Raw genomic sequence first — 72,089 nt, 5'->3', positions numbered from 1 at the left:
AATAATTGATTAGATTTAGTCAATTCTCTAATTAAGTCCATCTTCAATCTAACCATAGGTCTAACCCAATTAATGGACCTAATTCCCACTAACCCATTAACCCAATGTGTTATGGTTTGTGTCTTAGGTTCTTCAATTCACAATCCTAGAACATAATCAAACAACTTCTTAATTCTTAATTAAGTTCTGGGCTGAGGGTTGGGTTCGACTTTTCAAAAAATAATTTTTATATTTGTAAAATAATTTTATAATATAATTTTACCAACCATATTGCATGTTTGATTCATAATCAAGATACAAGTGAAATAAACATGAAACTACTTTAGATCTAATCTAAACAGGTTCATGTAATTGAAATAATTTCAGCTTTAAACAATTTCTTCGCACAAAAATTATTAACAAAGAGATTTTATTTTAGATTTAAATATCTTTTAAATCTAATAAATTATAAATTTAATCTAGATCATATCTAATAAATTTATGATTAAAGATAGATCTACACAAACTAAGACAACCTTTGCACTGTAAGGGGTAAACCTTATAGCAGGACAACCTTGCAGTTCATGATTGATCTAAAATTTTAATTTCAAATTTAATAATCAGATTATAAATTAGATCTAATCTAAGAAATAATCTAAGTATGTATAAATAATCATGTAATAAAGAAGCTGGCTCTGATACCAATTGTAGGAACCAGATCTAGGGTTTCAGGGTTAGATCTTGAAACTTTTTCATGATCATACAGCGGAAGATAAAAATAAATCATAATTATTTTTTAAAATCAGAAAATTCCTAGATCTAAGATCTTATTACATGATTATTACATAGTATTAAATTAAAAATTAAAATATATAAATATAGCATGAACTACATGTTGATCATATCAACATGTTTCTATACTACATCTAATGTATGTATTAAACAATAGATCAGATCTATTACCTTGTAAGTTAGATGTTCTAACCTCACTGATCTAGGCTTGAGGATGATGTTGCAAGCTGCACATTCGTTCGGCCTCTAGGAGTCGTCCACACGAGCCCACGAATCTCGATCAGAAGTCCTGCTTCAGGAAATCAGCACAGTATGCTAGTACTGCGCTGATCCTTCTTTGATGGTTGATCAGGTGCCTCCTTCTTCTTGATTTGGACTTTTCTAAAGATGAAAAGTAGAAGGAGGAGTTTTAGATCTGAGATGCTCTCAGGAAACTCAAGATGGAGGGAGGAAGGATATGAAAACAAACAACCCTAGAAGAAGACCCTCTTCTTCTTCTCGTTTCTCTCTCTAGACACCCTAACTTGTGTCTTTTATATCTCCACGACCCAAAGGTCTTTCTTTCTAATTTTTGGATGACCCAAATAACTCTCTATTATCTATCTTCTTCAAAAATTTTATGAAGAAACTCATTTTATATAAAGAGATATGATAGAGTTCTTATCTAGGTCAAATACCTAGTCAAGGCTTATCCAAACATGGCAAGTTAAGGGGTGCCCATCTCTTGAGCACCTCCTCCTTATTTTTATGCATGGATCACTAGAAAAGGGTGCATAATATGTACCCTAAAATTCACAAAAATTTCAAAAAAAATTTGGATAGATTCGGTGCAAAATTGAAAGAGTTTTGGATTTCTAAAACTCTATCTCATAGAATTCGAAATCCAAACTCATTCCTTTTTTATTTGATCCAAACCACCTTTCATGTAAGAAAGAAGAGAGAAGACCTTTTGTGAATGTGGGAGAGACCTGAGAGAGGGATTTTGTCACACAAAATAAGAGGAGATTGGTGTTGAATGAGAGAGAGGGCGTGGGGAAGGCTTATGTGGTGCAAGGTGGAATCCTAGTCTTACTAGGATTCTATCTTATGACTTGTTTTAATTTGGTTTCTCAAACCAAATCAAATCAAAATTAGATCAACCTAATTAAAATAGGTCTTAACCCAATTAAGAACCTAATTTAATCAGATTAAATTAGATTTAAATCTGATTTAATTTTCTAATCAAATTAGAAATTAGATTGACCTAAGTCCTAGTTGAACTAGGACTAGTTTTTCCTTGCACTTGGCTTATCCAATAAACCAATTGAACTTGATCCAATTAAGCCCAAACTAAATCTAATTAAATTATATTTAATTAGACTTAATCTCAATCCATTGGCTTAATCAAATTAAGTCAATTAAAAATCAAATTGCTAATCGATCCTCCTGCAACATTTGCACTGGGTTAAATGTCAATCATATTGATCATTTAACCCTAGAATGATTCTTAATCGTTGATCAACCATCCAATCGGATCATGAACTCTAATGTGTGTGATCTCATAGGTCCGAACCTAAGCCAGTAGCACAGAAATAAATTCATGTACCAATCAAAGTGACTATCTAGCAATGGTACCTGACGATTGGATAGGTCGAATGTGTAGAACAACATCCTTAGAACCCATGCGGATATAGTTTTCATATAATTCATCTCCTTGACCAAAATGATCATAGGACACCCCAGAGTTCAACTGTCAACTCTGATCAGGTTGTCCATATTGTATTTCAAAATATCAAATCCATCTGATGGATTACCCTGGCCAAGGTTTTGCGAAATTGAAATACAGCGACTCATTCTTCTCCAACTCTTGGAGTGGTCAATCCCATCTCGATCATACTCTGACTTCGCAAGTACTTGACTGTGCCCAGAAGCCTTCCATCCCTGAATTAAAAATTTAGTTAGTCCAGTACCAAAGCACAGTGAGTTGCTTGCAAGTCACTGAGGCGATCTCAAGTCTAAGGGACACTTATACCTATATCCCATCAGAGACATTCTCGACAGCAGAATACTCTGGAGTTGGTCACGTTCCATGATGATGTACCAGTACATCTCATGTGTATGCCATACCAGTGTCTCCACACTCTTTGGTTAAGAGGACAACCAACCCATATGGCCTACAGCGACCTATGCTCGATAGAAGTTGTCGTCCTTATTAACAGCCTATCATTTGGTCGTGAACTGTTTTAAGGACTAATCGATAAATCCTCTCTTTATCGAATCTAAATAGTCCTAAAGACTTCATCATAACAACGAAGTTCATTAGAAGATGAAAGCTTATGATGAAAATGTCAAATATATTTTATTTATTAATAAATCAATTACAATACTTGGTTGCTCAACCGTCAACAGCTTGACGATTGACTTTTTGGGATATATTTTCCAACACTTGAGTCGAGCCAATCTAGTATATGACTGACGATAAGATTTGATGAGTTCTCTATGACCTTCGTCAAGTCGGAACTCACGATAGAAGGACTGAATCATACGATAACTGCACCCAGGGGTTCATACTTTCATTCTACTGAGTTGCCACTTATTACTGCTAGATGTCACTGGTAGATTGTGAGACTCATCGGATGTTATCTTGATGATTGATGATCCTCGAAGGGTAGAATTAAAAATATTTCAATCTATCAAAAAAAGTTTCGATGATATTATGATGGAGATCACAATATATCTCACTATCAGATAGAATGGAACCTATTGGATTACACATTAAGGGATTTAATCTCGAATTTACCAATTGAACTTTTAAAGTTCTAATAGGATTAGGATTTATTAAAATCTTATTAGATTTAATATAACTATGCTAATACATGGTTAAATCTAATTCTTCTCGAAATTTCGATTGGATCAAAGTCCATAACCTTGAACCTAACCTAAATCCATTTGGATTTAATTGGGCTCTTAATTGTGAGCCCAAGAGGATTGGATAATGTCAATGAGTTGGCATACATTATCTCTTCATTATCTCTACATCATCTCCTAATTATCTCTAAGTAGTGTGTGAAATAGAAGGAAAGAATGGTGGCATCTATTGGGATTTCATGGTTTCGTGCATGCAAAAATTTTAAAACAAGTACACAATAAAAATTTTAAAAATTCAGATTAAATCTAATTTAATCTAAGCATGCATAAGATCAAATCTTAAAACTATAACAGGATCTATATATGTGAGATAAGATTCAAATATAGAAATCAAATAAAAAAAATAAATAGAGAAAATCTAATCTTCATATCTTGGCATGGATCGATCTACACCATGAACTGATGATCATGGATGTCTTCCAAAGGTCCCTTGAAACTGCATAAGTGTCCAGCCTTTATAGATATCTACACGAGACTTTGATCTGATCAGAAGCTTCTTTATCTTATTGGGATGCTAGCTTTCTTACAGAGATCACATCTTGATGGTTGAAAAAAAAAAATTCTCTCAAGACACTCTTAGAGAAAAAGAAGAAAATAGGAGGATGATGATCTCTATGTTAGAGATCATGAGAAGAATACTTTCTTCTCTTTTCTTCCTAAAATGTATATACCAAATTTCTATGCTAGAGATGTAAAAATTTTTATCCAACTCTTGGACAAAGAGGAGAGAAAAACTTAGGTCCAAACTAGAACAAAAGAGAGAGAGAAGAGGCCCTAAAAACCAACCTTTGGTTGTTGGTAAGAAAGAAAAGATAAGAGCAACCTTACCTCATGCCATGGACCCATATGCCACACCCTCTCCCCTTGAATTTTTCACACATGCCTCCCCTTTGTGTTGGCATCAAAACTTGATCATAACAGCCTATTTGCCACCCCATATGGTGCCACGTTTAAATAGGAGAAGAGATAGAGTTTAGGTAGGAGATAAGAGTCCAAACTCCCTTAGAGTCTAGAATTATTGTGCCACCCACTTTTTCTTATTTTGCACCCATGTTATCTCATGGAGAAAGGGGTTAATGTGAACTCCTCTCACGCACAAAACCTCATGCCTCATAGAGAAAAAATGGGTGCTAAAAATTGTAGGCATGGGGCTTCCTTATGGCGCATGGAGAGGGTGGAGTCCAATCCACATGGGACTCCTCTTTAGGTGGCTAATTTAAATCAAATAAAATTTTAATCAATTCTAATCATATTAAAAATTGATTAGATCTAAATAGATTAAAATCTTAATCTGATTGGGAGCCCAAACTATTTAGACTAGATGTCACCTAATTAGAGGAGGAATCCTAGTCTTTTTGGACCCTCTCTTGGTGCTTGAGTCAAACTCAATTTAATCCTAATCCAATTAGAATTTATTGCACCCATGAAGAGAAAAAATTTTAGTCCAAATAGAAACTCAAATACTCTTAATTAGATTTTAGTCTAATTAAGAATCAAGTCAAACCTAAATCTTAATCAAATAAAGAATTATTCTTTCATGCAATTTGGTTATCTCATAACTCAATTAGGCTTGATCAAATCAAACCCATGTCAAGTCAAATTAAATCTAATTTAATTAGACTTGATGCAAGTCCCATTGCTCAATCAAATTAAGCTAATTAGTAATTCAATTATTAATTAATCCTCCTATGACTCACTAACTCTTTAGCGAGTTACTTAATTATAACTTTTGCATTAGATTAATCATCAATCAAATTGATAATTAAATCATATCATAATTCATAATCATAATTCAACCATCCGACCAGTCAAAAATCTCTTTATGTGTGATCTCATAGATTCTATTCTATCTGGTAGTGAGATATATTATGATCTCTATTATAATATCATTAAAATTATTTTCAATAGGTTGGAACCATTTCAATTCTACCCATCAAGGATCATCGATCATCAAGATGATGCTCGTGGGTCTCACAATCCACCAGTGACTTCTAGCAGTATGTAGTGACAATCCAGCAAAATAAAAAGTGATGAACTTTTAGATGCAGTTAACATATGATACAGTCCCTCTATCGTGAGTCCCGATCAAATAGCAGGTCATGGATGAATCATCAAACCTCATCTCGATCATATGATAGATTCAATTAGCTCAAGTCCATGTGTGATTCTCATGAAAATTCTTTTTCAACAATCACACTGCTATGGCCATAGACTTATGGACTCAGCTTCTTAAATCCCATAGGACTACTCTCTTCTGCTAGGATTGATAGATTCTATCTAAGTATACATCCTACTCCTATAGTAGACCAACTATCACCAATATCTACTACAAAGACTCATTGAGTCAATATTTATGTATAGTCAAACTCCAGTAGCCTCACTGTGAGCAGTTATAGCACCATAGGTCAAATGACCAATCATACCACTACAACATCGAGAAAGTCACTAATGAGTGAGCAGACATCCATGTGACTTCTCGTGTTGGTCACGCTTAGTGCTAGTTATTTTCTAACAACCATATATACTTTTGCTCTAATATCACTACACCGCAGACTCGAGACTCATCTATCTGAAAGAAGCGATCCATGCATTGGTCTATCTAGATCAATCACCATCTCCATGATGATCCTATGACTATGAGCAATTTAGAAATTAACCATCAATGACACATGTCTCAAATTTTTAATTCTTTAAAAATATATGTCATCATCTTATTAATCTCTTGGATGATTCATGGATAAATAAAATATGAATGATAATATAAGTACCCATTAAGTACAAAAATATACCTTAGTAGTATGATATACGTCAGCCAAGATTGGCTGCTAGGGTATACATCCAACAATCTCCTACTTGCACTAAAGTCAATCTGCCATATACTAAGCCCTATCTTTTTAAGATAGGCTTGAGTCTTTGGCTAGCTAAGTGACTCACCAGTGGGTTAACTATATCTCATGTAGAGTTTGCTCTCTACACCTCTATATATTTCTACTTGAGGTAATCGCGTATTCTGTTGCTTTATGTGCTTGAATATTTGGTGAGACCTAGACTCTTTAGCAATGGCTATGATGCTATTGTCTTTGCAGTATAGTGTCTGATATCTGATGGTATGACATCCAGTTTTGTAACTAACATTAGAACCAGAATGCATTCTACACATCTACAGTGTACTCAGCTTTCATCGATCGATTGCTTGGAATCCTTCCAAGATATCGACTTGATTACACATATGATGTAGATATTCTACCATCAATATCAAATATAAAATCTGAATCGATGTATCCTCCCACTCTTAGCTTTGATCCTTCTTCAAAAATTAAGAACATATCCTTAGTTCTTCTTAAGTATTTAAGGATGTTTTCACAACAATCCAACGCTCCTAGCCTGGATACAACTGATATCTACTCGTGACATTCATAGTATTATCTATATCAGTTCAAGTATTTTACATGGTATACATCTATGCCTGAGATAGTAGTAGACTCCTCTCCGAGATTTCTATGTCGAATTATTTCAGCACTACTACACTTTATCTATGAAAACACAAGCATCCAATTGTACTATCTCTATAGATCTTTATATTTTCAGAATATAGGATGCTTGCTTCATATCTTTCATGGAGAATTCTATATACAACTATATTTTAACTGATGTCAGCATTGGACACTCCCACTGACTCCTTTGAAAATCCATAATTCTTCATTTTTAACCAAATAATTTGATTATATCATCGAAATGAAAGTTCCAGCTCCAAGATTATTACCGACTTTGTGATCTCTTATCACGAGAAGTGAAATCCATAAGCTACTCCATATAGAAATATTCAAAAGATATCTAATCAAAAAAGCTAATTCACATTTCTTTCTTGGAGTCGATGCTTAACATCACTTCATTATAGGTTTTGGGATCATCTCTATATTCTCTATCTCCCATGAGAAATAATTTATTCCTATATCCTCTGTTAAACATACCTTAGTACCTTTTGAGAGGATGGGAGATCCTACTATATGTATGAGGTGGATGTGGAATATATGTATACTAGCTCATTATAAATAGGTTCTTTATGTCCTATGGCTCGTCGCTCTTTAGAGACACTCTCTTCGAGCTTAACTTTCCTCCCACTGCTTCATCTTGGTTAAAAAATTTTTCAAGAAGATAGCATGATGGGTCACAATCACATTGTAATCTTTTCAAAAAAGAAATAATATCCTAAACTCTTTTAGGATGAGCTTTATAGACTTATCCTCTAACATATCCACCTGCTGTCCTTGACACAGGCCGGATATCCTTAAATCTTGAAATTGAAGGTAAGAGATCTGATCTCTTCTCTTATCTAGATGTGATCTTGATTTTAGATCTAAAATTATTTTAGATCTAACGTATTGATTTGATCAATACCAAAGCTTTTATTTTTTAATTTATAAATATAATATGACATGTTATAGGTCTTAATTGTAGGGTTTAGTAATCTGATTACATGCATTTGTATATTAAATTATTTAATTTACATATTTCGCTACGTTATATTTCAAAATTATTTTAAAATTCATATATAAAACTCTACACCTTTTCCAATAGTGGTATCAGAGCATCTAGGTTCTTTTATAACATATTCATAATTGCATTAAAATAAATCTAAAAAATAAAATAATGATCGCGCGGACTGTAGGTTGTCCTGCTGTAAGGTTTATCCCTTACAGTGCAAAGGTTGTCCTGGTACATTGCGATCTAAAAAATTTGAAAGAGTTTAAATAAATCTTGTCATGAATGTTTTAGATTAGGTCAATTTCATTTCATAAAATTTTATGGAATGTACATAGATTAAAATCAGCCAAGAATAGGATCTTGCGAAGGTTCTATTTGCTTATCGGGCCAGCTCGACCAGCAATCCAGCTTGACTGAAAAGTTGGCTCAATTATTTTTCTGACTGATTTTAATTGTTAGTATTTGTTAGTGAAATAAGCTGACCCATTTTTGAAATGAGTCGACCTATTTAGTGAAACAACATGAAATTGTATTAAATCTTTCAAAAGTTGAAAATAATTTTCAAAATGCCGAACCCTAATCCTCAGCCATGAACTTAATTAAAAGAATTAAGTGATTGTTTAGGATCTAGGTTTGTGATTTAAAGATCCTAAGATAATTTCATAAATCATGGGTTAAAGGGTAATGGGTTAGCTTTGATCAGGTCATTAACTAGGTTAAACCTAGGGTTAGATTAAATATGGACTAAGTTAAGAAATTGACCAAACCTAATTAAAAGTTAATTAGGATTAGGTCATTCCTATAGATCACTTCAATAGTTGTAGTTGATCAAAGTCCATATATCTAACAAATGGACACTGATCATGGCTCAGTGACTGAGCTCGAGTCTTTAGGTAGATCAAATCAAAACTGATAAACTAGTTGTGTCTAAGGTAAATCTGACCGGTGATTTTTAATTGGGAGCCCGCTTACATGGCTATTTCTTATGGTGTCTAAGGCAAGCTTTGGCTGACCCTCCCATCGATCATACTTACCTGGCCAATGTGGTTAATCAGGTCTTGATTAGGTTGCTTATTGATTTGTAGTAACCCAGGTCACATAGGAAATCAGTGAATCTGATTTCATTCGATGAGACTGATCTAGGTGCCCATGGACCAAATTTGATCCTAGTCCTTGTTAATGACTTGAGAAGTCAGTGGGAGGATTTGACTTGGTGAAGTCAGTGGGAGCAAATTGGTCCATGTCCTTTCTATCCTTAAATCACTAATAATTTTAAATCCTCTAAAATTATTAGGTCCTTAAAATGATAAAGTTATGGAGATAACTGAGTCATAGCCTTTCATTAAGGTGTTTGATAATGAGTCCATTAACTCAATAATCATTACAGACCCAAAGGCCTGGTGCTTGTTGATGAAATTATCACTCATCATATGATGACTTGGAAGTGTCTCTCTAATGGTGGTTAGGTTAGCCAACCAAAGTTGGGCTTAATCATTCGTTGGTTTGATGCACCAAGTATGGTCATGTTAATGGTTGGACCTAATCGGATCCTTATAGTGGAGGCCAAAGTCTACTGATTAGGTTTCTAGGGCAAAATTAAATTACTAGAAGTTGTTTGGAGAAATAATTGATTAATAAACCTATCCATAGATGCAGATGGGTTAGTCGACCAAAGTCAGACTTGTGTGTAGTCTGTGTGGATTCTAGTACCTACTAGGAAATTAAAGTAATTTTTGAATTGGAGATAGAGGCTACGAATTTGAATAAAATAGTGGGAGAACCTTGAGACTAAAGTCCAAGTCTCTAGGCTTAAAATAATTCATATACATTAGGTCATTGTTCTCTTTTCTCAAAATAAGGCTAAACCTTAATTGCTCCAATCACTGTTAGACAGTGATGACTTATGGGACCCAACTTCGTTAATTGGTATCGAAAGTTAAATTTGGCTCAGCAATATGAATGGGTTCGTATTGGGGCTTCTTAGTCCAGTCAAAATAATTAGTCCAAAATCGATCCAAATCAGGCATGTTGCTTCTACTATCAGAAGCAGGATCATAGGAAGAATTGTCTTGCTTCCCTTGACCATAATAGGCTGAACAAGAGAAAAGAGCAAGAGTTGCTCATCAAGGATGTTATATAATAATATCTTAAAGTTTCTCTATGAAATTCTACTACTTAGGTATTAGATAGCAATGGTCTTATGCAATTTATTGCTAGGACTGCAAGTAAGTGAAATGTTTGAAAATGGTGAGAAATTCTTGAATATTAGGGATGAAAGTCTTACTCCAATCCTAACTTTAGGAATTGTAGAGCTTATTTTCAAATATTATCATTTAGAGTAATTATTACTATTGTCCATTGTTTATGATAAATGTAATCTTTGTTGGCCTTTTGGCCAAAGATGATTATCATTCATTAATAAAGGAAGATTACTATGATATTATTATGAATAATGTTACAATAATACATGGACAATAAGGAAATGATATTTAACATTTACACAACCTATTAAGTGTAATGTACATACCCAAGTTAGATAATGTCATGGATGTCTATCTTTGGCTTAGTCACCTTGACAAGAACAGGATAAATGGATTAGCTTGAGAGAAAAACCTTACATCAATGATTGTGAATCATTAATAGCCTGTGAGTCTTATCTTCTTGGAAAGATGACAAAGTCATCTTTTAATGAAAAAGGTGAAGGAGTTGATAAAGTTTTAAGTCTCATATATAGTGATGTATGTGGACCTATGAACTTAAGTGCCAGAGGAAGATATTAATATTTCATTACAGACGACCTATCTGGGCATGGGTGCATCTGGCCTGAATCATTTGAAATGTTCAAATGATTCAATAATGAAGGATTGAAACAAACTGGATAAGGTGTTAGAACTCTTCAATCAGATCGAGGAGGCGAATACTTATCCAGTGAGTTTGTGACATATCTAGGAGAGAATTGGATTCTCTCTCAGTGGATTCCTTTTCGGAACAAAGTGTATTTGAAAGGAGAAGTTGAACTTTGTTAGACATGGTTCAATCCACAATAGAATTCACTTCTCTGCCTGTTTCAGGATTATGCTCTTGTGTGATTATCTATTTTACTCTGAAAATATACTGAGTAAGTCTGTTGTGCAGATTTCATATGAGATATGAAACGGACATAAATCTAGACTCTCTCACCTTTGGATTTGGAGTTGATCCGCCTATGTCAAAGGTTTACATACAGATAAACTTAGTTCTTGGTCTAATAGGTGTTTAAAGGTTACTAATTCTATCATGCTAAAGAACATAGGATGCTCATCAGTAGTAGGACATTCCTTTTGGAAAGGAGTTCCTTAGAGAAGGAACTGATGCCTATCAAGTTGAACTTGAAAGTTTGACTGGTAGAAAATGAACTGACATAATCTAGTAAACCTACAGAACCGAATTTGATTAGATCAAACTCGGAGCCCATTAAAGTAACACTTTTAAGGAGATCTGGTAGAGTACCGCATTAGCTGGACAGACACTTCAATGTCTAGGTCTGGGATGGCGATCCTATTGAGCTCGATGAGATTAACAAGGATCTGATCACCTATATGGATGCAATGCAGTGGTCTAACTCTGAGAAGTGGCTTGGAGTCATTAAATCTAAATTGAAGTCCATGAAAATTAATAGTGTATAGACACTAGATGATTCACCTAAAGGAATAAAACCCATTAGGTGTGAATGGATTTTTCAAAAGGATCAGAGTAGCGCAGACGGAAAGGTGGAGACCTATAAAGCCCATTTCGCTATCATCCCAGAGTTGGAACATACGTTTTGAACATATGTCTTTGTTATGAATAAAGAGAAACCCTGCATTTATAAGTAGACAAAATGTTCTGTAGTGTTATTTCTTGTGTTGTCTGTGGATGAAATTCTCTTAATCGGGAATGGCATTCCAGCATTGCAAAGAATAAAGGTTTGGGTGTCATCTAAATTTCTCCATGTTCAAGATCAGATATGGTATACTCACTAATGGTAGTGAGCAGATACCAGTCTGATCTAAGTAAGACCCACTGGAAGATTGTATGGACAATCCTTAAGTATTTGGGAAAAACTAAAGTCCAGTGACTCAAATATGAAAATACTGACATTAAACATGTGGATGTTTTGATTTCAGTTAGATCAAGATAACAACAAGAAAGTGTCGGATCATACCCTAATTGTAGGAGCAATTTGCTGAAAAGGTTTCAAGCAGGATACTTTAGTCTACTCAGTTAGTGATGTAGGGTACATCGTACCGTATGATGCTGCCATGTAAGTTGTGTAGTTGCTGAGCTTCATTAGCAGGTTGGGAGTGGCACCCTCCACTAATGGTCTAGTCCTATCGTATCACTTATGACGACCCAAGCCCAAGCCCGATTGAGAACACCCAAGCCCAAGCCCAAAAAAAAAAAAAAACTGGGAAGGAAAGAAGACTCCCGAATTGAGTCTTCTTCACCGATGAATCCCGATTGGAAAAGGGTTCTAGGACTCTTGAAACTTTAGAACCCTTTATAAATAAGCCTCCTCTCTCCCTCTTGAGCCTCCACCGACGATCGTTGAGCTCAAATTTCTCTCTTTATTTCTTGGAAGCCGCAGCACCCTCTTCTTGAGTTAATCGAAAATCAAAGATCGAAGAGGCCACTGGAGTTCAGGTAAGGGTTCAATCTTTCTTCCTCTCCCTCTTTTCTTTCTTCCCATGGTTTTAGACTCCTCGCCGACCATCGAGATCACTGAAAATTCCATGAAACATGAAACCCCTGTTCAGCCGAAACCATTCCCTCTCTTTTCTGACCACCGGCACTGTCGATTGCGATGTCTCATCCCTGAGACTGGACCCTCATCACTCTCTCTCTCTTTCCTTGAGTGTTTGGTTACCGACGACCGACTAATGATCGAAATTCATGAAGAAAGGGGACAAATCCCCTATTTTTTGAGAAAAAAAAAAAAACTTCATCGATTGAACCTCGCTGTCGGCCGGCCTTGCTTCGTTGCCGTCGATCGGATGCCACCCACCTCATCGGAGCCTGGGTCACTAGGGGGGACCTCGTCGATCTTCCCCTGTTTTGCCCCAAGAGAGGGCCGTGGGAAGAAGAAGGAAAAGAAAAAGAAAAAGAAAAGAAAAAAAGAAGAAAAAGAAAAAGAAAAAGAAAAGAAAAAACAATAAAAAAATAAAAAATAGAAAAAAAAAGAAAAGAGAGAAATTTTCTCTCTCTCCTTTCTCTCTCTTTCCTCTCTCCTCTCTCTATCTTCTCTGTCTATTTTCTCTCTCTAGATTCTCTCCCTATTTTCTCTCTCTGCTCTCACTTAGATTTTTTTAAGATTTATGGATTTAAAAAAATAAATAAAAATAATAATAATAATAATAATAATAATAATAATAATAATAATTTTGGATGCTGTCATCTTGTCGATCCGTGTGAGAATATTGGATTTTAAAAATTTTTATTATTTTTATTTCATAAAATTTTGATTAAAAATATGATATTTGACGTACCAGATCTGGAGAAGAATTTTTAAGATTTCTAGGATCTCTAATTTGAATTTTCTTTTGAGGTAAGTAGTGTTTTACTTTTATTGAATTTATCTGATAAATTATAAATTTGAATTATATTAATTCATAACATGCTTGTGATTGAAAATATTTGTTGAAATTAATTATGATTGAAAATAATTATTGGAAAATTATTTATGATTGAAGATATTTGTTGAAAATTTTTATGATGATGTATGACCATAAAGAATGATATGATTGATTTACTTGAATATCACTTATTTATATTATTATGAAAATAATATATGAATTGAAAGATGATATGAATTGACAACCTAACTATGTAAAGGACCCCGCCAATAGGGGCATATACATTAGCAAATGATTTGTCTTGAGGATTTATGTCGCCAGTGAGACCAGCGACATGTCGCCAGAGAGACCAGCGACAAACCACCAGCGAGACCAGCAATTTCGAAGGACTTTGCTGTCAGATGATTCGCAGCTCACCACAAGTAGATACACGATATTATGACCCTACCACAGGAAAAATATGATCATAGTTTATGGTTGATAAGAGAAACTTAAGAAATTTGATGAATTTAAGATGATAAGCATAATTTAAAATGAAGATGAATTAAAATTTTATATATAATTGATAGTGTGATGAATTAAATTATGAATTCATGAATTTACATAGTAATTTTGTTATTATCAGTAAACTGATATGTATAATATTATTGTCTAATTTATTCAGTTAAAGGTATACACTGCTTACTGAGCTATTTAGCTCATGATGAGTTTACATTTTCTTTACAGATCCAAAAAATTAGCATGATACGAAACTTGATTGGAAGAGCGATTAGAGATGGAGTTGGCTTATTTGATTTAAATTTTTTTTCTTAGAATTGATGCAAGATTTTTATTTTAAGTGTTGACTTTGTCAGATAATTATCTTTCTTTTTGACACTAAGTTTTGATTTATTATTTGAACTAAGATTTGATCATTAAGATTAAAATTTATTTAACTTTATATGTATGATGTCATGATGAGATGCCTTGCATGCTTATAAGAAAAGCTTCCTATGAGTATGCAGCGGTTGCCATGACCTTAGACTCATAATCTCGGGTCGGAGGTGTGACAGTTTATATGGTATCATAGCATAAGTAGATAGATAAAGACATATAGAATAGAATGAGCGAGTGATGGATAGATATTAAAAAATTTGAAAGGTTAGTTATGATGATTATGATCTAACCTGTCTTAAGTAAGTTTATAACTTTATTAAGGATAAGTTATCATCTCAAATCTGTCATAGGTCAATATGCCTCCACGACGAATGAAGAATAGTCAAAGAGCGGTAGGAGAGACATCAAATCTACTTAGTGATAACACTCCCTAATTGAATAGTGGCATATCTCAGCAGGAAAGAATCATTGACCCTACTGAAAATACTCTGACAGTGCAGGAAGAGCCGAATATGACTCAATTAATGCAAACTCTGATCAGAGTAGTACAAACATAGCAATAATTACTTCAACAATAATATGCGCAGCCACATCAGCATCCTCCACTGACACCTGACCATGGAGAACATTCAATGCAGAGAAACAACATCGTCGAGTTTAAAAAGCTAGCTCTTCCAGCCTTCAAAGGGACCATCGAGCCACTGGAAGCTGACAACTGGATTATGAAGATGGAGAAGGCATTCATCGTGCAAGAATGCCATGATGATGAGAAGATCCGCTACACAGCATATCTGTTACAAGGTGAGGCATACAACTGGTGGTGTATACTTGAACAAAAATATGAACACGATGGGATACCACTCACTTGGGAGAGATTTCGAGGTGAATTTTTTGACAAGTACTTTCCTCGAAGTGTCATAATACAGAAAGAGCAGGAGTTCATTCATCTGAAATAGAAAATAGATCCATTGCAGAGTATGAAGCTAAATTCACAGAGTTAGCCAAGTTTGTTCTAAGATTAGTTGAGATTGAGCAAGGCAGAGTATATAAATTTGAAATGGGACTGATGATAAAAATTAAAAAATAAGTTATACCCTATGAGTTAACTACTTATGCCTCAGTTGTGAATAAAGCTCTAATAATTGAGAGAGAAGTTAATGAAGCACATGCGAAAAGAGTACGAAATCAGAAGAAGAAAAATAGATTTTGTGAAACTCAAGGATGAAATCAGAATAATAAGGATCCAGTGAAGAAGCCAGCAAATGATAAGAATCATGAGAATGAGATGGCTAGATGTTCGAGATGTGACCGAAGAGAGCATGAGTCTTCAAATTGCCCATGGAATACTGGTTCTTATTTTAGCTGTGGACAGAAGGGATACAAAATTGTAGATTGCCCCCAGAGGAATGAGAATAGATCTACATAAACAAAGGATGGAGGTCAAAGGCCGAAAACTCAAAGAAGGATCTATGCACTCACACAATAGGATGCTCAGGCCTCTAATGCTGTGGTGACAGGTATCATTCCTGTATCTGGTATTTATGCTTCAGTTTTGTTTGATTCCGAAGCTACACACTCTTTTATATCCACTACTTTTATTAGACAACATGATATAGTATGTGAACCTATGAAAACTAAATTATATGTTGAGACACCAGTAGATGGTATTTTGAGTACCAAATATATGTGCAAGTCATGTAGTATCAGAATAGGAGAAAGAGAATTATCAATAGATTTGGTGGTCCTAGATATGCATGATTTTGATGTCATTCTAGGAATGGATTGGCTTGCTACTTATCATACTTCTGTGGATTGTCATGGAAAGAGAGTGAACTTTCAAATATCAGGAGAATTAACATTCAGTTTTGATGGAAGTACAAAAACCACCCCTCCACGTATTATTTCATTTGTGCAAGCTAGACAGATGCTAAGAAAGGGATGTAGAGGTTATCTAGTATCAATAAAGAATACAAAATATGATGAATTAAGGTTACAGGATATTTTTATTGTAAATAAATTTTTGGATGTATTCATTGAAGATTTACCTGGACTACCACCAGACAGAGAAATCAAATTTACCATTGAGTTGGCACCCAATATCAGTCTGATTTCTAAAGCTCCTTATCGAATGCACCCCATGGAGTTGAAAGAGTTAAAAGATCAATTACAGGATTTGTTGGATAAAGATTTTATAAGACCTAGTGTATCTTCTTGGGGAGCTCCAGTTTTGTTTGTGAAAAAGAAAGATGGTAGTATGAGGCTTTGTATCGACTATAGAGAGTTGAATAAGAACACTATCAGAAATAAGTATCCCTTACCTCGAATCAATGATTTGTTTGATCAGCTGTAAGGTGCACAAATTTTTTCAAAAATTGATCTTTGTTCAGGATATCATCAGTTAAAAATTAAAGCAGAGGACATACCAAAGACTGCATTTAGAACTCATTATGGATATTATGAATTTTTAGTGATGCCATTTGGGTTAACCAATGCTCCAGTGGCCTTCATGGATTTAATGAACAGAATATTCAAATCCTATCTTGATAAGTTTGTTGTCGTATTTATTGATGATATCTTGATATATTCAAGAAGCAAATTGGAGCATGAAGAATATTTACGGTGGGTACTACAAATATTGAGGAAAGAAAAGTTTTATGCCAAATTAAAGAAGTGTGAATTTTGGTTGGACAAAATAGTCTTTTTAGGACACATCGTATCTAAAGATAGAATTTCTGTAGATCCAACAAAAGTGAAAGCTGTGATGCAGTGGAACAGACCTACAAATATTTTCAAGATTCGGAGCTTTCTAGGAATGACAGGTTATTACAGACGATATGTAGAAGGATTCTCCCGCATAGCTGCACCTTTGACTCGTCTTACTCAGAAAGGGGTTAAATTCAAGTGGACCAAGGATTGTGAACAGAGTTTTCAAGAGTTAAAACAACGATTAGTTTCAGCCCCTATCCTTACTATACCAACAGGAAATGAAGGATTCATATGTAGTGATGCATCTAAAAAGGGACTTGGCTGTGTATTGATGCAATAGGGTAGGGTAGTGGCCTATACCTCAAGACAATTGAAACCATAAGAACAGAATTATCCGACACATGATTTAGAGTTAGCTGCAGTGATTTTTGCCCTGAAAATTTAGAGACATCATTTATACGGTGCGTAGTGTGAAGTGTTTACTGATCATAAGAGTTTGAAGTATATTTTTACGTAGAAGGAATTAAACATGAGACAGAGAAGGTGGTTAGAACTATTAAAAGATTATGATTTAATAATTTATTATCATCCCGAAAAAGCTAATATTGTCGCTGATGCCCTTAGTAGAAAATTCATAGAAAATTTGACTATTTTAATTACACATCAAAGTCAATTATTGAAGGATATAAGAAAACTAAAATTAGATATTCGAGTATATGACTCAACAGTACGATTAGCCAACATGAGGGTTCAGCCAACACTCATTGAAAGGATTATAGTTGCCCAGAATGGTGATTCACAATTAATGAAAATAAGAGATTCAGTGGAAGCTGGTGTTCAATCTGAATTCAAGATACATGATGATGGTTCGTTGAGATTCAAAAATAAAATTTGCATACCCAATGATTCGGTACTCAAATAGAAAATACTTCAGAAAGTACATCAGACTGGTTATACAGTTCATCTGGGAGGTACTAAGATGTATAGGGACTTGAAGAAAATATACTGGTGGAATAATATGAAAAAAGAGATCGCTTAATTTGTGGCTCAATGTTTGGTGTGTCAACAAGTTAAAGCTGAACATCAGAGACCTGCAAGATTACTTCAACCTCTCGATATTCTAGTATGGAAGTGAAAACATATACTATGAATTTTGTAACTGGACTACCTAAGACTCCAAGTAAAAATGATGCAGCCTGGGTGATTGTTGATCGATTGACAAAGTCTGCATACTTTCTACCAATTAGAGTTAGATTCCCTTCGAAAAGACTAGCAAAATTATATATGAAAGAAATTATAAGGCTACATGAAATTTCAGTGACCATTGTATCAGATCGAGACACCAGATTTGTATCACAATTTTGGAAAAGCTTACTCAAGGCATTAGGAACAAAATTGAACTTTAGTACAGCCTTTCATCCACAGATTGATAGCCAATCAGAGAGAACTATTCAGATCTTAGAAGATATGTTGAGAACTTATATTTTAGATATGAAAAATTTTTGAGATGAGCATTTACCTTTGATTGAGTTCACTTATAATAACAGTTATCAGGCCAGCATTGGTATGGCACCTTATGAAGCATTATATGGTAGAAGATGTCGATCACCGATTCATTGGGATGATATTGGTGAGCAGAGAATATTGGGCCCCGAACTTATTCAACAAGTAGTCAAGAAGATTCAATTAATTAAAGAATGACTTCGGGCAGCACAAAGCAGACAGAAAAGTTATGTAGATAACAGGAGATAGAAATTAGAATTTCAAATTGGTGACCATGTATTTCTCAAAGTGTCTCCTTCAAAAAGAATCTTAAGATTTGGCATTTGTGGCAAATTGAATCCAAGATATGTGGGTCCGTTTGAGATTTTGGAAAGAATTGGTGAGGTGGCACGTAGACTAGCCTTACCACCTTCACTTGCAAAAGTAAATAATTTTTTTCATGTTTCTATTTAAAGAAATATTTATCAGACCCAAGTCACATCGTGAAACTTGAACCCTTGCAAGCTAGAAAAGATCTATCATATGAAGAATATCTGGTACGGATCATAGACCGTAAAGAACAAGTGTTGAGGCATCGTAATATTTCTTATATCAAGGTATAGTGGAATCGACATTCGGAAAGAGAAGCTACTTGGGAACTAGAGGAAGAAATGAAGCAAAAATATCCCCAGGTCTTCGAGACCACAGGTATGAAAAATTTCGAGAATAAAATTTCTTTTAGAGGTGAAGAAAGTGATGACCCAAGCCCAGGCCTGATTAAGAAGACCTAAGCCCAAGCCCAAAAAAAAAAAAAATTGGGAACGGAAGAAGACTCCCGACGGGAGTCTTCTTCTCCGATGAATCTCGATTGGAAAAGGATTCTAGGACTCTTGAAACTCTATGACCCTCTATAAATAAGCCTCCCCTCTCCCTCTTGAGCCTCCACCAGCGATCGTTGAGCTCAAATTCCTCTCTTTTTCCTTTGGAAGCTGCGGCACCCTCTTCTTGTTTTTGTCGGAAATCGAAGGTCGAAGAGGTCACCAGAGTTTAGGTAAGGGTTCAATCTTTCTTCCTCTCCCTCTTTTCTTTCTTCTCATGATTTTAGACTCCTTGTCGGCCGTCAAGATCATCGAAAATTCCATGAAACATGAAACCCCTGTTCGATCGAAACCTTTCCCTCTCTTTTCCAGCCACCGACACCGCCGGTTGCGACGTCTCATCCCTGAGATTGGACCTTCATCTCTCTCTCTCTTTCCTTGAGTGCTTGATTACCGATGACCGGCCAATGATCAAAAATCATGAAGAAAGGGGACAGATCCCCTATTTTTTGAGAAAAAAAGAAAAAAAACTTCATCGATCGAACCTCGCTGTCGGCTGACCTTGCTCCGTTGCCGTCGATCGGATGCCACCCACCTCGTCGAAGCTCGGGTCACTAGGGGGGACCTCGTCGGTCTTCCCTTGTTTTGGCCCAAGAGAGGGCCGTGGGAAGAAGAAGGAAAAGAAAAAAAAAAAAAGAAAATGAAAAAAAAAGAAAAAAAAAAGAAAAAAAAAGAAAAAGAAAAGAAAAAGAAAAGAAAAAGAATAGAAAAATAGAAAATAAAAAGAAGAAAAGAGAGAAATTTTCTCTCTCTCCTTTTTCTCTTTCCTCTCTCCTCTCTCTACCTTCTCTCTCCATTTTCTTTCTCTAGATTCTCTCCTTATTTTCTCTCTCTGCTTTCTCTCTTGAATTTTTTTAAGATTTATGGATTTAAAAAAAATAAATAAAAATTAAAAAAATAATAATAAAAATAATAAAATTTTGGATGTTGTCATCTAGTCGATCTATGTGAGGATATTAGATTTTAAGAATTTTTATTATTTTTATTTGATAAAATTTTGATCAAAAATATGATATTTGACGTATCAGATCTGGAGAAGGATTTTCAAGATTTCTAGGATCCCTAATTTGAATTTTCTTTTGAGGTAAGTAGTATTTTACTTTTATTGAATTTATTTGGTAAATTATAAATTTAAATTATATTAATTCATAGCATGCTTGTGATTAAAAATATTTGTTAAAATAAATTATGATTGAAAATAATTATTAAAAAATTATTTATGATTGAAGATATTTGTTAAAAATTTTTATGATGATGTATGATCGTAAAGAATGATATGATTGATATACTCGAATATCACTTATTTATATTATTATTGAAATAATATATGAATTGAAAGATGATATGAATTGATAACCTGACTATGTAAAGGACCCCGCCAATGGGGGCATATACATTGGCAAATGATTTATCCTAAGGATTTATGTCGCTAGTGAGACCAGCGACATGTCGCCAGAGAGACCAACGACAAACCATCAGCGAGACCAGTGGTTCTGAAGGACTTTGCTGCCAGATGATTCGCAGCTCATCATAAGAAGATACGCGGTATTATGATCCTGCCACAGAAAAAATGTGGTCATAGTTCATGGTTGATAAGGGAAACTTAAGAAATTTGATGAATTTATGATGATAAGCATAATTTGAAATTAAGATGAATTGAAATTTTATATATGATTGATAGTGTGATGAATTAAATTATGAATTCATGAATTTACATAGTAATTTTGTTATTATCAGTAAATTGATATGTACAATATTATTGTCTGATTTATTCAGTTAAAGATATACACTGCTTACTGGGCTATTTAGCTCATGATGAGTTTACATTTTCTTTATAGATCCAGAAAATTAGCGTGATATGAAATTCAATTGGGAGAGCGATTAGAGATAGAGTTGGCTTATTTGATTTAGGATTTTTTTCTCAGAATTGGTGCAAGATTTTCATTTTAAATGTTGACTTTGTCAAACAATTATCTTCTTTTTTGACACTGAGTTTTGATTTGTTATTTGAACTAAGGTTTGATCATTAAGATTGAAATTTATTTAACTTTATGTGTATGATATCATGATGAGATGCCTTGCATGCTTATAAGAAACGATTCCTATGAGTATGCGGCGGTTGCCATGACCTTCAACTCATAATCTCGGATCGGGGGCATGACAGCACTGGAGCCATAAATCTGGCTAAAGAACTGAAGGACCAGCATACTCTGTATTGCTATCACTTTTGATTTTAGATCAAGGTGACATCGATCTTTGGAAGATCGATGATAAAGAAGAACTTGACCGACCCATTTGCTAAGGCCTCAAAACTAAGAAGTTCTATGAACTCAAGTGGAAGATAGGATATTTTATATCATTCTGATTGACTTTAGTACAAGTGGGAGTTATTGAGAAATGTGTCCTAAAGCCGATCATCTAAGTGGTAGATGATTAAAATTAGTATATGAATTATCTAATAATAATAGTTATTTGGTAGGTTCATCATAAAAGTTTTATCTTCTTTAAATGAACTCCTAAATTATGATTCTTGGGTATAAAATCCCCCCAGCCGAAGTCCTCCGCAGAATCAACGGCTCCGCCAACAAGGCCGACCTCAAAAGAAGTCTCAACCTCAAAAGAAGTCTCCGCCCGGGCTCCTACGGGAGCCGGGCTCCATCCTTAACTCCAATCGCTGGTGAGCCCTCGTCCGGACTCCTACGGGAGCCGGACCTCTCCTTTGACTTTAATTGCAGGGAAACTCCGCCCGGACTCCTATGGGGGCCGGACTTCATCCTCAATTCCAACAGCTGCAAGCAGCCTTCGTCCGGACTCCTACGGGAGCCGGACTCCATCGACAACGTCAACCGCAAGCGGACTCCGCCCGGGCTCCTACGGGAGCCGGGCTCCATCCTCAACTCCGATCGCTGGTAAGCCCCCGTTCGGACTCCTACGGGAGCCGGACCTCTCCTTTGACTTTAATTGCAGGGAAATTCCGCCCGGACTCCTACGGGAGCCGAACTTCGTCCTCAATTCCAACAGCTGCAAGCAGCCTTCGTCCGGACTCCTACGGGAGCCGAACTCCGCCGACAACGTCAACCGCAAGCAGACTCCGCCCGGACTCCTACGGGAGCCGTGCTCCATCCTCAACTCCGATCGCTGGTAAGCCCCCGTCCGGACTCCTATGGGAGCCAGACCTCTCCTTTGACTTTAATTGCAGGGAAATTCCGCCCAGACTCCTACGGGAGTCGGGCTTCGTCCTCAATTCCAACAGCTGCAAGCAGCCTTCGTCCGGACTCTTACGGGAGCCAGACTCCACCGACAACGTCAACCGCAAGCAAACTCCATCCGAACTCCGACCGCTGCCGAGCTTCAGCCAGCAGATCTGCACTCCCGGGCCACAATCACGGCCACGATCCTACTCCACTTCCTGCGGCAGACTCCGCGCAGCTCCATCACTCCCTGACAAGCCACAGTAACGGTCGCAACACTGCTCCACTCCCTGTGACGGATCCCACGCCCATGCGGCTCCATTACTACCTGACAGGCCACGATAAACGGCCGTGATCCTGCTCCACCTCCTGTAACGGATATCGCACGATTCTTCCATCCGCTGGCAAGATGCGACAGCATCCGCGCCCCACTTCCCGCAGCAGATTCCACGTGGCACGCCCCAGTGATGGCCACGGGTCTACTCCACTACTCTTCACAGTAGATTCCTCCTGACTATGAGCGGCCCACTACCAGACAGTTACAAACGTCGCCATCAATCCGTTACCTCCTCCGCCTATAAAAAGGGGGACCCAGATACGTTATTCTATAAGCTCATTTCTTATTTCAAAACTCTGCTAAATTCTCCGTTCGAGCACTCCATTCTTGTTGAGGCAGAGAACTGACTTGAGCATCGGAGGGTCTTGTCGGAGCAACTCCACCTCTGGTTTAGACTTCCTTTGCAGGTCCCGGCGGCGACCGCGACTTCCCCGACTCCAGCTTCTCCGACGCAAGCAGATTTTTGCACCAACAGGATTGGCGCTAGAGGAAGGGCTGAACCTCCGCAGTACCCTTGTTCTTAAAGGAGTGCTCAACGGATCCACTTCCGGCTATCTTTTCGGGCACCCACTCCTCCCCTCATCTGATGCCTTCTCACGAGGTCTTTGCGCAACTGCCTCCGGCTATGGTCACCGATGAGGAGTGGCTGGGTGACCGGCCTCTGTCGGGTTCCGTCAATACCGTCTCGGGGGAATCCCGGCGGGAGGCAACCAACGTACCGACTGCATCCCCCAAGCGGAAAAAAGTTGAAGAACCCATAACCTTCACCGAAGAAGACACCCAGGGAGTCCAATTCCCTCATAACGACGTGGTCGTAGTTTCTTTGAACATAGCAAATTACGACGTCCGTCGCATTCTCGTCGACAATGGGAGTTCGGCCGACATCTTGTTCTACAATGCCTTTTCAAGAATGTCCACTCTTGGCGGTCTCTGAGACCGATTTGCTCCCCCTTGATAGGGTTTACTGGTGATACCGTCCCGACAGAAGGGATGATAGCTTTGACTGTGGCCGCGGGTCAATATCCAAGGCAGTCTAGGGCCCTGGTGAATTTCTTGGTGGTGAAGGCGCCATCCGCCTACAATGCAATCCTTAGCTGACCCGGCCTCAATGCTCTTCAGGTTGTCGTATCGACTTACCATTTGAAATTGAAGTTCCCCACCAACCAGGGGATCGGAGAGGTCCGGGGAGACCAAGCCCTGGCCAGACACTGCTACAACATCGCCTTGCAAAAAAGCGATCAAGCGGACCTCTGTCCGGTCGACGGATTGGATGCTCGCGATGACCTCAGTGAAGAGAGGGGTGGTCCAATCAAAGATTTAATACCAATCCCTTTGAATGATGGGAGCACGGAGCATGTGGTGTTAATTGGCTCCAACCTGGGGGAGGAGGTGCGGATGCATCTTGTTGATTTCCTCTGAAGGAATGCGGACATTTTCGCGTGGGTCCCGACGGATATGCCGGGGATCGACACAGAAGTCATGGAACATCATCTGGCAGTCGACCTGAAACATCGACCGACAAAAGAAAAAATCCGGAGTCATGCCCCGGAGAGGCAGAAGGCGATAGCCGAGGAAGTGGATAAGCTTCTCAAGGCCGGATTTATTAAGGAAGTCAATTATCCTGAGTGGATCTCCAATGTTGTTTTGGTCAAGAAAGCAAACGGCAAGTGGAGGATGTGTATAGACTTCAAAAAGCTGAATAAGGCTTATCCAAAGGACAGCTACCCCCTTCCCAGAATCGACCAACTGGTGGATGCTACCTCAGGCCATGAGCTCCTCACTTTTATGGACGCGTTCTCCGGCTATAATCAGATTAGAATGGCATCGGAAGATGAAGAAAAGATAGCTTTCATCACTAATCGCGGCCTTTACTGCTACAGGGTCATGCCATTCGGCCTCAAGAATGCGGGCGCAACCTACCAAAGACTGGTGAACAAGATCTTCAAAGAGCAGATCGGCCGAAACATGGAGGTCTACGTGGACGATATGCTTGTAAAAAGCAGGTCTTCCAGAAATCATGTCGCCGACCTCGAGGAAATCTTTGACGCTCTTCGAAAGTATAGAATGAAGCTGAACCCAACCAAATGCGCTTTTGGGGTAACCTCAGGAAAGTTCCTGGGCTTCATGGTATCGGGGCGCGGGATTGAGGCCAATCCAGAGAAAATTTGCGCCATCCAAGAGATGACCGCCCCAAGGTCGATCAAAGAGGTTCAGTGCCTCACAGGGAGGATAGCGGCTCTTAATCGCTTTGTCGCGAGGTCGGTCAAACGATGTTTGCCCTTCTTTCAAACCCTCAAGCGGCCGAAGAACTTCTGTTGGACCTCTGAATGCCAACAGGCATTCGAAGAATTAAAAAGCTACCTTAGCTTACCCCCGCTGCTGGCGAAGCCTGAACCTGGGGAGGAACTATTTTTGTACCTGGCGGTCTCTCCCACGGCCCTCACAGCTGTCCTTGTCAAAGAAGAAACGAAAGTCCAGCGACCAGTCTACTACATTAGCCGCGCGTTGAGGGACGCCGAGATCAGGTACACTAAATTAGAAAAACTGACCTACGCTTTGTTGGTTGCAGCTCAGAGACTCCGACCTTACTTTCAAGGGCACACTGTGATGCTACTCACCGATCAACCGATCAAGGCGGTTTTACACCGAGCTGATACCTTTGGAAGGATGGCAAAATGGGCGATCGAGCTCACGGAATTCGACATCAACTACAGACCTAGACCGACAGTAAAGGCCCAAATATTGGCAGATTTCATTGTAGAGTGCACCATCCCAGAGGAGGCCGAACCTGAGCAAAGCAGAGTTGACGACCTGAAGTCTCAACCGAACTCCCCCAACGAAGAAGCCAGTCCCTCCGATTGCTTTTGGACCCTCTATGTGGATGGATCTTCCAACATGGCAGGCGCGGGTGCAGGCCTGATCTTGGTCAGTCCGGAGGGAGTCATCGTGGAATACGCTCTGCATTTTGAATTTCCCGCAACAAACAATGGAGCAGAATATGAGGCTCTGATTGCAGGATTAAGGATCGCCAAAGAGTAGGGAATAGGTCAACTCCAGGTGCACAGCGATTCCCAACTTGTGGTGGGACAAGTCAGCGGGAGTTATGAAGCGCGAGAGGACAATATGGCCAAGTACCTTGAGGAAGTGAAGGAGCTTACCCCCGCCTTTAGCAACTTCGACATTAGGCAAATTCCAAGGTCGGAGAATACCAGAGCCGACCTTCTCTCCAAGCTGGCAACGTCGGCTCCGGCCGAATTGCCCAAAGGCATCCTCTTTGAAGTTCTAAAACATCCGAGTACAGAAGAATCACGGCCCGTAATGGAGATCGACCACGAGCCCAGCTGGGTCGACCCGCTGATAACCTATCTTAGAGATGGAGTTCTTCCCCAGGATGCGAAGGAGGCTCGGAAGCTCCGAAATCAAACCTCCCGGTACATCCTTTATGAGGGCAAATTGTACAAAAGATCATACTCCTTGCCCCTCTTAAGGTGCCTCCGACCCTCGAAAGCTGACTACGCTTTATGGGAAGTACACGAGGGAGCTTGCGGAAACTATTTGGGTGCCAGATCTTTATCCCACAAGCTACTCCGCCAAGGGTATTACTGGCCGACGATGCATCATGATTCGATTGAATATGTCAAAAAGTGCGATCGATGCCAGAGATACGCCAACGTCCAGAGATAGCCCGCCGCTGAGCTCACACCCCTGAGTGCCCCATGGCCTTTTGCACAATGGGGGATGGACATCCTTGGCCCCTTTCCCATGGCATCTGGACAAAGGAAGTTTCTCCTTGTAGTGATTGACTACTTCACCAAATGGGTTGAAGCCGAACCACTGGCAAAAATCACAGAAGTGAAAGTACAAGATTTCGTCTGAAAGTTAATTGTGTACAGGTTCGGTCTACCTAGAACCCTAATCACTGATAACGGACGGCAATTTGTGGGAGCAAGATTCGCCGAATTCTGTGAAGATCTAAACATCTCCCACAACTTCACATCAGTAGCCCATCCTCAGGCGAACGGCGAAGCTGAGGTGACTAACAGAACCCTTTTGCAGGGGATTAAGACAAGGCTTGAAAAAGCAAAAGGAACTTGGGCGGACGAGCTTTATCATGTGCTATGGGCGTATCGAACTACCCAGAGGTTACCTACAGGGGAGACTCCCTTTGCTTTAGCCTTTGGTACGGAAGCTGTCATCCCGATCGAGCTTAAACTCCCATCGGCACGAGTCGCGGCATTCGACGAACCCCAAAATGCACAAAGTCTCAGAGCCAACCTCGACCTGCTGGATGAAAGATGGGAGATTGCTCAGGTTCGAATGGCGGCCTACAGACAGAAAGTTGCTCGATATTACAACGCCTGGGTCAAGAACAAAGCCTTTAAAGCAGGAGATCTAGTGCTTCGACGAGCTGCTGTCTCGCAACCTCAGGACCGGGGAAAGCTCGCCCCGAACTGGGAGGGACCTTATGAGGTCAAAAAAGTAGTTCGGCCCGGAACTTATTATCTTAAGGAGCTCGGAGGAGCCGACCTCCCACGACCGTGGAGCTCAGAAAACTTACGGATGTACTACCAGTGACTTCGTTTTAATCAAAAATTGCATACCCATGTGTCTTTGGACAATTCAAGCAAACTGTATCAAAAACAAAGGGGCAACCTCATAAAGTCGAAGGCCCGGTTCCTTTTAGACCGGATGGAGGGAGAGGCCTTACAACGCCCATATGTGCCCCCACAGCCCTATTAGGGACAGGAGGAGAACCTCGTCCTAACTTGAGCAAAGTCGAAGGCCCGGTTCCTTTTAGACCGGATGGGGAGAGAGGCCTTACAACGCCCATGTGTGCCCCCACAGCCCTGTTAGGGACAGGAGAAGAACCTCGCCCTAACTTGAGCAAAGTCGAAGGCCCGGTTCCTTTTAGACCGGATGGGGGGAGAGGCCTTACAATGCCCATATGTGCCCCCACAGCCCTGTTAGGGACAGGAGGAGAACCTCGCCCTAACTTGAGCAAAGTCAAAGGCCCGGTTCCTTTTAGACCGGATGGGGGGAGAGGCCTTACAACGCCTATATGTGCCCCCACAGCCCTGTTAGGGACAGGAGGAGAACCTCGCCCTAACTTGAGCAAAGTCGAAGGCCCGGTTCCTTTTAGACCGGATGGGGGGAGAGGCCTTACAATGCCCATATGTGCCCCCACAGCCCTGTTAGGGACAGGAGGAGAACCTCGCCCTAACTTGAGCAAAGTCGAAGGCCCGGTTCCTTTTAGACCGGATGGGAGGAGAGGCCTTACAACGCCCATATGTGCCTCCACAGCCCTGTTAGGGATAGGAGGAAAACCTCGCCCTAACTTGAGCAAAGTCGAAGGCCCGGTTCCTTTTAAACCGGATGGGGGGAGAGACCTTACAATGCCCATATGTGCCCCCACAGCCCTGTTAGGGACAGGAAGAGAACCTCGTCCTAACTTGAGCAAAGTTGAAGGCCCGATCCTTTTAGACCGGGTGGGGGGAAGGGCCCTACAACACCCATATGCGCCCCCCAAGAGGAAAACCTTGCCTTAACTTAAGCTACTTCGACCGATGGTAAGTCCAGCCCGGACTCCTATGGGAGCCGGGCTCCATCGCCGACATCAATTACAGGACAACACCGCCCGGACTCCTACGGGAGCCGGGCTCCACTGACAACAGCAACAGAGCCTTGTCCGGACTCCTATGGGAGCCGGACCTTGCCTATGATTTTGATTGCATGAAAACTTCACCCTGACTACTACGGGAGCCGGGCTCTGTCCACGATGCCAAGGAAGGCTCCGCCCGGACTCCTACGAGAGCCGGGCTCCACCCACAACTCCAACTTCAAGAGGGATTCTCCGTTCGGACTCCCACGGGAGCCGAACTTAGCTTCGACTTCAGCAGAAAAAAAAAAAAAAAAAAAAAAGCTCCAAGCAAAAAAGGAAGGAAAGCAAACAGTGCCCGAGGGCAATGGAAGCTCGGATCCCCGAATTCAAGCCATAGAAGGGACCTCGGGCCCGAGTGACCCCAAGCGAGCCTGCAGCCATTAACGGAATGACAACTGAGTATCTTCGAACGGCGTAAAAGCCAAAAAGGAGCTCGTCAAATAACAACCCTACATGAATAAAAGAGGTCGTCAATGACCTTGGGATGACGTGAAAAAGAAAAGAAGAAGAGAGGGAAGAAAGAGGAAAGGAAAAGGAAGGAGTTCGGCAGACAACTATTTATTGCGAGGTGCAGACGAGGTAACAAAATCTTCTCCTCATTCAACGAGATATACGTTACAAGACCCGGTGGGTCAAGAAAAAAAAAAAGAAAGAGATACACATCATCGCAAGCCTCGCGAACACGGTTCGGGAAGGATGAACCGGAGGCCGCTCCGAGCTGCAAACTCCTCTTCCCGTCTCTGTCCTTCTCAGCCGCATTCTCCAGTGCATGTAACAGCTCTCGCCCCACCTCGTTTCGCTCTATCTCCGAAATCCCAACCCTAGGGGGAAAAGGGTGGGATAGATCCCCGGGGGCGGTAAGGGCAACGGCGGCAGTGACGAAGACCTGTTTCAAGAAGAGCCGGAGTCACCTTGGAAGCAGTGGTGGTGCCAGAGATATGCTCTATCTCCGAATGCTCCGCGAAAGCCGCCACCCAAAATGCTCCGGCAAGGTCGGCATGCGCTACTTCCACCATCCCCGCAACAAGTTCCGCTGCCCCACCGTCGATGCCGACCGCCTCTGGTTCCTCGGCCCCAACGGCATCAAGGATCCCGCCACAGCTTATGACGACATCTCTGCCCTCTTGACCGGTATCACCCCGCCTTGCTACTCTGAAATTCTCGGGCAGAATAACTTCACCGACGGCCCCCGTTATTAGACCCCTGTTGTTGAATGAATTCTTCCTTGAGCCCCCTTTGAAACGACAGAGATTCTCACTGGCCACCGTTCTCCTCCTCGCCTTCCCCCAAGCCCTAGACATCCTTTCCAGAATGGCCTCCGGGGTAGAGGACATGGCGTGGGAACCCTCAGAGAGGAATTGGGGGGCTGAAGAAGACGAGGACTGGTGCAAGGGAAGCAGCTAAGGAGCAAGGCTCTCAGGCGAAAGAAAGGCACCGCCTTATCAGCAGGATGAAGCCATGAAGGAAGATTGGGGGGTTTAAATAGCCAACGGATCCTAGCGCAGTTATGGCGGCGGGTGTTCCTGGGCCAACTGGTGCGTGCCACGTGTCGCGCATGTCCCCCTCATCGCTATCAAGGGTTGACCGTTCACAAATTCCAATGGCACGACGCTTGGGATCGTGCTCCGATGGGGGTTTCGAAAAGGCTCCTCAGGTCACCTTCATCGGAACGCGGGCTCTGACGTGCACACATTAAATGCCAAAATATCTGGGGGCGGCGGTGCACAGGATTCGAAGGGACGGCTTCGGCTGTGTCCATCTCTCTGTACTTCTTTCGTTCGAAATTCAAACTCGAAAGTAGGGGGACTGGTGTTGGGTATAAAATCCCCCCAGCCGAAGTCCTCCACAGAATCAACGGCTCCACCAACAAGGCCGACCTCAAAAGAAGTCTCAACCTCAAAAGAAGTCTCCGCCCGGGCTCCTATGGGAGCCAGGCTCCATCCTCAACTCCGATCGCTGGTGAGCCCCCGTCCGGACTCCTACGGGAGCCGGACCTCTCCTTTGACTTTAATTGCAGGGAAACTCCACCCAGACTCCTATGGGGGCCGGGCTTCGTCCTCAATTCCAACAGCTGCAAGCAGCCTTCATCCGGACTCCTACGAGAGCCGGACTCCGCCGACAACATCAACCGCAAGCGGACTCCGCCCGGACTCCTACGAGAGCCGGGCTCCATCCTCAACTCCGATCGCTGGTAAGCCCCCGTCCGGACTCCTACGGGAGCCGGACCTCTCCTTTGACTTTAATTGCGGGGAAACTCCGCCCGGACTCCTTTGGGAGACGGGCTTCATCCTCAATTCCAACAGCTACAAGCAGCCTTCGTCCGGACTCCTACGGGAGCCGGACTTCACCGACAACGTCAACCGCAAGCGGACTCCGCCCGGGCTCCTACGGGAGCCGGGCTCCATCCTCAACTCTGATCGCTGGTAAGCCCCCGTCCGGACTCCTACGAGAGCCGGACCTCTCCTTTGACTTTAATTGCAGGGAAATTCTGCCCGGACTCCTACGGGAGCCGGGCTTCGTCCTCAATTCCAACAGCTGCAAGCAGCCTTCGTCCGAACTCCTACGGGAGCCGGACTCTGCCGACAACGTCAACCGCAAGCGGACTCCGCCCAGACTCCTACGGGAGCCGGGCTCCATCCTCAACTCCGATCGCTAGTAAGCCCCCGTCCGGACTCCTACGGGAGCCGGACCTCTCCTTTGACTTTAATTGCAGGGAAATTCCGCCCGGACTCCTACGAGAGCCAGGCTTCATCCTCAATTCCAACAGCTGCAAGCAGCCTTTGTCCGGACTCCTATGGGAGCCGAACTCCGCCAACAACGTCAACCGCAAGCAGACTCCATCCGGACTCCTACGGGAGCCAGATTCTGATCGCTGCCGAGCTTCAGCCAGCAGATCTGCACTCCCGGGCCACAATCACGGCCACGATCCTGCTCCACTTCATGCGGCGGACTCCGTGCAGCTCCATCACTCCCTGACAAGCCGCAGTAACGGTAGCAACACTGCTCCACTCCCTGTGACGGATCCCATGCCCACGTGGCTCCATTACTACCTGACAGGCCACGATAAACAGCCGCGATCCTGCTCCACCTCCTGCAACGGATATCGCACGATTCTCCCATCCGCTGGCAAGATGCGACAGCATCCGCACCCCACTTTCCGCAGCAGATTCCACGTGGCACGCCCCAGTGATGGCCACGGGTCTACTCCACTACTCTTCGCAGTAGATTCCTCCTGATTATGAGCGGCCCACTACCAGACGGTTACAAACGTCGCCATCAATCCGTTACCTCCTCTGCCTATAAAAAGGGGGACCCAGATACGTTATTCTATAAGCTCATTTCTTATTTCAAAACTCTGCTAAATTCTTCGTTCGAGCACTCCATTCTTGTTGAGGCAGAGAACTGACTTGAGCATCGGAGGGTCTTGCCGGAGCAACCCCACCTCCGGTTTAGACTTCCTTTGCAGGTCCCGACGGCGACCGCGACTTCCCCGATTCCAGCTTCTCCGGCGCAAGCAGATTTTTGCACCAACAATGATGAAGTCCTTAGAACCACAATCAATCGATAAAGGAGGATTTATCAGATGGTTCTTAAATTGTTCACAACCAAATGATAAGTTATTAACAAGGATGATAACTTATCAAGTGTAGGTCGCTGTATGCCATATGCGTTGGTTGTCCTCGTAACCAAGTGGTGTGGAGACACTGGTATGGCATTCAGGTGAGATGTAGGAGTACATCTACATTAAACATGACCAATGTAATACTCTACTGTCAAGAGTAGTTAGATAAGGCAAATGGGTATAAGTGTCCCTTCGACCTGAGATCACCACGGTGACTTGCAAGCAACTCACTGTGCTTTGGTCCCGGACTGTCTGTATTTTTATTATAGATTCAAAAGGTTTTTGGATATAGTCAAGTACTTATAAAGTCGGTGTATGAGTTAAGATAGAATTGACTACTCCTGATTAACTTCAAGAAAAGAATATCTCGCTGTGTTTCAATTTAGCAAAACTTAGGCCTGGGTAATCCTCGTAAGGAGTCACGAGATTTGAAAAATTTTGAGACATAATAGAGGTGACTTATATGAGTGTTGACAGCATACGCAAAGTCATCTTGAGCATTATTGGTCAAAAGAATGAATTATATGGTAACCATGGGTCAGGATTCTTAGAATATTGCTTTGCATACATTCGACCTATCTGAACGTCAGAAACTATTGCTAGATGGTTACTTCGACTGGTACAAGAATTGGTTCCTATGCTACCGACTTAGGTTTGAACCTATAGGGTCACACACATAAGAGGTTGTAACCTAATCAAATAGTTAATTGATGATTAAGAATCATTCTAAGGTTAAACGATCAATGTGATTGATGTTTGACCTAATGCAAGTGTTGCAGGAGGATCAATTAGCAATTGGATTGCTAATTGGCTCAATCTGATTGAGTAATTGGGCTGAGATCAAGTATAATTGAATTTGATTCAATTAAAATTTGTTTGGATTTAATTGGATTAAGTCTAATTGATTTATTGGATAAGCCAATTGTAAGGGAGAACAAGTCTCTGTTCGATTAGGACTTGTATGCACCTAATTCCTAATTAAGTTAAGATTTAAATCAAAGTTAAATATGATTTAATCAGATTTAATTGGACTCCTAGTTGGACTAAGATCACTATTAATTAGGTTATAATTAATTTGAATTGGGTTCAAAGAGCTTGACCTATTCTACATAAGAATCCTAGTTAGACTAGGATTCCATCTTCTCCATTGCGCCACCTAAGAAACTCCAAGCCCACGCCCCATGGACTCCTTATTAGGCTAGGTCTTATGACCTAGTCTACCTTATATAAAGTTGCCGGCCCATATGATAAGAAAAAGGAGTCAAAAATCATTGGATTATTGATAGAAAAATCAGAGGAGAAAGAGGATGGCATGGGTGGTTTGAGGCGCCAATATCCATGGAGGAGAGTCTTCTATCGAGAGATCAAAAGTTGATGTCTTGTGAAGAAAGAAAGGTAAGAGAGAAGATTATTTTCTCTTATTATTTTCTTTTCATATTATTCTCTCTTTATTTTATATTTTTATATGATAAAAATTTGAGAGAGATAGAGGGATGGCATGGTGGATTCATGCTCCAATGAGTTGGGGCAGGGTGATCTAATTTTAGACATGATCTGATCATGTTCTGATGAGAGAAGAAGAAGAAAAGAAGGTCTTCTCTTAAGATTTCTTTTAGAACCCTTCTTCTCCATAAATCATGAGATTTTTCTATGAGAAAAATCAGATATCAAAAGATCTAAAAATTTGAAAAATATCTAGAGAAGAAGGTCTTCTCATGTCCTAGCATAGAGATGTTCTCAGGACATCAATCGTTGATGTACTAAAAGAGAAGATTTGTCTTCTCTTAGGACCTTTTTCTTTTACATATTATTTTTGATTTAAGGAAGGTCAAAAGGTTTGACTTCTCTCTTGTTTCTCCTCATATTCTTCATCTCATGGAATGTCCAAGAGATCCAAAGAATATTTTTTTAGATTAACCATTCGGAGGGATCTGCAAGAAGCTAGCACTTCGAGCGGATCTTCGCTCGACAAACCTTCGATTTTGTTGCAGCCTCGTGTGGATCACCTGTAGAGGCTGGACATGTGTGCGGCTTCAAAGGCAATAAAGAAAATCAACCATGGAGTTTTCGATCCACATGAAGGTAAGAGATCTGATCTCTTCTCTTATCTAGATGTGATCTAGGTTTTAAATCTAAAATTATTTTAGATCTAGGGTATTGATTTGATTAATACCAAAGTTTTTATTTTCTGATTTATAAATATAATATGACATGTTATAGATCCTAATTGTAGGGTTTAGTAATTTGATTACATGTATTTGTATATTAAATTATTTAATTTATATATTTTGCTGCGTTATATTTCAAAATTATTTTGAAATTCATGCATGAAATCCTGCACCTTTTAGGATGAGCTTTATAGACCTATCCTCTAACATATCCACCTGCTATCCTTGAGATAGGCTCGATATCTTTGAATCTTGAAATAACCAAGATTTAGTTCTCACCATACTGTATCTCATACGGTGTGATAGGAATAGATTTAGAGAGAACCCAATTCTATAAAAATAAAGCATGTTCCTAAAGAAATAAAATAAATCAGTGAAGTCCATCATGGATCAGACTATATCTCATACAGTTTCCTGACTCTTCTTAATTATCTCGTTGAGCTAAGATATACTAAGAGGGGTCCAAAATGAAACTATGCCATTTTATGAAATAACCGAGAAATTTTTTTCTTTAGTATTGCATCCTCGATCTGATCGAAGTACCTTTAGAAATTTTTTGATTTGTTTCTCTACTTTACATCTGAATTCTTTGAATCTTTCAAAAATTTCAGATTTGTATCTCATATACTTACCCATACCATGACTGATCATCGATAAAGGTAACGAAGTAGAGACAACTCCCTTTGTTAGCACATCAAATGGGCTACACACATCAAATGTGCACTAGGATAAGTATCTCAGTAGTCCTTTTCCTCTTGTCCCATAAGAGTAGTTTGATCATTTTTTCTCAAAGAGATGATAGACAAACTATATATGACTCAACAGTCAATGAGCCCAAAAGTTCATGTTTCTCCAGTTTGTTAATCATTTCTTCTCCTATATGACCTAGCCTAAGGTTCTATATATAATTAAGATTTATCTCAACTCTAAATCTCTTAGATCTAATGGCATTCACTACTTTCTCAATTAAGTTCACAGATGCTTCACCATGCAAATGATAGAGTATCTCTAAAAATTAAATTCAAATGATAATCATAAAGGATAGATATCTATGGCCATAGCAGCAACTCTTGCCCTATAACTATTTTAAGGATTACCTCCTTAGTCCTCTACCTTCACATAGACTTTATACAAAAATACATAAAAAGCACTAGAGTCTAAAACTTAACTAGGAGAAGAAAAAATCTTAAAGATAGTATTGAGTAATTTCGAAATGCCTACTCAAGGCATGTCCTTGTTTCTTTAGGCTCTCCAGGTATTTACCTTTGAACTCTTTCATAGTTTCTTAGTCACCAACATTTTGATCAATTCAGATAAAATGCCAATAATATCATTCATATAGTAGTTTACCATAAACTATCTACATAAACTGAAAAGGGATTGCAGGATCAAATCTACAAGCAATTCCTTATGCATGGTCATGTCGAGCCTTTTAAGCTCCTTAATGTCTTTGATCATTATCAAATAATGATCATAGATTGACTGTCCATCATGCATCTCATGCGTTGTGTGACTCAATCACCTCACAACACTTGTAAATGAATCATTATGTCGTTGACAGTTCATGCATATGCTAGAGTTCATCTAACATGGACTTCAACATATAGCACCTATCTTTATTGTCATTGTCCATCCACTTATCAAGTATAACTCATTGACTTTGGATTGGACAGGCTGTTAATATTAGAATAACCTAGTAGAGAATATTACTTAATATTTCTAAAATTAAGAATGACTCTTAGGTTTATGAGCCAGTCTATGTTATTGGTTTTAGTTAAATAGTTGATATCTAAGATTCGAGCTAGAGGGTTGGAAGCTGACACAATAAACTGCAGAGAATAAAGATTCTAGTTGGATGTTTGTACTTATTTTATAATTTGCTCTAGAAACTTTTAGATACAAAAAGACTCTCACTATTTTATCAGATCTCCCACACTCTCCAGGTGGAGAAATGAAAATCCTAATCTGACAACTGAATTTCTAGTGGGTGTTGTGGTCCTACCGATGTCGTGCATCTCACCTAACAGTTATTGATAACACACACATCGATGCATGGATAACTCTTTACCCAGATACTTCTCTAAGCATGTTGCAGCGACTTAGTCTCTAAGTCATATGGGCTCACCTAACAGTTATTGTCCACACTCCTTAGTTAAGTCAGATCCATTATTCACAAGTAGGTGCAAAGACATTATTATGTTCCTCACCTAACAGTTATTGAGTCCAACCCCATCTTTATCCTGGAGCAACTCTTTGCTAATAAAGTGGTTGCGTGTTCTTGATGCAATTGAACTATTGTGACCAGTCGAGAATAATCAATGCCTATAGCACGTCCACACATCTACAATGGTGGAAGACCATTGGACTTAATATTAATGAAGAAATTTTATGTTTAGATCTCATCTAATCAATCATCACATGACTGATCTAATTGGCATGGGCTAAATCAAATCACCAAACAATCCTATTTGAGACTCAATCTTCCAAATTGGTCAGGTAAGTAGAGATTGGTGCATTGGGGTCCCATTGTTATTTTTTTTAGACACCAATAAATTGGTCAGATTAGCGAATGGAACCAATTAAATAATCACCTTTCAATTACTTACCTTAGACACCAATTGGTTAATTGATCCGAATAGATTAGCCTAGGTGAATCAAATTCAAGCCATAGAGCCGAATTAGGTTCTTAGATTAATCGATTCTATATATGGGTGTCAATCAATTTGATCAATAACAATTGTATGATCTTAGGCTCTATTGATCTAATCCTAATCAATAGTTAACTTGATTAGATTAACTGCTAAATCAATTTAGACTCATTATGATCAAATCAAAAATCTTAGATGTAATCCAATTACATGACCTAATTTGATTTACCCATGACCAATCCCTCATGCATAAATACTAATTTTAGATCTTAAATCTAAATTTTTAGATCTAAATTCTTTATATAAAAAGTATGTTTTGATCTCAAAATAATTTTTAGATCATACATACAAATATATATCATATACATGAATAAAGTTCAAGTCATAGAAACTAATTTTAGCCCTAAACATGCTTTCATATATCATATATATGAATCAAAATAAGTCTCAAATTTTTTTTCAGATCTAAATAATAAAACATATATCACATATATGCTAAAAAATTAGATCTAAAATTTTATTTTAATTAAAAATTTTAATATCATTCTAGGACAACCATACATCATAACAAGTTATGCCAGAGCAACTTTATGTTAGAACGACAACAAAAAAATTTAGATCTGAAATTTTTCTCTACAGATTTTATATCTAATCTTAATCTCATATATATGATGTGGCTCTAATACTACTATTGAGATTTCATGATTTCATGCATGCAAAAATTTTGAAACAAGTACGTAATGAAAATTTTAAAAATTTAGATTAAATCTAATTTAATTTAAGCATGCATAAGATCAAATCTTAAAATTATAACAGGATCTACATATGTGAGATAGGATTCAGATATAGAAATCAAATAGAAAAAAATAAATAGATAAGATTTAATCTTCATATCCTGGCACGAATCAATCTACACTACGAACTGATGATCATGGATGTCTTTCGAAGGTCCCTTAAAACTGCACGTGTCTGACCTCTACGGATATCCACACGAGACTTCGATTTGATTAGAAGCTTCTTGATCTTATCGGGATGCTAGCTTCCTTGTAAAGATCGCATCTTGACAGTTGAAAAATTTTCTTTTCTCTCAAGATACTTTTAAAGAAGAAGAAGAAAATAGGAGGATGATGATCTCTATGATAGAGATCATGAGAAGTATTTGATGTATGCCATAAAAGTCAATATCTTTCGATCAAAGTCGAGGGTGAAGTCTGGCTCCCGTAGGAGTCCGAACGGGGTTTGCCTGCAGCCGAAGTTGGAGACGGAGTCCGGCTCCTGCAGGAGTCCAGACGAAGCTTGTCTGCAGTTGAAGTTGGAGACGGAGTCTGGCTCCCGTAGGAGTCCGGATGAAGTTTGTCTGCAATTGAAGTCGGAGATGGAGTCTGGCTCCCGTGGGAGTCCGGACGGAGCTTACTGACGGTCGAAGTCGGGGATGAAGTCCGGCTCTCGTAGGAGTCCGGACGGAGTCTTATTGCGAAGGGGCCGCTGGGGAAGGTCCCACTTTTTCTCTTTTGGTCTTGAATGACCAGGCTTTAATTGATGTCGGGGTGAGGTTCTTTCTCTATTTCTATCGTAACAGGTTTCAGCTCTGGTTAGGACGAGGTCCTCCTCTTGTCTCTAACGCGGCTGTAGGGGCACATATGGGTGTTGCTGGGCCCTTCCCCCCTTCCAGTCTAAAGAGAACTGGGCCTTCGAGTTTGCTCGAGTTAGGGCGAGGTTCTCCTCCTGTCCCTAACAGGGCTGTGGGGGTGCATATGGGCGTTGCTGGGCCTCTCCCCCCATCCGGTCTAAAGAGAACTGGGCTTTCGACTTTGCTCAAGTTAGGGTGAGGTTCTCCTCCTGTCCCAAACAGGGCTGTGGGGGCGCATATGAGCGTTGCAGGGCCTCTCCCCCCATCCGGTCTAAAGAGAATCGGGCCTTCGACTTTGCTCAAGTTAGGGTGAGGTTCTCCTCCTATTCCTAACAGGGCTGTGGGGGCGCATATGGGTGTTGCAGGGCCTCTCCCCCCATCCGGTCTAAAAAGAACCAGGCCTTCGACTTTGCTCAAGTTAGGGCGAGGTTCTCCTCCTGTCCCTAACAGGACTGTGGGGGCGCATATGGGCATCGCAGGACCTCTCCCCCCATCCGATCTAAAGAGAACCGGGTCTTCGACTTTGTCGAGATGAAGTTTCCCTCCTGCTTCCGATATAGTTTGTTTTGACTGCCCTGTCAATATAAGATAGTGCCAAGAGGGGAGACATTTAGATATGCAACTTTTATTTAAAATAAAGTTATTGGTAATACATCCGTAAGTTTTTCGAGCTCCATGGTCGCGGGAGGTCTGCTCCTCCGAGCTCCTTGAGATAATAAGTTTCGGGCCGGACTACTTCTTTGACCTCATACGGGCCTTCCCAGTTTGGGGTGAGCTTCCCTCGATCCTGAGGTTGCGAGACAGCGGCTCGTCGAAGCACTAGATCTCCTACTCTAAAAACTTTGTTCTTGACCTGGGAGTTGTAATAGCGAGCGACTTTCTGTCTGTAGGCTGCCATTCGAACTTGAGCTACCTCCCGCCTTTCTTCCAGCAAGTCGAGGTTGGCTTTAAGACCTTGCGAATTTTGATGTTCGTCAAATGCCATGACTCGTGCCGACGGGAGATTAAGCTCAATTGGGATGACGGCCTCCATTCTGAAGGCAAAAGCAAAGGGGGTCTCCCCTGTGGGCAGTCTTTGGGTAGTTCGATATGCCCATAACACATGATAAAGTTCGTCCGCCCAAGTTTCCTTTGCCTTTTCAAGTCTTGTCTTGATCCCCTGTAGAAGGGTTCTGTTAGTCACCTCAGCTTCGCTGTTCGCCTGAGGATGGGCTACTGATGTGAAGTTGTGGAAGATGTTTAGATCTTCATAAAATTTGATGAATCTTGCTCCCGTGAATTGCCGCCCATTATCAATGATTAGGGTCCTGGGCAGACCGAACTTGCATATGATTGACTTTCAGATGAAATCTTGCACTTTTACTTCTGTGATTTTTGCTAGTGGTTTGGCATCAACCCATTTGGTGAAGTAGTCGATCGCTACCAGGAGGAACTTCCTCTGCCCTGATGCCACGGGAAAGGGTCCAAGGATGTCCATCCCCCATTGCGCAAAAGGCCATGGGGCACTCAAGGGTGTAAGCTCGGTGGCGGGCTGTCTCTGGATATTGGCATATCTCTGGCATTGATCATACTTTCTGACATATTCAATCGAGTCATGATGCATTGTCGGCCAGTAATATCCTTGGCGGAGCAACTTGTGGGATAAAGATCTAGCCCCCAAATGGTTTCCACAGATTCCTTCATGCACCTCCCACAAGGTGTAGTCAGCTTCCGAAGGCCGGAGACATTTCAAAAGGGACAAAGAGTATGATCTCTTGTACAACTTGCCCTCATAAAGGATGTATCGAGAGGCTTGATTTCTGAGCTTTCGAGCCTCTTTTGCATCCTGGGGGAGAACCCCATCTCTGAGATAGGTTATCAGTGGGTCGATCCAGCTGGGCTCATGGTCAATTTCCATCACGGGCTGCGATTCTTCCATACTCAGGCACTTTAGAACTTCAAAGAGAACGCCCTTGGGCAATTCGGCCGGAGCCAGCATTGCCAGCTTGGAGAGAAGGTCGGCCCTAGTATTTTCCAACCTCGGAATCTGTCTGATGTTGAAGCTATTGAAGGTGGGGACGAGCTCCTTTACCTTTTTAAGGTATTTAGCCATGCTGTCCTCCCGCACTTCGTAGTTTTCGTTGACTTGTCCCACTACTAGTTGAGAGTCGCTGTGGACCTGGAGCCGATCTATCCCCAGCTCTTTGGTGATCCTCAGTCCTGCGATCAGAGCTTCATATTCTGCTCCATTGTTTGTTACGGAGAACTCGAAGCGCAGAGTGTACTCCACGATGACTCCCTCTGGACTGATCAGGATCAGGCCCGCACCTACGCCTGACATATTAGAAGACCCATCCACGTAGAGGGCCCAAAAGCAACCAGAGGGATCTGCCTCTTCTTTGAGGGAGTTCGGTCGGGATTTTGGGCTGTCAATTTCGCATTGTTCAGGTTCGGCCTCCTCTGGGATAGTACACTCCACTATAAAATCTGTCAATATCTGGGCCTTCACTGCTGGCCTGGGTGGATAATTAATGTCAAATTTTGTGAGCTCGATCACCCATTTTGCCATCCTTCCGGAGGCATCCGCCCGGTGTAGAATCGCCTTGATCGGTTGGTCGGTGAGCAGCATTACGGTGTGCCCTTGAAAGTAGGGTCGGAGCCTCCGGGCTGCAATCAACAAGGCATAAGTCAGTTTTTCTAATTTGGTATACCTGATCTCAGTGTCTCTCAATGCACGACTGACGTAGTAGATCGGTCGTTGGACTTTTGCTTCTTCTTTGACAAGGACTGCCGCAAGGGCCATGGGAGAGACCGCCAGGTACAAAAATAGTTCCTCTCCAGGCTTTGGCTTTGCCAACAGCAGGGGTGAGCCGAGGTAGCTCCTTAGTTCTTCGAACGCCTGTTGGCACTCAGGGGTCCAACAGAAGTTCTTCAGCTATTTGAGAGTTTGGAAAAAGGGTAAGCACCGTTCGACCGACCTTGCGACAAAGCGATTCAGGGCTGCTATCCTCCCTGTAAGGCGCTGAACCTCTTTTATCGACCTTGGAGCGGTCATCTCCTGGATGGTGCGAATTTTCTCCTGATTGGCCTCAATTCCGTGCTCCGATACCATGAAGCTCAAGAACTTTCCTGAGGTCACTTCGAAAGCACATTTAGTTGGGTTCAGCTTCATTTTATATTTTTAGAGGGCGCTGAAGGTCTCTTCGAGGTCGGCGATGTGGTTCATGGAAGATTTGCTTTTTACGAGCATGTCATCCACGTAAACCTCCATGTTGCAGCCGATCTGCTCCTTAAAGATTTTGTTCACCAACCATTGGTAGGTTGCACCTGCATTTTTGAGGCCGAAAGGCATGACCCTATAACAGTAAAGGCCACAGTTAGTAATGAAAGCAGTCTTTTCTTCGTCTTCCGGTGCCATCCTGATTTGATTATAGCCGAAGAATGCATCCATGAAGGTGAGGAGCTCATGGCCCGAGGTCGCATCCACCAGTTGATCAATTCTGGGCAGGGGGTAGCTGTCCTTGGGGCAGGCTTTATTCAGCTTTTTGAAGTCTATGCACATCCTTCACTTGCCGTTTACTTTTTTGACTAGGACAACGTTGGAAATCCAATCAGGATAATTGACTTTCCTAATGAATCCGGCCTTAAGGAGTTTGTCCACTTCCTCGACTATCGCCTTCTGCCTCTCTGGTGCATGACCTCGGATTTTTTCTTTCGTTGGTCGATGCTTGGGATCAACGGCCAAGCGGTGCTCCATGACTTCCGTGTCGATCCCCGGCATGTCCGTCGGAACCCAAGCGAAGATGTCCACATTCTTTCATAGAAAATCGATGAGACGCATCCGCACCTCTTCCCCCAGGTTGGAGCCGATCATCACCACATGCTCTGCATTCCCGTCATTCAAAGGGATCAGTACCAGATCTTCAATTGGACCACCCCTCTCTTCAGTGAGGTCATCGCGAGCGTCCAGCCTATCAACTGGACAGGGGTCGGATTGGTCGCTTCTTTGCAAGGCTATGTTGTAGCAGTGTCTGGCTAGGGCTTGGTCTCCTCGGACCTCTCCGATCCCCTGGTTGGTGGGGAATTTCAACTTCAAATGGTAGGTTGACATGATGGCTCGGAGAGCATTGAGGCCAGGTCAGCCGAGGATTGCGTTGTAGGCTGACGGCGCCTTCACCACCAGAAAATTCACAAGAGCCCTGGATTGTCTTGGATATCGACCGGCAGCTACAGTCAAAGTCACCATTCCCTCCATCGGGACAGCATCACCGGTAAACTCTACTAGAGGGGAGGTAATCAGCCTCAAATGGCCGTCAAGGATGGATATTCTCGAAAAGGCATCGTAGAACAAAATATCGGCCGAACATCCATTGTCGACAAGAATGCGGCGGACGTCGTAGTTTGCTATATTCAAGGAAACCACAACCACGTCGTTAGGAGGGAATTGGACTCCCTGAGCATCTTCTTCAGTAAAGGTTATGGGCTCCTCAATCTTTTATCGCTTGGGGGTATGGCCAGTACGTTGGTTGCTTCCTGCCGGGATTTTCCCGAGATAGTGTTGGCGAAATCCGTCGGAGGCCGATTGTCCGACCGCTCCATGCCGGCGACCATTGCTAGAGGATGTGGGGCCTGGGAAACCAAAGGTGAGGTCAGAGCCTGAGATCTAGCCACGGAGGTCATGGGTCGCCGTGTGGATGCTTCGCGAGAATGCATCGGGCGAGGATCCAGTGGGGGAAGGAGGAGCGGATGTCGGAGAAGATGACCAGAGGCGGTCCCATTGAGCGCTCCTTTAAGAACAAGGGTACTACGAAGACACAAGCCCTTCCTCTAGCATCAATCCTGTTGGTGCAAAAATCTGCTTGCGTCAGAGAAGCTGGAGTCGAGTGAGTCGCGGTCGCCACCGGGACCTGCAAAGAAAGTCTAAACCGGAGGTGGGGTTGCTCCGGCAAGACCCTCCGACGCTCAAGTCAGTTCTGTGCCTCAACAAGAATGGAGTGCTCGAACGAAAATTTTAGCAGAGTTTTGGGATAGAAAATAAAGCTTAGAGAATAACGTATCTGAGGCCCCCTTTTATAGGCGGAGGGGGCAGCAGACTGATAGCGATATTTGTAACCGTCTGGCAGTGGGCTGCCCAGGGTCAGGCAGAGTTTATTACGAAGAGTAGTGGAGTGGATCCGTGGCTATCACCGGGGTGTGCCATGTGGAGTCTGCCACGGGGAATGGAGCGGCGTCCGTTGTCGCGACTTGCCATAGGATGGAAGAATCATGCGGTATCCGTCGTAGGAAGTGGAGCAGTGCTGTGGCCGTTACTGCGGCCTGCCAGGGAGTGATGGAGCCATGTAGGATCCCCCGCTGGGAGTGGAGCAGAATCATGGCTGTTACTACGACCTGCCAGGGAGTAATGGAGCCACGTAGTATCCGCCGTAGGGAGTGGAGCAGAGTCGTGGCCGTTACTACGGCCTGCCAGGGGGTCCAGACTTGTCAGCTGAAGTTCGGTTGGAGTCTGTAGCTGGAGTCAGAAGCGATGTCCGGTTCCTGTAGAAGCTCGGATGAGGTCTTCCTGCAGTCGAAGTTGGGGACGAAATCCGGCTCCCGTAGGAGTCCGGATGAAGTTTGTCTGTAGCCGGGGTTGGAGATGGAGTCTGACTCTTGTAGGAGTTCGGATGGAACTTATCATCGTTCAAAATCGAGGATGAAGTTCGGTTCCCGTAGAAGTCCGGATGGAGTCTTCATTCGATCAAAGTTGAGGGCGAAGTCCGGCTCCCGTAGGAGTCCGGATGAAGCTTACCAGCAGTCGAGGTCGAGGACGGAGCCCGGCTCCTGTGGGAGTCTGGGCGAAGCCGTCCAGTAGTTGAGGTTGGAGACGAAGTCTGGCTCCCGTAGGAGTCCGGACGAAGTCTGCCTGTAGCTGGAGTCGGAGATGAGATCTGGCTCCCGTAGGAGTCCGGTCGAAGTCTACCTGCAATTAAAGTCAGGGACGAAGTTTGGCTCCCTTAAGAGTCCGGACGAAGTTTACCTGTAAGCGAAGTCATGGGCGGAGCCCGGCTCCCGTAGGAGTCTGGGCGAAGCCTTCCCGCAGTCGAGGTCGAGGATGGAGCCCGGCTCCCATGGGAGTCCGGGCGAAGCCTTCCAGCAGTTGAGGTTGGGGACGGAGTCCGGCTCCCATAGGAGTCCGGACGAAGTCTGCTTGTAGCTGGAGTCGGAGACGAGATCTGGCTCCCATAGGAGTCTGGTCGAAGTTTGCCTGTAGCATCCCTGAGGGGTCACTCCGAACACGAACTTCGGCTGGGGGAGGTTTTACACCCAACACCAGTCCCCCTACTTCCGAGTTCGAGTTTCGATCGGAGGAAGTACAGAAAATTTTCACAGCCGAAGTCATTTCCTTGAATTATGGCCACGACCGCCCTCAGAAATCTTGGCATTTAATGCGCGCATGCCGGAGCCTTTTTTCGATTAGGGCGACCCGAAAAGTCCTTTCGAAATTCCCACCAGGATGTGATCCTAAGCATCACGCCATAAAAATCTGCGAACGGTCAACCCTATGCCGCGGTGAGTGGGACACGTGGTGGGTACTGGTTTGCCTAGGGACATCTGCCACCATAACTGTGCCAGGCTCTGTTGCCTATTTAAGCCCCCGTCTTTCCTTCGGGGGCTTCACTTTGCCTGTGGGTCGATGCCTTTCTTCCGCCTGAGAGCCTAGCCACTCAACCACTCCATCAGTGCCCCTTCCGACTCCAAGCATCCTTTGCATCGGTCCTTGCCATCTCCACCAGCTCTCCGTCATCTCCGGTCCCCCGAGTCTCTCCGAGGGGTTCTCCCGTCGGGGCCTCCACCCCAGAGACCAACCCCAAGAGGATGCCATGGACTAGGAAGAGTGCGAGGAGGAGAACAGCAGTCTACGAGTTCTCTAGTTGTCAAACTGCCGCTGAGGGTTTCCATCGCCTTAAAGGGGGCTCGAGGGAAAATTTCTTCAACAACAGGGGTTTAATAACAGGGACAACCGGTGAAGGGGGCAGAGCTGTCGTCACAAGCCGTGGCGGGATCCTTGATGTCGTCGGGGCCGAGGGACCAGAAGCGGTTGGCACCGCCGGTGCGGCAGTAGAACTTGTTGCGGGGATGGTGGAAGTAGCACATGCCGACCTTGCCGGAACACCTAGGATGGTGGCTGTCGTGGAGCACAAGGTGGTGGCGCATATCTCCGACGCCATTGCTGCCTCCAAGGTAACCCTGGTTCTTCTTGAAACAGGTCATCGTCGCCGCTGCCGTTGCCTTTGCTGCTCCCTGAATTCTATCTCATCCTTTTCCCCCTAGGGTTGGGATTTTGGAGATGGAGCGGAACGAGGCAGGGGGCGAGAGCTGAGAGGCTTATCACACGTACTGAAAAATATTGCTGGAAAGGACAGAATCGGGAAGAGAAGTCTACAGCTTGAAGTGACCTCTGGTGTATCCCTTTCGAGTTTTGTAATAATATTTTCTTTTTCTGGCCCTCCGGGTCTTGTAATGTACATCTTGTTAATCGAAGAATGAGATGGAGATTTTGTTACTTCGTCCGCACTTTGCATCGAACTGTTGTCTGTCGAATTTCTTTCCTTTATCATTGTTATTGTTGTATTCCCTTCTCTCTATTTCTCTTCTTTTTCCCCTTTTCTCTCTTCTTCTCTCTTTTTTTTTTTTTTTTTTTGACGTCGTTCGTAGGTTACCGGTAGTTGTCATGTCGACTCATCTTTCAGTTATCCTTCTCCTTCAACCTTAATGGCTCTATAATGTATATTGGATGAATAATATGAGAAGAGAAATTTCTGCTACCTCTTATACTCACGTGTTAAATTGTCGCTTGCCGAGCTTCTTTTCGGCCTTTGCGTCATTCGGAGGTACCCGATTGCCATCGTATCGACCCATCCTTTTCATTCGTGGCCGCAGATTTGTCTGGGGCCGCTCGGGTTTGGTGCCCCCCACCAGGGCTCGGGCTCGGAGGCTGATCTTTCGTCACCCTGAGGAAGTCTCATCTCGGGCTTGTGTTGAGAGCTTCCTTGAGAGCTGGGGTCCTTGATAAGAACCCCAATCCTTGCTGAGATGGGGTTCTCTGCATCATTGACGCTGTTTGTTTTCCATTCGTCACTGACATAGTCCATCGCCTTCCTTTTTAGCCCCTCCTCCCTTTTTCTTTTTCGAGTGGAATTTTTCCTCCGCTCTTGGTGGGGCTATGGGAGTCCAGATCCCGTAGACGAAGTCGGGGTGAAGTCCGGCTCCCGTGGGAGTCCGGATAGAGTTTACCTACAATTAAAGTCAGAGGTGAAATCTGGCTCTCGGACGGAGCTTACCAGCAGTAGAAGTTGGGGACGAGGTTCCGGCTCCCGTAAGAGTCCAGACGCAGTTTTCTTTCGATCAAAGTCGAGGGTGAAGTTCGGCTCCCGTAGGAGTCCGGACGGGGTTTGCCTGCAGCCGAAGTTGGAGACGGAGTCCGACTCCTGCAAGAGTCTGGACGAAGCTTGTCTACAGTTGAAGTTGGAGACGGAGTCTGGCTTCCGTAGGAGTCCGGATGAAGTTTGTCTGCAATTGAAGTTGGAGATAGAGTCTGGCTCTCGAGGGAGTCTGGATGGAGGTTACCGACGGTCGAAGTCGAGGATGAAGTCTGGCTCTCGTAGGAGTCCGGACGGAGTCTTATTGCGAAGGGGCCGCTGCGGAAGGTCCTCCTTTTTTTCTTCTGGTCTTGAATGACCAGACTTTAATTGATGTCGGGGCGAGGTTCTTTCCCTATTTCTATCGTAACAGGTTTCAGCTCTGGTTAGGATGAGGTCCTCCTCTTGTCTCTAACGCGGCTGTAGGGGCACATATGGGCGTTGCTGGGCCCTCTCCCCCTTCCGATCTAAAGAGAATCGGGCCTTCAACTTTGCTCGTGTTAGGATGAGGTTCTCCTCCTGTCCCTAACAGGGCTGTGGGGGTGCATATTGGTGTTGCAGGTTCTCTCCCCCCATCCGATCTAAAGAGAACTGGGCCTTCGACTTTGCTCAAGTTAGGGTGAGGTTCTCCTCCTGTCCCTAACAGGGGTGTGGGGCCGCATATGGGAGTTGCAGGGCCTTTGCCCCCATCTGGTCTAAAGAGAACTGGGCCTTCGACTTTGCTCAAGTTAGGGTGAGGTTCTCCTCCTGTCCCTAACAGGGCTGTGGGGGCACATATGGGCATTGCAGGGCCTCTCCCCCATCCGGTCTAAAAAGAATCGGGCCTTCGACTTTGCTCAAGTTAGGATGAGGTTCTCCTCCTGTCCCTAATAGGGCTGTGGGGGCGCATATGGGCGTTGCAGGGCCTCTCCCCCCATCCGGTCTAAAGAGAACCGGGCCTTCGACTTTGCTCAAGTTAGGACGAGGTTCTCCTCCTGTCCCTAACAGGGCTGTGGGGGCGCATATGGGTATCGCAGGGCCTCTCCCCCCATCCGGTCTAAAGAGAACCGGACCTTCGACTTTGCCGAGACGAAGATCCCCTCCTGCTTCCGATACAGTTTGTTTTGACTGCCCTGTCGATATAAGATAGTACCAAGAGGGGAGACATGTAGAAATGCAACTTTTATTTAAAATAAAGTTATTGGTAATACATCCGTAAGTTTTTCGAGCTCCATGGTCGCGGGAGGTCTGCTCCTTCGAGCTCCTTAAGATAATAAGTTTCGGGCCGGACTACTTCTTTGACCTCATACGGGCCTTCCCAGTTTGGGGCGAGCTTCCCTCGATCCTGAGGTTGCGAGATAGCGGCTCGTCGAAGGACTAGATCTCCTGCTCAAAAAACTTTGTTCTTGACCCGGGAGTTGTAATAGTGAGCGACTTTCTGTCTATAGGCTGTCATTCGAACATGAGCTACCTCCCGCCTTTCTTCCAGCAAGTCGAGGTTGGCTTTAAGACCTTGCGAATTTTGATGTTCGTCGAATGCCACGACTCGTGCCGACGGAAGTTTAAGCTCAATTGGGATGACGGCCTCCATTCTGAAGGCTAAAGGAAAGGGGGTCTCCCCTGTGGGCAGTCTTTGGGTAGTTCGATACGCCCACAACACATGATAAAGTTTGTCCGCCCAAGTTCCCTTCGCCTTTTCAAGTCTTGTCTTGATCCCCTGCAGAAGGGTTCTGTTAGTCACCTCAGCTTCGCCGTTCGCCTGAGGATGGGCTACTGATATGAAATTGTGGGAGATGTTTAGATCTTCACAGAATTCGGCGAATCTTGCTCCCGCAAATTATCGTCCATTATCAGTGATTAGGGTCCTGGGCAGACCGAACCTGCATATGATTGACTTCTAGATGAAATCTTGTACTTTTGCTTCTGTGATTTTTGCTAGTGGTTCGGCTTCAACTCATTTGATGAAGTAGTCGATCGCTATCAGGAGGAACTTCCTCTGCCCCGACGCCACGGGAAAGGGTCCAAGGATGTCCATCCCCCATTATGCAAAAGGCCATGGGGCACTCAAGGGTGTAAGCTCGGTGGTGGGCTGTCTCTGGATATTGGCATATCTCTGGCATCGATCACACTTTCTGACATATTCAATCGAGTCATGATGCATTGTCGGCCAATAATATCCTTGGTGGAGCAACTTGTGGGATAAAGATCTAGCCCCCAAATGGTTTCCATAGATTCTTTCATGCACCTCCCACAAGGCGTAGTCAGCTTTCGAAGGTCGGAGACATTTCAAAAGGGACAAAGAGTATGATCTCTTGTACAACTTGCCCTCATAAAGGATGTATCAGGAGGCTTGATTTCTGAGCTTCCGAGCCTCTTTTGCATCCTGGGGGAGAACCCCGTCTCTGAGATAGGTTATCAGTGGGTCGATCCAGCTGGGCTCGTGGTCAATTTCCAACACAGGCTGCAATTCTTTCGTACTCGGACACTTTAGAACTTCAAAGAGAATGCCCTTGGGCAATTCGGTCAGAGCCAGCATTGCTAGCTTAGAGAGAAGGTCGGCCCTGGTATTTTCCAACCTCAGAATCTGTCTGATGTTGAAGCTGCTGAAGGCGGGGATGAGCTCCTTTACCTTTTCAAGGTATTTAGTCATGCTGTCCTCCCGCGCTTCGTAGTTTCCGTTGACTTGTCCCACTACTAGTTGAGAGTCACTGTGGACCTGGAGTCGATCTATCCCCAGCTCTTTGGCGATCCTCAGTCCTGCGATCAGAGCTTCATATTCTGCTCCATTGTTTGTTGCGGAGAACTCGAAGTGCAGAGCGTACTCCACGATGACTCCCTCTGGACTGATCAGGATCAGGCCCACACCTGTGCTTGACATATTAAAAGACACGTCCACGTAGAGGGCCCAAAAGCAACCAGAGGGATCTGCCTCTTCTTTGGGGGAGTTCGGTCGGAATTTCGGGCTGTCAATTTTGCATTGTTCAGGCTCGGCCTCCTCTGGGATAGTACACTCCACTATGAAATCTGCCAATATCTGGGCCTTTACTGCTGGCCTTGGTCGATAATTGATGTCGAATTCTGTGAGCTCGATCGCCCATTTTGCCATCCTTCCGGAGGCATCCACCCGGCACAGAATCGCCTTGATCAGTTGGTCAGTGAGCAGCGTTACGGTGTGCCCTTGAAAGTAGGGTCGGAGCCTCCGGGCTGCAATCAACAAGGCGTAAGTCAGTTTTTCTAATTTGGTATACCTGGTCTTGGCGTCTCTCAATGCACGACTGACGTGGTAGATCGGCCGTTGGACTTTTGCTTCTTCTTTGACAAGGACTACCGCAAGGGCCATGGGAGAGACCGCCAGGTACAAAAATAGTTCCTCTCCAGGCTCTGGCTTTGCCAACAGCGGGGGTGAGCCGAGGTAGCTCCTTAGTTCTTCGAATGCCTGTTGGCACTCAGGGGTCCAACAGAAGTTCTTCGGCTGTTTGAGAGTTTGGAAAAAGGGTAAGCACCATTCAGCCGACCTTGCGACAAAGCGATTCAGGGCTGCTACCCTCCCTGTAAGGCGCTGAACCTCTTTTATCGACCTTGGAGCGGTCATCCCCTGGATGGTGTGAATTTTCTCCAGATTGGCCTCAATTTTGCACCCCAATACCATGAAGCCCAAGAACTTTTCTGAGGTCATTCCGAAAGCACATTTAGTTGGGTTCAGCTTTTTTTTATATTTTCGGAGGGCGCTGAAGGTCTCTTCGAGGTCGACGATGTGGTTCATGGAAGATTTGCTTTTTACAAGCATGTCGTCCACGTTGACCACCATGTTGCGGCCGATCTGCTCCTTGAAGATTTTGTTCACCAACCGCTGGTAGGTTGCACCTGTATTTTTTAGGCTGAAAGGGATGACCCTGTAACAGTAAAGGCCATGGTTAGTAATGAAAGCAGTCTTTTCTTCGTCTTCCGGTGCCATCCTGATTTGATTATAGCCGAAGAATGCATCCATGAAGGTGAGGAGCTCATGGCCCGAGGTCGCATCCACCAGTTGATCAATTCTGGGCAGGGGGTAGCTGTCCTTGGGGCAGGCTTTATTCAGCTTTTTGAAGTCTATGCACATCCTCCACTTGCCGTTTGCTTTTTTGACTAGGACAACGTTGGAAATCCAATAAAGGATAATTGACTTCCCTAATGAATCCGACCTTAAGGAGTTTGTCCACTTTCTCGACTATTGCCTTCTGCCTCTCTGGTGCATGACCTCAGATTTTTTCTTTTGTCGGTCGATGCTTGGGATCAACGGCCAAGCAGTGCTCCATGACTTCCATGTCGATCCCCAGCATGTCCATCGAAACCCAAGCGAAGACGTCCGCATTCTTTCATAGAAAATCGATGAGACGCATCCGCACCCCTTCCCCCAGGTTGGAGCCAATCATCGCCACATGCTCCACATTCCCATCGTTCAAAGGGATCGGTACCAGATCTTCAATTGGACTGCCCCTCTCTTCAGTGAGGTCATCGCGAGCATCCAGCCCATCAACTGGACAGGGGTCGGATTGGTCGCTTCTTTGCAAGGCTATGTTGTAGCAGTGTCTGGCCAGGGCTTGGTCTCCTCGGACCTCTCCGATCCCCTGGTTGGTGGGGAATTTCAACTTCAAATGATAGGTTGATATGACGGCTCGGAGAGCATTGAGGCCAGGTCGGTCGAGGATTGCGTTGTAGGCTGACGGCACCTTCACCACCAGGAAATTCACCAGAGCCCTGGATTGTCTTGGATATCGACCCACAGCTACAGTCAAAGTCACCATTCCCTCCATCGGGACAGCGTCGCTGGTAAACCCTACTAGAGGGGAGGTAATCGGCCTCAAATGGCCGTCAAGGATGGACATTCTCGAAAAGGCATCGTAGAACGAAATATTGGTCGAACTTCCATTATCGACAGGAATGCGGTGGACCTCGTAGTTTGCTATATTCAAGGAAACCACAACCGCATCATTATGAGGGAATTGGACTCCCTGGGCATCTTCTTCAGTAAAGGTTATGGGCTCCTCAATCTTTTATCGCTTGGGGGGTACAGTCAGTACGTTGGTTGCTTCCTGCCGGGATCCTCTCGAGATGGTGTTGGTGAAATCCGTCGAAGGTCGATTGTCCGACTGCTCCATGCCAGCGACCATTGCCGGAGGATGTGGGGCCTGGGAAACCAGAGGCAAGGTAGGAGCCTGAGATCTGGCCGTAGAGGCCGTGGGTCGCCGTGTGGATGCTTCACGAGAAGGCATCGGGCGAGGATCTGTGGGGGAAGGAGGAGCGGATGTCAGAGAAGATGACCAGAGGCGGTCCCGTTGAGCGCTCCTTTAAGAACAAGGGTACTGCGATGACACAGGCCCTTCCTCTAGCGCCAATCCTGTTGGTATAAAAATCTGCTTGCGTCGGAGAAGCTGGAGTCGAGTGAGTCACGGTTGCCGTCAGGACCTGCAAAGGAAGTCTAAACCAGAGGTGGGGTTGCTCCGGCAAGACCCTCCGATGCTCAAGTCAGTTCTCTGCCTCAACAAAAATGGAGTGCTCGAACGGAAATTTTAGTAGAGTTTTGAGATAGAAAATAGAGCTTAGAGAATAACATATCTGGGGCCCCCTTTTATAGGCGGAGGGGGCAGCAGACTGATAGCGATATTTGTAACCATCTGGTAGTGGGCTGCCCAGGGTCAGGCGGACTTTGTTGCAAAGAGTAGTGGAGTGGTCCCGTGGCTATCACCGGGGCGTGCCACGTGGAGTCTGTCGTGGGGAATGGAGCGGCGTCCGTTGTCGTGACTTGCCATAGGATGGAAGAATCGTGCGGTATCCATCGCAGGAAGTGGAGCAGTGCTGTTGCCATTACTACGGCCTGAGGTGATGGAGCCGCATAGGATCCGCCGTAGGGAGTGGAGCAGAATCATGGCCGTTACTATGGCCTGCCAGGGAGTAATGAAGCCGCGTAGGATCTGCCACAGGGAGTGGAGCAGAGTCGTGGCCGTTACTATGGCCTGCCAGGGGGTCTAGACTTGTCGACTGAAATTCGGTTGGAGTCTGTAGCTGGAGTCGGAAGTGAAGTCCGATTCCTGTAGAAGCTCAGATGAGATCTTCCTGCAGTCGAAGTTGGAGATAAAATCTGGCTCCCGTAGGAGTCCGGACGAAGTTTGTCCGTAGCTAGGGTTGGAGACAGTGTCCGACTCTTGTAGGAGTTTGGACAAAACTTATCATCGTTCGAAGTCGAGGACGAAGTTCGGTTCCCGTAGAAGTCCGGATGGAGTCTTCATTCGATCAAAGTTGAGGGCGAAGTTTGGCTTTCGTAGGAGTTCGACGAAGCTTACCAGCAGTCGAGGTCGAGAACGGAGCCTGGCTCCCGTGGGAGTCCGAGCGAAGCCTTCCAGCAGTTGAGGTTGTGGACGAAGTCCGGCTCCCGTAGGAGTCCGGATGAAGTCTTCCTGTAGCTGGAGTCGGAGGTGAGATCTGGCTCCCGTAGGAGTCCGATCGAAGTCTACCTGCAATTAAAGTCAGGGACGAAGTTTGGCTCCCTTAAGAGTCCAGACGAAGTTTACCTGTAAGCGAAGTCGTGGGCGGAGCCCGGCTCCCGTAGGAGTCCGGGCGAAGCCTTCCCACAGTCGAGGTCGAGGATGGAGCTCGGCTCCCATGGGAGTCTGGGTGAAGCCTTCCAGCAGTTGAGGTTGGGCATGAAGTTCGGCTCCCTTAAGAGTCCAGACGAAGTTTACCTGTAAGTGAAGTCGTGGGCGGAGTCTGGCTCTCGTAGGAGTCCGGATGAAGCCTTCCCGCAGTCGAGGTCGAGGACGGAGCCCGGCTCCCATGGGAGTCCGGGTGAAGCCTTCTAGCAGTTGAGGTTGGGGATGGAGTCCGGCTCCCATAGGAGTCCGGACGAAGTCTGCCTATAGCTGGAGTCGGAGACGAGATCTGGCTCCCGTAGGAGTCCGGTCGAAGTTTGCCTGTAGCATCTCCGAGGGGTCACTCCGAACACGAACTTCGGCTGGGGGAGGTTTTACACCCAACAGTATGTTTTTGATCGTTTGATTGTAATCATCAAAGGGTTCCTAGGATTTTGTGTTCTAATAGACTAGTTTAAATATTAAACTTTATTTTTAATTATTGAATGCATGTTAAAAATTTTGAAACCTGCATCATTGAAACCCAACAATATGGAGCAGCCTTTGGGTTTCACATCTGGTGATGGTGATCATAGAGTCTGCAAGCTACAAAGGTCCATATACGAATTAAAGCAAGTTTCTCAGAGTTGGAATCATCATTTTGATAAAGCCATCAAATCGTTTGATTTCATCGAAAATGAAGAGAAATCTTGTGTGTACAAAAGGGTTAGTGAGAGCACAATAACATTCCTTATATTATTCATGGATGATATTCTCCTTGTTGGGAATGATATTCCCATACTGACCATGGTCAAAAAATAGTTGTCCAAAAAATTATCCATGAAAGATCTACGGGAAGCATCCTATATTCTTGGAATAAAGGTTTATAGAGACAGATTTAAAAAGATGCTAGGTCTGTCACAAAAGCTGTACATAGAGAAAGTACTGAAGAGGTTCAGTATGAAAAATTCTAAAAGAGGACTTTTACCACTTAGGCATGGTATTAATCTTTTCAAGATACTGTGCCTGACCACATCTGAGGAAGTTCAGTGCATGAGTAAGATTCCTTATTGCCTCAGCCATATGGAGTCTCCTGTATGCCATGCTGTGTACTCGACCTGATATTGTCCTTGCTGTGAGTGTCACGAGCATGTATCAGTTGAATCTAGGCGAGGAGCAATGGATAGCTATGAAGAACATCCTTAAGTACTTGAGAAGGACTAAGAATTTATTCTTAATTTTTGGAGGAGATTCAGAGTTGCGAGTTGAGGGGTATACTGACTCAAACATTATGTTTGATCCTGATGATAGAAAGTCTACATCAGGATATGTATTCATTTGCAATGGTGGCACAGTCAGTTGAAAAAGTTCCAAGCAACCCATCATAGTAGATTCGACCACAGAGGCTGAGTATGTCGCTACCTCAAATGTTACAAAGGAAGGCTTCTAGTTTAAAAAATTCATCAAGAAATTTGAGGTTATGATATCGGATGCCATACCACTTTACTACGATAACAATGGAGCCATAGCACTTGCTAAAGAGTTGAGGTCTCATAAAAAATCAAAGCACATCGAGTGACGGTATCATATTATATGCGACTACATCGAAAAGAAATATGTTGAGGTGCAAAGAGTAGACTCCACAGACAACGTGGTAGACCTACTGACAAAATAATTGAGCCAACCAAAAATGAAAGTCCACCTTGAGAAGATGGGACTTAGATTAGTGACCAATTGACTTTAGTCCAAGTGAGAGATTATTAGATGTATGTCCTAGAAGCCAATATGACTGACACATTGTAATAAATCTAGGATATAATTTTGTACTTAATATATTGATTTGATCAATAAAAGGATAAGTTTATTTTTTATTCAAGTGTGATGTGTATTTGAATCATCCATAGAATTAACTTTTGATATGTATTCTCAAGATGTTCAGAATTAGAGACATGTATTTAATTCCTAAATACTTTCGATCATAGAATCATCATGAGGATGGTGATCGATCTGGATAGATCGACATACAAATTATTTTTTTCGGATAAATGTGTCTCTAGTCTACAGTGTAGAGACATTGAGCGACGAGTGCGGATAGTTGTTAGAGAATAACTAGTACTGAGCGTGACCATACGAGAGATCACTTAAATTTTTATTTGATCGTCAGTCATTATCTCAATGCTGTAGTTGTGTGAATGATCTTTTAACCTGAAATGATACTACTGCTCATAGTGAGGCTATTGGAGTTTGATTGACACATAAATATGGATCTTAACGAGCCCTTATAGTGGATGTTGGTGACAGTTAGTTCACTGTAAGAGTAGGATGCGCATCAAGATGGGATCTATCGATCTTGATAGAAAGAAGTAGTTCTATGAAATTTGAGAGGTTAAGTTTGAGAGTCTGTGGCCACAGCAGCGTGATTGATAGAAAAGAGTTTTCATAGAAATTATAATTGGACTTGAGCTGATCGAATCTATCATATGATTGATATTAAGGTTTGATGATTTATCCATGACCTGCCATCTAGTCGGGACTCACGATAGATGGACTGAATCATATGTTAACTATACCTTGAGACTTTTTTAAGTTCTATTGGGTTACCACTACATACTGTTAGGTGTCATTGATGGATTGTGAGAGCTCACTAGCATTGTTCAGGATTGACAATGCTTGATGAGTTAGAGTGAAATTATTTCGATCCATTGAAAAGAGTTTCAATGATACTTTGATAGAGATTATTGTATATCTCACTAATAGATGAATTACACCAATGGGAACACACAATAAAAGAATTAGACTTGGAATAAGCAGTTGGACTTATGAAGTGTTAATTAGGTTTAAAGACTCTATTGGGTTCAGGATAATCTTGCTAGCACATGGTTGGACCTAATTATTTCTTTATGTTTAAATTTTTTATTTGATAAGATAATTTAAACTTAATTACTTACTAATAATCCTAATGAATTAGATTCATTGGGCTCCAATTGTTGGGTGCCTAAGGTTTTGGATCAAATAAATTAAGGATGAAAGTCCTTAATTTATTTTCTTGATAGTTTTGATGGGGTGCCACTTGATTTAATCAAGTTGGGTGTGTCCCATCATTAGAGGGCTTGTGGATCCTTGATGGGGCATCTCTTAGGTGCAAAAGGGGGTATGATTTTGTGGGTGCAAGGGCTCCAAGAGTTGGTGCCTAATAGGTTGCCTAAAAAAAGCTGAATAACTTAAGTTATTAAGAAACCTAATGCAAGTAGGACTTGTATTAAGAGCTTGTTTGATTTTGAATAGGATTCAAACTTTATTTCTATTTAAAAGGGGCCTTCCCTAAGATCCCTAGGCATCACAATTAGTAGCCCACACCCACTATTAGAGTGCCCCATGCCCTCTCTTCTCCTCCCTTTCTCCTCTGCCTTGGACGTCCACACGCCATCTCCTTTTGGGCATCCTTCTTGTGTTGGTTTCTAGCTCATAGTAGTAGCATATTCAAGGGAAGAAAGGCAAGAGAAGAAGAGAAGAAGAAGACCAAGGAAGGATCAAAGAGTTGATCATGATCCAGTCTTCGTTCAGATTTGCAGGCTAAATTTTCTTAGAGAAAAAAATTCAATCTTAAGAGGGCTATTCTAGGCCGATCCTGAGTGGATACTTGTAGAGACAGGACACTTGTGTAGCTAAAAAAAAAATCTCTTCTCTTTTAGATCCAGATTTGAAGGAAGAAATTATGAAATAGGTATGTGATTCGATCACATGTTAAATTTCAGCAAATATATAATTTCAGCATATGAACTAGATCCTTATAGTTTATGTTTTTATACATGTGTGATATAGATTAAAAATATTTTAATCTACTACTCCATTGTGGTGTTTAGAAAATTTTTTTTTGAAACATACATGCATGTCCCGACATATGAATTTCAATATGAAGTATAGTTGGTAAAAAGTTATCTACTTTTGAACTCATGAATGCTTGTTGTGCTATCTAGAAGGTGTTTATGAAGAATAGAGATCTCAACCCTACTTATAAATATAAGGATGTTTCTCATTTTTCATACTTGAGAGCTATAAAATTTATTAAAATAATGAGAGACACAATTAGATAAAAGTCTTGATCTAGTTGTGCATGTCATCATGAGTTGTCTGCTTATATTATGTTCTTGTTATTGTAGATTAACTACACATATAGCATCATCATTGTCACTAAGAGGCATACTAGATACTAACAAATTGATCGAACCCAACTACATGGACTGATTGAAAAATTTGAGAATTATTCTCACTCAGGAGAAAGTCTCCAACATATTGGATTCACCAGCACCTAATACAATCGAAAAAGATGCATCTGAGGAGGAAAGGGCCACATATAAGATATGGAAGGATGATCGTGTGATTGTCAAATGCATCATGCTTGTCTCGATGAGCAATGAGCTTCAGAGGCAGTATGAGGACATGGATGTTGTTTCTATACTCCTTAATCTTAAGGAGTTATATGGAAAAACAAGTCGAACTGCTAGATATGAGATATCTAAGTAGTTGTTTCATGCCCGCATGGTTGAAGGCATGTCTGTGCAATCTCATGTCCTAAAGATGATTAATTTGATCACTCATCTAAGATAATTGAGTTTCACTATTGATAGTGAACTTTGTCAGGATTTGATCCTGTAGTCTCTCTCTGATTTTTTCTCTCAGTTTGTCATAAACTACCATATGAACAAACTAAATATCAACCTGTCTGAGCTACTGAATATGCTAAAAATAGTAGAGAGCCATTTCAAAGGTGAAAAAGCTCCAGTTCTTCTTGTCGATAAGATCAACAAGAAGAAAGATAAGATGGGTTCAAAAAAAAAGTTGAACCCTAAGGCTGGCACCTCCAAGAAGAAGGTGAAAAAGGTCTTTGCCAAAGATACTTGCTATCATAGTGGCAAAGAGGGGCATTGGAAGAGAAATTGTATGGAATACCTTGCAACTGTGAAATAAGCAAATGTTGCTAAAGATTTGTATATGATATAAACTAACTTATCATTAAGTACTTCAATTTTAAATTCTTGAGTACTGGATATCGTCTGTGGCTCACATCTTTACAAATCATTACAGGATCTGTAGAAAATAAAGAGTCTGAATAAAGGTGACTTCGTGCTATTCTGTGCTAGTGAAGAGTCCATTCAAGCTGAAGCCGTGGGAACCAGAATTTTGAAGTTGCTTTTGGACAAAGTTTTGGAATTGAAGACCTGTTATTTTATTTTTAATGTTGTTAGAAATATTATTTCTACACCCTTATTATTAGAACAAGGCTTTGAAATAAAAATTAAGAATAATGGTTGTTCTATTTATTTTTCTAATAAATTTTATAAAAATACTTATATTGATAATGGTCTTCTATTTCTATCACTTAATAATAATATACTTCATGTTGATAATATAAAGAAAAGAAAGAGAGAGGATATGAATATCACATACCTCTAGCACTGCCGACTTGGTCATATAAATGAGTCAAGAATTAACAAGTTATATAAAGATGAATTCTTTGATCCTTATGATTTTGAATCATATAAAACTTGTGAACCTAATCTCATGGGTAAAATAACCAAGACTCCATTTACTAGACATGGAGAAAAGCGAGTGATATCTTGGACCTTGTACATACTGATGTTTATGATCCAATATCGACTTAAGCCAGAGGTGGATACTCTTACATCATCACATTTACTGATGATACGTCTAGATTTGGATATGTATATTTAATGAAATATAAATCTGAAACCTTTGACAAGTTCAAAGAGTATCAAAGAATGGTTGAAAAATAAACTGATAAAAGTATTAAAGCTCTTCGATCTAATCGAGGAGGAGAATACTTGACTAATGAGTTTCTCGATCATTTAAAATAAAATAAAATTCTCTCTCAGTGGACACCTCCTTACACTCCATAATTAAATGATATTACAGAATGAAAGAATCAGACCTTATTAGATATGGTGTAGTCCATGATATGTTTCACAAATCTTCCAATCTCCTTTTGGAGATATGCTCTCGAGGCCGTAGCGTATGTTTTGAACAAAGTGCCATCCAAATTTATCTCTAACACTCCATATGAGAAATGGAAAGAGAAGAGGCTCAGTCTTAAACATCTTAAGATTTGGGATTGTCCAGCTTATATGAAAAATATTGATGGACATAAGCTTAGTGCTAGGTCAGAAAAATACAGATTTGTGGATTATCCCAAGGAGAGTATAGAATACTACTTCTACCATCTTACTCAACAAAAGGTGTTTGTTGGTAGGCATGTCATTTTTTTGGAGAAAGAGTTTATCCAAGAAGAGGGCAGTGGGAGGTCTATTGAACTTGAGAAAGTTCAAAACCAACAACCTATCCAGAATTCATCAGATGATTCTCAACTAGAAATGCCCATTGTTGAAGCACAGCTACTACATATACCTCCTCTCCGAAGGTCAAATAGAGTGCGTAATGTACCACTCATATATGGATTTATCATTAAGAATGACAACACATCTCATATTATTGAGAATGATGATCTCACGACCTATTCGAAAGCTGTCATGAGTAGTGACTCTGATTAATGGCTCAATGTCATGAAATCCAAAATATACTCTATATATACCAACCAAGTTTAGACTTTGGGTGATGCGTCTGAGCGTGTGACCCCAATAGGCTGCAAATGGGTCTTTAAGAGGAAGATTGAAGCAGATGGCTAAGTAGAGACCTATAAGGTCAGGCTAGTGGCAAAAGATTTTAGATAAAAATAAGGTGTTAATTATAAAAAAACCTTTTCATCAGTAGCCATGCTCAAGTCTATTTGGATTATGCTTGCTATTACCATATACCATGACTATGAGATCTAGCAGATGGATGTTAAGACTACCTTTCTTAATAAAAATCTTGAGAAAGAAGTCTACATGACTCAGCCAGAGAGATTTATCTCAAATGGGAGAGTAAATCTGATATGTAAGCTGAATAGATCCATTTATAAATTAAAACAAACATCGAGGAGCTAGAACATCCATTTTAATGAGACAATCAAATCATTTGGCTTTATCAAAAATGTGGATGAATCTTGTATATACAAGAAGACTAGTGGGAGTGCTATTATCTTCTTGATCTTATATGTAGACAATATTACTGAAAATTATGTCCTAAAACCAATCATATGATGATTGAGTTCATCTTTATACAAAAATTATTGATTATTGAATAATAGTTATTTTGATATTTTTCATCACAAAGTGACATCTTCCTTGAACTCTTGTACTGTGATGAAGTCCCTAGAACTATGTTAGTGTACGATAAAGAGAAAATTTATCGTATAGTTCTTAAACAAGTTCAAAACCAAATGATACGTCATTACGGGATGATGACATTTATCGAGTGAAGGTCATTGTGTGCCATATGGATTGGTTATCCTCTTAACCAAGGAGTGTGATGACACTGGTATGGCATACATGTGAGATGTAAGGTTACATCGTCACTAAACAAGTGACTCACCTACTGAGCATTCTGTTGTCAATAGCTGCTCGTGAAACATATGAGTATAAATATCCTTCAGACCTGAGATCACCATAGTGACTTGCAAGCAACTCACTATTCTTTGGTGTCGAGGTACCTAGACTTTTAATGCAGTGACAGAAGGCTACTGGGTACAGTCAAGTACTTACGAAGTCTATGTGTGTGGATCAAGATGGAATTAACCCCTCTGGATTATTGAAATTGATGTATCACTGTATTTTAATTTAGTAAAGCCTTGGCCAGGGTAATTCATGAGATAGATTTGAAAGGTTGAAATACAATATGGATGAAGCAATCTCGATTGACAGTTAACCTGAGACCATCCTAGAGCATCCAGGGTCGAAAGAATGAATTATGCGGTAACCATGAGTATGGGTTCTGAAATATTTTTTTACGATAATTCGATCTATCTGGACATCGAAAATCATTGCTAGATGGTATCTCAATTAGTGCAAAAATTGGTTCTTATGCTACCGGCTTAGTGTTTGAACCTATGGAGTCACGCACACAAGTCAGACAAAGTAGGAAGAAATTGATCTATATTTATATATCCAATCTGAAAGTATTTGACTTGATAGAATATATAAGCTAACTTGATTGAGAATTGAGTTATGGGTCAAATAAGATTGAAGAGTTGACTATGTCTAGCTAGCACTACATATGAAGTTTAGGTTCAATCTCGGAGATAAATAATTTCTGTCTATGATCCATGAAATATATGAAAGATTGAATTTAAGTACTAATTAATTTCAGATTAGATCCAAATTAATTATACTGATATAAGTCTAAAATTCAAGTTAGACTTGGTACAAAAGTCCTAAAGAGTTTAGGATTGATAGTCTTTCAAAATTATTTCGAACCGACTTCGAATCGGATTCGAATCGAACCTATTTTGGATGAGATATGAGTATTCCTACTTGCACTGAAAATATCCACTCATGAAGTATGATCAAAAATTAGTTTGATGCTGATTTGGGGCATCTCAAGTGGGTGTGGGAGTGGGTGCAAAGTGGATGTCATAAGTGATGGCAATTATATCTCATGTAGGAGTCCTTCTTTCATGAGTACTGGACCAATTCAAATTAGATTTGAATAAAGAGTCCTCCTCTCATTGGGTCATGAGAATCATCTATAAATAAAGAAGATCTCTACCTATTGATGAAAAAAGAGAATAGAATAGCAAACAAATCAAATTGAGAGAAGAGGAAAAGATAGAGAGACAGGCATGTGAAGAAAGAGGTCCTTCAACTTCTACATCTCTCCCTTTGTTGCCACCTCCTCTCCTTGGACATGGATCCTTCTTGGGTATCCCACCTATTGGTGTGAGGTGTCACACCATCACATCTCATCTCTTGATTGATTGAGTTGTGAAACCAATTGGATTGGAGTTCATCCTGCTTTTCTGCAGCGTCTGACGTGCATGCGAAGTAGAGGATCTGCATATCCAGACCTCCGTGAAGGTTTATATCGGATAATGTGGGATTTGATTCCTGATTTTACTATGATTCAGGTAAGAATTTGATCCTTAAATAAGTAGAATATTAGAAAAAAATTTTAGATGCAACCTGGGCATTCTGGAGGGAAACTATTTCTTTCCCTTCAACTGGTATCGGAACCAGGTTTGAAATAAATGCATGCAACATAGAATTTTTTATGATTATTTATATGAGATATAATTAATATTTTTTGTATGATATTAAATCTCATTTAAGTCTATTTATATAAAATTTTTGATCTAATTTTGATTGGACTTGAGGTGCCTAATCAATGGTTGATTGAGGTTGTTATGAATCTGTTATAAAAGAATTCTGCTATTACTGAATTTTTGATGAAAAATAATGTGAATTAAAAATCTGTTTTAAATCTATTTTGATAAAATTTTAAATTTTTTATTTTTCTTATGAAGTGAAGATTATTTTAGATTTAAATTGGATCCATTTCGATGGATATTTATATCTGAATCCTATCATAATTCAGCACTGCATGAAAATAGATTTTATCAAAAATTAATTCTTTATGTATTTATATTTATATCTAATTATTTTTCTATTTGATATCAAATCTAAAATTAATATTTTATAATTAATATAAGATAAGTTTTAGATTTGATATGATGTATATGATACATCAAATCTTATTGGATTAGATGAAGAACATAATTGATGAGATCAAGGATATGTTCATGACATAAAATAGTTTTGTCAATGATTGCATATTGATATAATTATATATAAAATTAGATTTTAGATCTTAGTAGCCTAGTACTCGGATTGATAAGATCACCAGACCATTCGATCATAAGAGATTGAAGAGCTTGATCTCTCTTTTGCCTATTCGATGAGTTCTCTTATGACATGTAGGGGTGTCGTTGTGATCCAGTTTCATGAAAAAAAAAGTGAACAAACTTTTATATATTATTTTGATCATAAATATATTTAGATTAGATCTAAAGTGATTTATGTTCTTTATAATAAGATAAAATTCAGATATAAAATTATTTTAGATCTGAATTATATGTTACATATGATGTAATTGGTATTGATCTAAAAATTATCATGATACATGAGATGTATGAATGAACTTTAGATCATACCTATATATATTTAATTGTTAAATATATTATAAAAAATTATTTTCATATGTTGAAACATATGGTATACTTCACTTGAAACCCTTGTAGAATAGTTCTACAGACTGAAACACATGTTTTACACACTTAATTTTGAATTAAGTTTGAATGATCTAGAATTGAGAATGAAAGATCATTAAGACACCACATAATATGATGAGCAAAGGGTTAGCATGAATCAGATCCTTTTAATGGGTTAGACCTAGGGTTAGGAATATATATGGATCAAGTAGAGAAATTGATTAAATCTAATCAAGTGTTGAATTAGATTAGATCAGTATTTTTCTAAATCAATCTCATTAGTTGAAGTTTGATCAAGTCCATGTGTTTGACCCTAATAAATGGATCATGATCATGGCTCCATGGTTGAGCCTGAATCTTCTGGTGTGCCAAATCGAAACTAATTAACCAGTTGGTGTCTAAGATAAGTTTGGTAGATTCGATCAAGTAATTTTTAATTGAGAGATATTCACCTAAATGTGTCTACGGTGAGTTAAGGACAGATTCCTCCCACTGATCTCACTTACTTAGCCAATATAGTAAATTATATTTTAATTAGGTCACTATTTGAATCGTGTAGACCCATGCCATTAAGGTGAATCAGTGTGACTGATTTAGGTGTCTTTAGACCAGCTTGTGTTTAATCCTTTACATGACTTGGTGAAGTCAGTGGAAGGATTTGCAGCTTGCAGATCGACTTCTTCTCTTATTCTCAGGTCAATGAAATCAAATTCTCTAAATTATTAGGTCCATAAAGTGATAAAGTTATGAAATAACTTGGTGGTTGCCTCCCATTAAGGTGTGTGATAATGAGTCCAATATTCTAAATAGGCATTGGAGGTGCCACACGCCTGGTGTCTATTACGTATTGGAATTGTCATTCATCATATGACTATCATGATGTACCTTCAGATCAATGCTCAGGTTGGTCGAGCTACACTTGGGCCTGGACATCCATTTGTTGGATGCACTTGATGTGTCATGTCAATGGTTGGACCTAACCAGAATTTTTAGTGAAGGCACCGCACATCTGTTGAAGGGATGTCTGGGGCAAAACCCAATGCTAAAAGTTGTTTGGAGAAATAATTGGTTATGAACCTACCCATGGATGCATTAGGGTTGGTCGAGCCACACTCGGACCCAAATGCAGTCCGTGTGGATTTTAGTACTCACTAAGAAATTAATGTAATTCCTTGAGTTAGAGGTAGAGGCTACCAATTCGCAAAAAATAATGGGAGGACCTTTAAACTAAAGTCCATATCTTCAGGATTAAAAAAATAATAATAATTCATGTACCAATAGGCTAATATTTTTTTCTTTTAGTTATGGCCAACACACTATCCCTTCGTTCACTGTTGGATAGCGACAAGCTCACCGGACCCAACTTTGATAGCTGGTATCGAAAGTTGAAGATTGTGTTGGAGCATGAGAGGATTTTGTATGTCCTTACAAATCAAGCACCTGAAGAACTTGTAGCCAATGCTCCTCGTGCGATGAGAGACACTTATATGATGTGGCTCAATGATCGCACGACTGTGCATTGTGTGATGAGGGCAGCTATGAATGATGAACTTAGTCGTAAGTTTGAGGATGCATAGCCTAAGGAGATGATTTAAATATTGAATGAGTCCTTCGACACCTCTGAGGATACGGAGAGATATAAAACTTCCTGTGCAGTGTTCATTGCCCGTATGTGAGAGGGAGCTTCAGTCACCGATCATGTATTATATATGATTGAGCAGATTGAACGCCTTAGCAAACTTGGCTTTCTATTGAATGAATAGTTAGGCAAGGATGCTATCCTCAATTCACTACCAAAATCCTACCTACCCTTTCTCAATCATTATAGAATGACGAAGCCTGCAGTAAAGTACCATAGTTTACTAGGGTTATTACAGACTTTTGAGAAGGATCACCAACTTCAAAAGGAGCCAGTGAATTTAGTGGGAGGTTCATCTGTAGGGCATCGATCCTCTAGGAGAGGAAAGAAGAAAAAGGTGCAAAAATCTCGTGCCGTCGATCCCAAGCAGAGTAAACTATCAAAAGTTAACAAGAGCCAGGTAGAGTACTTCTTGTGTAAGAAGTTGGGTCATTGAAAAAGAAATTGTCCTACTTATATAGCCACCTTTGACCCAAACAGGTCTAAGAATAAGAGAAAGAGGCAAGTGGTTACTTCACAAGATATTTATATGATAACATCTTATAATTTATTTATTTATGATATTGCTACCTAGATATTGGATATCGAAAGTCCTATTAATATATGCAATTCATTATAGGGACTGCAGGTAAGTAAAAAATTTTGAGAGGGCGAGCGGTTCCTTAACAATGGAAATGAAAGCCTTGTTCCAGTTCTAGCCTTGGAAACTTTGCAGCTCATCTTCGAGTCCAATAGTATCATGTTAGATGATTGTCATTATTATTCCTCCTTTATGATGAATGTCATCTCTATAGGTCTTTTGGCCAAACTTGGTTACAAATTTATAATAAAGGATGATTTTTGTAATATCATTATGAATGATACTATAATTATGCATAGATAATTAAAATATGGCATATACATAATATCACGGTCTGTTAGTGTAATATACACACCTAGTAAACACCCCAAAATAGATATTGTTAGCGAATCCTACCTTTGGCATTGTAGTCTTGGTCATGTGAACAAGAATAAGATTGACAGATTGATCAAGGAATGTATCCTTGAGATAGATGATTGTGAATTATTGCCTACCTGTGAATCTTGTTTACTTGGTAAGATGACTAAGTCACCTTTTAAAGAAAAAGGTGAAAGAGACAGTGATGTCCTAGATCTAATACATACTAATATATGTGGGCTTATGAACATAAGTGTCAGAGGAGGATACTACTACTTCATTACGTTTACAAACGATCTATCGAGGTATGGGTATGTCTATCTTATAAAGCATAAGTCAGAATCATTTGAAATATTCAAATGATTCCGTGCTGAAGTAGAGAAACAAACTGAAATGAGTATTAAGATCCTTCGATCAAATCAAGGAGGTGAATACCTGACCAGTGAGTTTCTTATATATCTGAAAGAGAATAGGATTCTCTTACAATGGACCCCTCCAGAAACACCACAACATAATGGTGTGTCCGAGAGGAGGAATTGAATCTTGTTAGACATGGTCAGATCCATGATGGACTTTTTTCAGTCTGCCAATATTTTTTTGAGGATATGCTCTAGAGACTGCCTCTTATATTTTGAATAAGGTGCCCAGCAAGTCTATCGATAAAACTTCATATGAGATATGAACTGAACGTAAGTCGGTGCTCTCACATCTTAGGGTCTGGGGGTGTCCAGCTCATGTCAAGCGTTTAAAGGCAGATAAGCTTGGACCGAAGTTTGATAGATGCTTGTTCATAGGTTACCCAAAGAAAATTAAAGGGTACTACTTCTACCTTGCTGTAGAATAAAAAGTGTTTGTTAGCAGTCGGACAGTCTTTTTGAAAAAGAAGTTTGTTGGTGAAGGAGCTAATGCCTATAAAATTGAACTTGATGAAGTTCATGATGTGGAAGGACTGACACATAGAATTGAGTTTGGTTGGTGAATCAAATTTGGAGCTAGTAGAGGCACCATTAAGGAGATCCGATAGAGTATTGCATCAACCAGATAGATATTATGATTTTTAGATCCGGGACGGTGATCCTATTGAACTTGATGAGAATGATAAGGATCTGATCATCTATATGGAGGTCATACAAAGGTCTGACTCCCAAAAATGGCTTGAGGTCATGAAGTCCGAGATGGAGTCCATGGAGATCAATAGTGTCTGGACACTAGTTGATCCGTTTGAATGGATAAAACCCATAGGGTGTAAATAGATTTTTAAGAGCAAAAGAGGAGTGGATGGGAAGGTAGAGACCTATAAAGCCCATCTAGTTGCTAAAAGTTATCGTCAGTATTATGGTATTGACTATGATGAGACGTTCTCTCCTATGGCAATGCTCAAGTTCATTCGGATTATGCTTGTTGTCGCTGCACACTTAGATTATGAGATCTGATAGATGGATGTCAAAACCACTTTTCTTAATGGAGAGCTGGAAGAAGAGGTGTATATGATACAACCTGAAGGGTTCACATCCATAGACGAGTTGAAAGTGTGCAAGCTGAAAAATCAATTTATAGACTTAAACAAGCATTGAGGAGTTGGAACATGCATTTTGATAAAGTAATCAAAATATATGGCTTCGTTAGGAATGGAGAAGATCCTTGCATCTACAAATGGACTTCCAATTTTGTGGTCATTTTTTTTGTACTGTATGTGAATGACATACTATTACTAAGAAATGACATCCTGACTTTGTAGAGTGTGAAGCTATGGTTATCATCACAGTTCTCCATGAAAGACTTGGGAGAAGCATCCTACATCTTAGGGATGAAGATCTATAGGGATAGATCTAGAAGGTTGCTTGGATTGTCCCAATCCACGTACATTGACACCTTGTTGAAGCGGTTCAACATGGATAATTTCAAGAAAGGCTATCTTTCGATAGGCCATGGAATTACTTTTTTCAAGAAGGATTGTCTGACAACTCTTGAGGAGAGAGAGCGCATGAGTAGAATACCATATGCTGCGACAGTGGGATCTATCATGTACGCTATGACATGTACGAGGCCAGATGTGGCCTATTCACTAAGAGTAGTGAGTAGGTACCAATCAGATTTGGGTGAGAAGCATTGGAAGATTGCAAAAGTAATTCTTAAGTATTTGAGAAATACTAAAGACCAATGGCTTATCTATGGAGATCCTGATATGAAACTTATGAAATATACTGATTTCAATTTTTAGTCAGATTGTGATGACAGCAGAAACGTGTCGGGCTATGTATTTACCTTGAATGGAGGAGCTGTTTGCTGAAAAAATTCTAAGCAACATACTATGGCCGATTCTGTATGCGAAGTGGAATACATTGCTGCATCAGATGCTGCAAGAGAGGCGGTGTGGTTGTGAAAGTTCATTATCGAGCTGAAAGTTGTACCTTCCATTGATGGTCCTGTCCTGCTATATTGTGACAGCTCCAATGTCATAGCTCAGGTGAAAGAACCTAAGTCGCAGCACCGCATAAATATGTTTTGTACCACTATCACCTAGTGTGAGAGATCGTGAATCGAGGTGACGTCAAGCTTCAAAAGATCGACGAAAAGGAGAACCTAACCGACCCCTTCACTAAAGCTCTTGGGATTAAAGAGTTCAATGACTTCAAATGGAAGATGGGTATAAGATACTGCCCTAATTGGCTTTAGTCCAAGTGGGAGTTGTCAGAAATTGTGTCCTAAAATCAATCATGTGACGATTGAGTTCATCTTTGTATATAAATTATTGATTATTGAATAATAATTATTCTAATATTTTTTATCATAAAATGACATCTTTCTTGAATTCTTGTACTATGATGAAGTCCTTAGAACTATGCTAGTGTACGATAAAGAGAGGATTTATCGTATAGTTCTTAAACAAGTTTATGACCAAATGATACGTCATTACGGGACGATGACGTTTATCGAGTGAAGGTCATTGTGTGCCATATAGATTGATTGTTCTCTTAACCAAAGAGTGTGGTGACACTGGTATGGCATACAGATGAGATATAAGGGTACATCATCACTGAACAAGTGACTCACCTGCTGAGCATTCTGCTGTCAAGAGCTGCTCGCAAAATATATTGGCATAAATATCCTTTAGACCTAAGATCACCATAGTGACATGCAAGCAACTCATTGTACTTTGGTGCCGAACTATCTGAATTTTTAATGTAGTGATGGAAGGTTACTGGATATAGTCAAGTCCTTACGAAGTTTGTGTATGTGGATCAAGATGGGATTGACCCCTTCGGATTATTAGAGTTGATGTATCACAGTATTTCAATTTAGTAAAGCCTTGGCTGGGGTAATCTATGAGATAGATTTGAAAGGTTAAAATACAATGTGGATGAAGCAATCTCGGTTGACAGTTAACCTGAGACCATCCTAGAGCATCTAGGGTCAAAAGGATGAATCATGCGGTAACCATGAGTATGGGTTCTGAAATATTTTTTTGCAATAATTTGACCTATCTGGACATCAAAAATTATTGCTAGATGGTATCTCGATTAGTACAAAAATTTGTTCTTGTGCTACCGGCTTAGTGTTTGAACTTATGGAGTCACGCACACAAGTCAGACAAAGTAGGAAAGAAATTGACCTATATTTATATATCCAATCTGGAAGTACTTGACTTGATTGAACATATAAGCTAACTTGATTAAGAATTGAGTTATGGGTCAAATGGGATTGAAGAGTTGACTATGTCCAGCTAGCACTATACAAGAGGTTCAGGTTCAATCTCGGAGATCAAAAATTTCTGTCTATGATCCATGAAACATATGAAAGATTGGATTTAAGTACTAATTAATTTAAGATTAGATCTGAATTAATTAGACTTAAATAGGTTTAAAATCCAAATAGACTTGGTATAAAAATCCTAAAGAGTTAGGATTGACAGCCTTTCAAAATTATTTCGAACCAGCTTCGAATCAGATTCGAATCGGATTTATTTTAGATGAGATATGAGTATTCCTACTTGCACTGGGAATATCCACTCATGAATTATGACAAAAAATTAGTTTGGTGCTTATTTAGGGCATCCCAAGTGGGTGTGGGAGTGGGTGCAAAGTGGATGTCATAAGTGATGGCAATTATATCTCATGTAGGAGTCCTTCTTTCATGAGTACTGGACCAACTCAAATCAGATTTGAATAAAGAGTCTTCCTCTCATTAGGTCATGAGAATCATCTATAAATAGAGAGGGTCTCTACCTATGGATGAAAGAAGAGAATAGAATAGCAAACAAATCAAATTGAGAGAAGAGAAAAAAAGAGAGAGACAAGCGTGTGAAGAGAGAGGTCCTTCATCTTCAACATCTCTCCCTTTGTTGCCGCCTCCTCTCCTTGGGTATGGATCCTTCTTGGGCATTCCACCTACTGATGTGAGATGTCACACCATCACATCTCATCCCTCAATTGATTGAGTTACGAAATCAATTGAATTGGAGTTCATCCTACTTTCCTGCAGCATCTGACGTGCATGCGAAGTAGAGGGTCTGCATATCTAGACCTCCATGAAGATTTATAATGGATAATTTGGGATTTGTTCTCTAGTTCTATTATGATTCAGGTAAGACTTTGATCCTTAAACAAGTAGAACATTAAAAAAAAAATTTAGATGCAACCTGGATATTCTAGAGGAAAACTGTTTCCTTCCCTTCAAACATATTGTTCATTGAGAATGATATCCCTATATTGCAATCGGTCAAAATATAGCTATCACAAAAATTTTCTATAAAAGACTTGGGTGAAGCATCATATATACTTAGTATAAAGATCTATAGGGATAGATCAAAAAGGATGCTTGGCTTATCCCAGTCTTGGTATATAGACCTTGTGTTGAAAAGGTTCAACATGGAGGGAAGTAAAAGAGGTTACTTGCCCATGGGTCATGACATACAACTCTCTAAGAAGATATCTCCTAAGATACCTAAAGAGAGAAATAGAATGAGTTCTATTCCTTACGCTTTGACTGTAGGATCAATAATGTATACTATGCTATGTACCAGGCTTGATGTGGCTTATGCCTTGGGCACTACAGGCAGATTTTCGGCTAATCCTGAAGAGGATTATTGAAAAGCTATGAAAAATATATTCATGTACTTAAGAAGGTCTAAAGATATGTTTCTCATATATGGTGGATTTGATTTAAAACTGAAATGTTATACTGATTTTAATTTTCAATTTTATTCAAATGATAGCAAATCCATATCTAGGTAAGTGTTCATCCTGTATAGTAGAGCAATAAGTTGGAAGAGTTCCAAATAGAAAACTATTGCTGACTCAGTCACTGAGGCTGAGTACATTACTGTTAGTGAGGCTGCTAAGGAGGCCATATGGATAAGAAAGTTCATCTTAGATTTGGGTGTGGTTTCAGGGATTGAACAATCAGTGCCCCTTTATTGTCATAAAATTGGGATAGTTGCT

The sequence above is a fragment of the Elaeis guineensis genome, chromosome 1 (assembly GCF_000442705.2).
Source record: "Elaeis guineensis isolate ETL-2024a chromosome 1, EG11, whole genome shotgun sequence".
Classification (NCBI taxonomy): Eukaryota; Viridiplantae; Streptophyta; class Magnoliopsida; order Arecales; family Arecaceae; genus Elaeis; species Elaeis guineensis.
Note: the sequence above shows the minus strand (reverse complement) of the source record.